This window comes from Schistocerca nitens, chromosome 4 (genome assembly GCF_023898315.1).
Source record: "Schistocerca nitens isolate TAMUIC-IGC-003100 chromosome 4, iqSchNite1.1, whole genome shotgun sequence".
NCBI classification, from domain to species: domain Eukaryota; kingdom Metazoa; phylum Arthropoda; class Insecta; order Orthoptera; family Acrididae; genus Schistocerca; species Schistocerca nitens.
This window is the reverse complement of record NC_064617.1, coordinates 667,198,725-667,270,813: the sequence shown is the minus strand read 5'-3', so window position 1 is coordinate 667,270,813 and position 72,089 is coordinate 667,198,725.

Sequence of the window (72,089 nt, the reverse complement as noted above, 5' to 3'; positions counted from 1 at the left end):
GTATGCTGAGTCTGTCCTTCCGACAGTAATTTCTTTTTCGATGTCTTCACATTTTTTTCTACAGCCATTTCGTCTTAGCTTTCCTGCACTTCCTGTTTATTTCATTCCTCAGCGACTTGTATTTCTGTATTCCTGAGTTTCCCAGAACATTTTTGTGCTTCCTCCTTCCATCGATCAGTTTTTTATCTGTTACCAATGGTTTCTTCGCCGTTACCGTCTTTGTAGCTATGTTTACTTTCCCAACGTTTGTGATGGCCCTTTTAGAGACGTCCATTCCTCTTCAACTGCACTGCCTACTGAGTTATTCCTTAGTGCTGTATCTATAGCTTAGAGAACTTCAACCGCATCTCGTCAGTCCTTAGTACTTCCGCATCCCACTTCTTTGAATATTGATTCTTCCTGACTAATGTCTGAAACTTCGTCCTACACGTCATCACTACTATATTGTCATCAGAGTGTATATATGCTCATGGGTACGCCTTACAATCCAGTATTTGGCTTCGGAATCTCTGTCTCACTATGATATAATCTAACTGAAATATTCCCGTATTACCAGGCCTTTTCCAAGTACACCTCCTCTTCTTGTGATTCCTGAATAGAGGATTAGTTATTACTGTCTGAAACTAGTTACGGAACTTAATTAGTCTTTCTCTCTCTCATTTCCTGTCCCTAGCCCATATTCTCCTCTAACCTTTTCTTCTACTCCTTTCCCTACAACTGCATTCTGGTTCTCCATGACTATTAGATTTTCATCCGCCTTTTTATACTGTATTACCCTTTCAATATCCTCATACACTTTCTCTCTCTCTTCATCTTCAGCCTGCGACGTCAGGATGTATACATGAACTATCGTTGTCAGTGTTGGCTTGTTGTCGATTCCTATAAGAGCAACCCTGTCACTGAAGTGTTCAGAGTAACACACTCTCTGCCCTACCTTCATATTCATAACGAATCCTACTCCCGTTATACCATTTTCTGCTGCTGTTGATGTTGCCCTATACTCATCTGACCAGAAATCCTTGTCTTCTTTCCACTTCACTTCAATTGCCCCTACGACATCTATATTGAACCTTTTCGTTTCCCTTTTCAGATTTTCTAGTTTCCCTACCACGTTCAAGCCCCTGACATTCCACGCCCCGACTCGTTGAACGTTATCCTTTCGTTGAACATTCAATCCTTTTCTCATGGTAACCTCACCATTTGCAGTCCCCTCCCGGAGATCTTAATGGGGAGATTATTCCGGAATCTTTTGGCAATGGAGAGGTCATCATGACACTTCTTCAATTATAGACCAAATGCCCTGTGCATACACGTTACGTACCTTGAATGCTGTGGTTTCCTTTACCTTCTGCATCCTCACTCTGTTTATCATTCGTGATTCTTCGTCCCACCCCTAGGACAAGACAGTAGTGCCCTCTACCTCTGTCCGCCCCTACACCCTCTTTGATATGGCCGTTGGCAGAATGAGGTTGACTTCTTATGCCGGGAGTCTTCGGCCGCCATATGCTGATTATTAATCAAAATTTAAGCAGCGGCGGGATTCTAACCACTGAACGAAGACGTTCTGATTATGAATCAAAGACGCTACCCTTTCGATGTTGTACGTTGCATTTATTCGGTTCGGATGTCCCAGGACACCCGATCAAATTCAGTGTTGAGCCGTTGACTCAGTTTTTTATTACAAAAGGCAGCTAACCCTCTGACCTAAAACGCTGAGCCACAGTGCTGGCGCCCCTAGACCACGGTTTACAAGTTAAAATAGGTAGTATTAATTACGTTTCCTTTCAGAACCCCTCCTCCCTCCCCCCTCCCCCCCCCCAGCGAGTTTCTAGTTTTGGGGATGGGGAGTGTGAACCGTTGTGTGATCGATTGCTCGTGCCACGTCTCCTGGAACACGATCTTTGGCGTGAGGGGAGCACGTTTGTGGCATGTTCGTTGCGAGTGCCTTTGAGGCCATTTTCAGGGGAAGGTAATGTGTGAAGCAGCATGGACAATGGAAGTCAGTGAGACAACGAGTCGGCTGTTTGTTCTACCGCCTGAGTGCCTTCCAAATTGGTCTTGGCTGAGCATCTTCCAGATACAAGGAACTATAAGTGGAAACGGGAGTGGACACGTTAGTCCTTCTGCCGACCAGGACTGGACGCGAGCGGTGTGTCGTTGTCATACACACTCCTACATCTACATCTACATGATTACCTGCAATTCACATATAAGTGCTTGGCAGACGGTTCATCGAACCACAATCATACTATCTCTCTACCATTCCACTCCCGAACAGCGCGCGGAAAAAACGAATACCTAAACCTTTCCGTTCGAGCTCTGATTTCTCATATTTTATTTTGATGATCATTCCTACCTATGTAGTTTGGGCTCAACAAAAGATTTTCGCATTCGGAATAGAAAGTTGGTGACTGAAATTTCGTAAATACACTCCTGGAAATGGAAAAAAGAACACATTGACACCGGTGTGTCAGACCCACCATACTTGCTCCGGACACTGGGAGAGGGCTGTACAAGCAATGATCACACGCACTGCACAGCGGACACACCAGGAACCGCGGTGGTGGCTGTCGAATGGCGCTAGCTGCGCAGCATTTGTGCACCGCCGCCGTCAGTGTCAGCCAGTTTGCCGTGGCATACGGAGCTCCATCGCAGTCTTTAACACTGGTAGCATGCCGCGACAGCGTGGACGTGAACCGTATGTGCAGTTGACGGACTTTGAGCGAGGGCGTATAGTGGGCATGCGGGAGGCCGGGTGGACGTACCGCCGAATTGCTCAACACGTGGGGCGTGAGGTCTCCACAGTACATCGATGTTGTCGCCAGTGGTCGGCGGAAGGTGCACGTGCCCGTCGACCTGGGACCGGACCGCAGCGACGCACAGATGCACGCCAAGACCGTAGGATCCTACGCAGTGCCGTAGGGGACCGCACCGCCACTTCCCAGCAAATTAGGGACACTGTTGCTCCTGGGGTATCGGCGAGGACCATTCGCAACCGTCTCCAAGAAGCTGGGCTACGGTCCCGCACACCGTTAGGCCGTCTTCCGCTCACGCCCCAACATCGTGCAGCCCGCCTCCAGTGGTGTCGCGACAGGCGTGAATGGAGGGACGAATGGAGACGTGTCGTCTTCAGCGATGAGAGTCGCTTCTGCCTTGGTGCCAATGATGGTCGTATGCGTGTTTGGCGCCGTGCAGGTGAGCGCCACAATCAGGACTGCATACGACCGAGGCACACAGGGCCAACACCCGGCATCATGGTGTGGGGAGCGATCTCCTACACTGGCCGTACACCACTGGTGATCGTCGAGGGGACACTGAATAGTGCACGGTACATCCAAACCGTCATCGAACCCATCGTTCTACATTCCTAGACCGGCAAGGGAACTTGCTGTTCCAACACGACAATGCACGTCCGCATGTATCCCGTGCCACCCAACGTGCTCTAGAAGGTGTAAGTCAACTACCCTGGCCAGCAAGATCTCCGGATCTGTCCCCCATTGAGCATGTTTGGGACTGGATGAAGCGTCGTCTCACGCGGTCTGCACGTCCAGCACGAACGCTGGTCCAACTGAGGCGCCAGGTGGAAATGGCATGGCAAGCCGTTCAACAGGACTACATCCAGCATCTCTACGATCGTCTCCATGGGAGAATAGCAGCCTGCATTGCTGCGAAAGGTGGATATACACTGTACTAGTGCCGACATTGTGCATGCTCTGTTGCCTGTGTCTATGTGCCTGTGGTTCTGTCAGTGTGATCATGTGATGTATCTGACCCCAGGAATGTGTCAATAAAGTTTCCCCTTCCTGGGACAATGAATTCACGGTGTTCTTATTTCAATTTCCAGGAGTGTAGATCCCTCCGCGACAAAACCTCTTTGCTTTAATGACTTCCATCCCAACTCGCGTATCATATCTGCACACTGTCTCCCCTATTACGTGATAATACAAAACGAGCAGCCCTTTTTTTGCACCCTTTCGATGTCCTCCTTCAATCCCACCTGGTAAGGATCCCACACCGCACAGCAATATTCTAACAGATGACGAACTCAGTGTAGTGTTAGCTGTCTCTTTAGTGGACTTGTTGCATCTTCTAAGTGTCCTGAAAATGAAACGTAACCTTTGGCTCCCCTTCCCCACAATATTATCTATGTGGTCTTTCCAACTGAAGTTGTTCGTAATTTTAACACCCAGGTACTTAGTTGAATTGACAGCCTTGAGAATTGTACTATTTATCGAGTAATCGAATTCCAATGGATTTCTTTTGGAAGTCATGTGGATCACCTCAAACTTTTCGTTATTTAGCGTCAACTGCCACCTGCCACACCATACAGCAATTCTTTCTAAATCGCTTTGCAACTGATACCGATCTTCGGATGGCCATATTAGATGGTAAATTACAGCATCATCTGCGAGCAACCTAAGAGAACTGCTCAGATTGTCACCCAGGTCATTTATATAGATCAGGAACAGCAGAGGTCCCAGGACGCTTCCCTGGGAAACACCTGATATCACTTCAGTTTTAGTCGATGATTTGCCGTCTATTACTACGAACTTCGACCTTCCTGACAGGAAATCACGAATCCAGTCGCACAACTGAGACGATACCCCATGGGCCCGCAGCTTGATTAGAAGACGCTTGTGAGGAACGGTGTGAAAAGCTTTCCGGAAATCTAGAAATACGGAATCAAAGAGCTAGCTGCGTTGCACAAGATCGATGTTTTCTGAAACCATGCTGATTACGTATTAATAGATCGTTCCCTTCGAGGTGATTCATAATGTTTGAATACAGTATATGCTCCAAAACCCTACTGCAAACCGACGTCAATGATATAGGTCTGTAGTTCGATGGATTACTCCTACTACCCTTCTTAAACACTGGTGCGACCTGCGCAATTTTCCAATCTGTAGCTACAGATCTATCGGTGAGCGAGCGGTTGTATATGATTGCTAAGTAGGGAGCTATTGTATCGGCCTAACCTTCTTGTGGCGGTTCCAGATTTTTCCACTGTTTGTCATCTCGCAGCGTCTTTGTACGCTCGGTGAGGTACTTTTAGTTAGTTGCTTCGCTACCGAGACCACGCGGCGTTGGTAAAGACTGCTCTTGCTCTCTGCTGTGAGCGTGGTAATTGTGACTGCTTTGCTTCCAGGTCGTCTTTGTGCCCTGCTGCTTCTAATCGGACTCGGTTCAGCATTCTTTTGTTGTAGTTCCCTGTTCCTGTATCTGGCTATGTGATATGAAGGGCGTGGCGCTTTTATGAAAACATAATAGCTCTAGTTTGCTAGCTGTCAGTTGGTTGGTTTGTGGGATTGAAGGGACCAGACTACTAGGGCCGTCGGTCCCGCTAACTGTCGGAGTTGTGGTTTGACTGTATGTTTTAAATTATTGTGGTTTTGTACCGCTTGTGGTAATGCAATTTTCTTTTTACATTCAGTGTGTCGTCTTTCGTTATGTTCAACAATTTGTTTTGCTTTTTTTACGTGGTACATTTTGCACAAAATCACGATGTCACTTCATTTGGTTATTTGAAGTCCACAACCATATGTGCCTTACCGGGACAAATCTTGTTGCAAGTATTTTGGTTCACTATACTTCCAAGCCTAGCATGTATTTACGTAGGTGACGTTCATTAACCGACTGTTCGCGTCTTCCTTCCACTTACGTCTTCCGTTCCACGCGACGGTTAAGTATTTATCGTTTCCGCCTCGTGGCGTGTTTTTAAGCTGAAAGTCGGTTGCCGTTGTACTTGTTTACTGTCAGGTGTACGTGGGAAGTGGTGGCCTCTGCCAGTTACCTTATTATCTTTTAGCGACTTTTCACAGTTGTTTTCCCTCGGCTGCCAGCGTGCAGTCTGATGACTTGCTTGTTTCTATGTCCATCAGGCTATTGGTCCGTGTTCCCACTGGCTGCTTGGAAAAGTAGTGTGCTTACCAACGTTCCGCGCCTGCCATAAATAATTTGGGTTCCGTTCTTCCGGACCACATTGCCCGACGTGTGGTGGTTTCACATAAAAGGAGCTTCACTTGATTTTTTGTTTCCTTTTGATGAATTCCTTTTTTGGTAAACCCAAATCATTTGTTGTATTTTAGTCGAATATATTCTATAGTTTGTGGCCTACTTGTTTGAAAGACTGCTTTCTTAGAACACTTGATGAGATTGTTATGTAACTTTAATTGCTAAAATATTCACTTATTTCTAATTCAAACTGGCTGTAAATATTGCAGCAATAGTAACCAGTGGCACATAAAAGTTGTATATTTTGAAAGGAGAACAATATCTCTAGTAAATTTAATTTTTCATGCCTCAAGATCCCAATGAATGTTCTTTTGGAGAATTGAGAGCAAGTATTCGAATTAACACTCTAACCTTTGGTCATTTTATCTCACTGAAATATTTGTTGATGTTGTTGATCGTTTATCACTAACTGTTCTTCAATGATTTGGTCGAGTAACATTGTTTTGTCTTAATATTTTAAGGTCTTGTTGACCTTATTTGTACTGTTACATTGGCTCAGGAGTGTTAATTAAAATCTTGATACGAACAATGTTCAATACTCATTTCTTCAGAACCTTCTACTCCCAGGTAACCTTACGCCAGAAGTGTGTACCATTAGGCAGAGACCGGATCTGCTCAGTTTTTTCACCAGAAGTTGTCAAAGTAAACAGTTAGGTTAGGTTAAGTTCGGTTAAAATACAGGAAACTAATGGTACGATTAGGGTGGAATTGCAGGATAGCGGAATAATAAGAAACGATACGACTTGTGACTTAGCAGGCGAGATATTCCCTCTAGAAAATATGATCACTGGTGCGGCCACACTTGAGTGGGTATAGCCTTTTTTGTTCTTAACCGAGAAGCTGCTAGACGTCCCACCTACACAAAGCTTAACTTCCCTAAATTAGAACCTCAATCCACAAATTCTGTTTTCACTAGAGCAAATAATAGCAATACAAAAATGGGGAAGTACAGCTGAAAAAATGTTCCAGTACATACAGAAATGCGGCGCTAGACAACATCCTACTATCACGATAATATGCGTGGCATTTTACAGCGCTGTAATGGTTCTGACTGCGTTTTTTGTACCTACATTTGCTTAAATTAGCCGTATGGTAATGGGCAGTTACTCAACTTGTATAATGTACCATTAAAGGTGTAAAATATGTGAAGTGAAGTTATTATGTGTACTTGAAACTCAAAAATACAGAACGAATTTTCAGAAGGGAGGGGGAGATATTACACCCAAGCGAATACTAAAAATTCGTCGAACCTCTACTTCGGAAGCTGAACCACCCATGTCAATATCCAGTAGACTGACAGCTGGGGAGAAATGCTGAGCTAGTTACAGCAGACGCAGAACGTACTGCAGCGTGGAGAAATAAATGATTGAGAGCCCAAGTTAACAAGAAAATCATAATGACATCATGCAGGTTGCAAGCGACCTTCATAATAATGAGAAAGATGAGTGCCATAAAGCAGCGCAGGTACAATGCAACAGTAAGTACTCAGGTGCTGAAACAGCAGAAAAGATCCCCTGAAGTGAGAAGCTGAAGAAGTCTGAAGTCACTACGAGAGCTGGCAGCAAGGGAAACCAAAGCATATGATGTCATTGCCATCCCCACCGCCTCAGAGCTCACGGGAAGCGCTTACATAAGTACCCTATCATTCTTAACCAATTCTGATTACTGAGTGTAGATTGCTGACTGCACTATGCTTGGTCTCAGCCGTTGTGTCTGTTTCAGCTACCCAGTGAGAAGAGGCTATGGAGGTCGAACCTTGGCATACCTAGCTATCTTCAGTCGTCTATAGAACCATGAAGCAGGCTGGAACGACATTTCTGCCAATTGCCCTGTAAATTTTTGAGGCAATGCTGATGGAGCACAGAGGCCGCCATCAACTTTCATGTTTCTGGACGTTTCACCTGCGTGACCCACACGCTGTCACCTGCCATTGAGAGCGAGGCCCACTACCGCTGTTTACCCCAATTCTGAGGCCGACTCTAATGCTGCTGGCTTCTGCCTTGTGAATGGGTGCTAGGAGCCGACTTCTGTGAGTCATTGAGTACTTCAGGTTTATCTCCTGAGTGCAGATCTCCAATGACAAGAGCGCTGTGGAGATCGATGCATAGAGGAAGAGGCCAATGGCGTCCACTTGTCAACAAGCGACCCATGACGTAACTACTGTCGTCTGATGGTTTGTTGCACTGGAGGAACCACAAGTCAAGTGCATAGAAGCCTCCTTCTGCTGACAAGGTCGCTGCTATGCTGGCCCGGCTAAGGAGCTGCTTTTATTAAAACAATCCAGTATTGTTGCTTAATAAATTTGTGATTGACATTGATGTTTGCTTAGTGTTCTAAAGCGTCACTAGCCTTTCATCACCATAGCCACCTGTTGGTTAAGGCCGACGAAAATTTGTCATGGGTTCCTCGAATTCGATAGTGGGAAAAGAAAGGATCAATTGCAGGAGAATATGGACTTGAGAGAAGGAATGAAAGACTATGCCACCTGGTATAAATCTGAACGGAGGATCATTTAATCGTCACTGACACTTGATTTGATTATCATGAAAGAGGTTTATATACGTAGAAGAGACCTGAAGCTAGCGAGTATTCAGAGTGATTATGTAGTGGTAAGACAGAGATATCGGCGGCACATTTTAAACTGCAAGACATATCCATGGGCAGATGTGCATTCTGGTGGCAATTTATCGATCAAGAACTATATTTAAAAGTAAAGAAACTGCAAAAAAGACGGGAAATTAAGGAGATGGAATTGAGATAAGTTGAAAGAAGCAGAAGCTATTAAGATTTTCAGCTAAAGCGTTAGGCAACAGTTGACTAGAACAGGGAAAGGAATACAGTAGAAGACGAAATTGGTACCTTTCGAAGATTAAGTAACACAGTATCAAATAGTTTAAAAGATAAGGCCTAGTATGAATCCTTGGGTAGCAGAAAAATTGAATTTATTAGATGAAAGGAGAAAATAAAAAACGCAGCAGATAAAGCAGTTGAAAGGAAATACAAATGTCTAAAAAATGAGACCAACAAGAAATTCAAAATGGCTTAGCAGGTATGGCTCGACAACATATGTACAAATTTAGAAGCATATATTTCACGAGAGAGAAGATACAATGTCCAGCAAGAACTTTACGACCACCTACCGAATAGTTGGTGTAGTCACCTTCGGCACACATAACACCCGTGATGCATCATGGCATTGAAAAAACTAGGCTGGTAGGTCACTGGAATTTGCTGGCACCACAGCTGTGTACACGTCACCTAATCCCCATATGTTCTCGGGAGGGAGACGATGAAATCAAAAGCCATGTTCAATCACATTCCAGATGTGTCTGATTAGCTTCAAATCTAGCGAGTTGGGTGGCACGCACATCAATTAGAACTCGTAACTCCAGCACACTCTTGGCCTTGTGACATAGTGCATTATCTTTTTGAAAAATGCCACTGCCATGGGAAACATATTTGCCATCAAGGGGCGTGCGCGGTCTACAACCAGTGTACTATACTCGTTGGCCGTCATGGAGCCTTGCACGAACTCCACTGGACCCATGGATGCCGGGGTGAATGTGCCCCGTAGTGTAATGGAGCAGCCGCCAGCTTGTCTCCATCCCACAGTACAGATGTCAAAAGTTGCTCACCTGGAAGACAATGTATTCGGGCGCTTCCATCGGCATGATGAAGAAGGTATTGGGATCCATGAGACCTTGCCACGCTCTGCCACTGGGCAAATGTTCAGTGCCGATTATCAGGAGCCAACTTCAGTCGTACTTGCAATGTCGTGGAGTTAACACTGACACGTACATGAGACATCTGCTGAGGAGACCAATTGTTAGCAGTGTCCGGTGCACTGTGTGTTGAGATACACCTGTATTCTGCCTAGTATGAAAGCCTGATGTTGGATCCGCCACAACTCGCAGCCTCTCCTGTTTTGCCAGTCTACGCATCCTACGATGTCTGACATCTATCAAGAGGGATGGCCTCCTCACCCCACGACCTATACCTGGTTTCACCGTGGCTTGGCTGCATGTTGAAGATACTCCTCGAACACCCACCATGTCGTGCAGTTTCCGAAATGTTCGTACTGAACCTTGAGGCCACCACCAATCTGCTCTCGGTCAAACTCAGATAGATCGCACGCCTTCACCATTACACACAGCACACTCACTGATCCTACCTGCATCGCGCGTCTGTGTGACTAGTAGTCATTCGTCGTCAGGTGACGCTACTTTCGCAAGCACGATTTTATATTGGTAGTAGGTTCTGGCTGATAAGTGTACATACCACTTACAGGAAGTATAAAGAGGCCTTTGGAGAAAAGATAAGCAGCTGAATCAATATCAAGAGCTCAGATGGAGAACCAGCCCTAATCAAAGAAGAAAAAACTAAAATTTGGAGCAGGTATATAAAGTATCTTTACATGGGAGGTGAACTTAAAGGTAATATTATACAATCATCAAAAAAAGTTTGGCGTCTCAGAACTCTTGAAGATCTACATCTACGTGGATACTCTGCAAATCTCATTTGAGTGCCTAGCAGAGGTGAACTTGAAGGTAATATTATTCACACATGAAAAAAAGTTTTGCGTCCCAGAACTCTTGAAGATCTACATCTACATGGATACTCTGCAAATCTCATTAGAGTGCCTAGCAGAAGGTTCATCAAACAACCGATAGAAGTTGACAGTGGATATTGTATCATAGATAGACTCCCTTCGACTGTTCAAGGATGTTACTAAATCCACCCAAAGATGTACACAACTATGCATCAGCAACGCCTATTAGACAAGGGGTTCCGACTGCCTAACAGTTCCACTCATTCCACCAGGAAGGAGGTACACGGCTAGTGTTGTCGTTCAACCATTTCTAGACGGTAGGGATGTATTCAGGCGTCTCGGAGTGAGCCAAAGCGATGTTGTTCGTACATGGAGGAGATACAGAGAGACAGGAACTGTCGATGACATGCCACGCTCAGGCCGCCGAATGGCTATTACTGCAGTAGATGACAGCTACAGACGGATTATGGATCGGAGAAACCATGACGAATAATACTTTTCGTGCAGCCACAGGGTGTCGTGTTACGATTTAAACTTTGCGCCATAGGTTGCATGAGGCATAACTTCACTCCCGACGTCAACGGCGAGGTGCATCTTTGCAACCACGACACCACGCAGCGTGGAACAGATGGAGCCAATAACATGCCGAATGGACCGCTCAGGATAGGCATTACGTTCTCTTCACCGATGAGTGTCGCATATGCTTTCAACCAGACAATCGTCGGAGACGTGTTTGGAGGCAACCCGGTCGTGCTGAACACCTTAGACAAACTGTACAGCGAGTGCAGCAAGGTGGAGGTTTCATGCCGTTTAGGGGTGGCATTACGTGGGGCCGACGTACGCCACTGGTGATCATGGATGGCGCCGTAACGGCTGTACGACACGTGAATGCCATCCTCCGACCGCAGTGTAATCATATCGGCAGCATATTGACGAAGCATTCGTCTTCATGGACGACAGGTCGCGCCTCCATCATGCACATCTTGTGAATAACTTTCTTCAGGATAACGACATCGCTCGACTACAGGCCAGCATGTTCTCCAGACAAGAACCCTATCAAACATGAATGGGATAGATTGTAAAGTGCTGTTTAGGGACGACGTGACCCATCAACCGCTCTGAGGGATATGCGCCGAATCGCCGTTGAGGAGTGGGACAATGTGGATCAACAGTGCCTTGATGAACTTGTGGATAGCATGCCACGACGGAATCAGGCATACATCAGTGCAAGAGGACGTTCTACTGGGTATTAGAGGTACTGGCATGTACAGCTGTCTGGACCATCACCTCTGAAGGTCTCGCTGTGTGGTTGTACAACATGCATTGTGTGGTTTTCATGAGCAATGAAAAGGACAGAAATGATGTTTCAGTTGTCCTCTATTCCAATTATCTGTACAGGTTCCGGAACTCTCGGATCCGAGGTGATGCAAAACTTTTTTGATGCGTGTAGAAATTTAAAAGGAAACAGATGAAGATGAGTTGTGAGATATGATACTGCTAGAATTTTTTGACACAGCACTGAAAAACCTAATTCGAGAGAGGGCCCCAGCAGGGGACGACATTCCGCAATAACTATGACAGCATTGGAAGAACCAGCCGTGACAAAACTCTTACCTCACACTAGTTTACTAATGTTAGCTCGAAGGGGCTATCTGTAATGATTACTTAGGAGAAGAAGAACTTCGTAGGTGAGATCGCTACAAAAACTTTACTGTAGACAACAGATTATACAGAAACTTGTAAGTCTCCCAACTCACTTCAGAAAAAGTGTAACAATTCCAGTTTTAAAAAATACAGATGCTGACAGGTGTGAATATTACTGTACGATCAGTTTAATAAGTCATGGTTGCAAAATATTTACATGAATTCTTTACGCAGAATGGAGAGATTGGTAGAAGCCTACCTCTATAAAATCAGTTTGTATTCCAGAGAAATGTAGCAACACAAGAGTCAATGCTGAGCCCACGACCCATCTTACAAGATAGGATTAGAAAAGGTAAACACATCCGTATAGCATTTGCAGACTTGGTGAATGCTTTTACAAAGTTGAATGGAACACTCTCTTTGAAATTATTAAGGTTGCATGGTTAAAATGCAGGTAGCGAAAGGCTACTTACAATCTGTACAGAAACCAGACAGCAGTTGCAAGAGTCGAGTGACTTGAAACCGAAGCAATGGTTAAGAAGGGAGTGAGACAGTGTTGTGCCCAGTTGTCGATGTTATTCAATCTGTACATTCAGCAAGCAGTGGAAGAAAAAAGAAAAATTAGGAGATGGGAATAGAATACAGGGAGAAGAATTCAAATAAAATAATTCTGTCAGACACAGCAAAGGACTTGGAAGAGCAGTTGAATGGAATGGACAGTCTCTTTAAAGGAGTACGTAAGATTAATATCGAATGAAATCAGGCGAGGCACTTACAACAGTAGATGAGTTCGGTCATTTGGACAGCAAAATAATTGACTATGGCCGGAATAGCGAGGGTATAGAATGTAGACCTGCAAAGCGTTTCTGGGAATGTGATATTTCTTAACATCGAATATAGGTTTAAGTGTTTGGAAATCTCCTCTGGAAGTATTTTCATGGAGTGGAGGGATGTATGGAAGTAGAACAAGGACGTTAAACAGTTTAGACAAGAAGACAACAGAAACTCTTGAAATGTGGTGCCAATAGAAGAGTGCTGAAGATTGGCTGGGTAGATCACGTAATTAATGTGTAGGTACTGAATAGTATTGGGGAGAAAAGTTGTAATTCTTCTGTATGCTGAGTCACTCCTTCCGACAGTAAATTCTTTTCCGATTTTTTTTTTTTACGCTACTCATGCAGCCGTTCCGCCTTAGCTTCCCAGCACTTTCTATTTATTTCATTCATAAGTTACTAGTATTTCTGTATTCTGGAATTGCCCTGAAAATTTTTGTGCGTCCTTTGAATCAGATGTCAGCAAAATCAACGGGAGGAAACAGTTAACATTTGCAATACAACATACATCCGATACGTTTAATTTTTGAAAGAACGTTGTATTTACTGTCGAGAGTCGATTTGAGGTGTTCATAAGAAATGTGCGAGTAACAGTATGAACAAAAAACAACTGTGAGCTTGAAGAAAGAAATTAAGGAAGCTCAGGTAAATATGGAACTTGTTCAGCGCTCATCTGGAACTGGATGAGTGCAAATGGTGTGGGGAATTTTCGTTTTTATTGATGGAGGTATGGGCGCATCCAGAAGTGTGATTAATATTGGCCATCGCACTACATAATAATCCGAAACGTACAGCTTTAGATGGAAGATTGCATCTGTCGTAGAACGCTCGCCGCTGGATGCTGACACCACCGTAATCCCTAGCATTAATCTAGTACAGAATTTGTGGAATGTACCTTAGCAAAGTATGACAAATAATCAGATATTCAAAAGAAATTATCTAAAGAACGCTCCACTAGAGGAATGTAGTAAAATTAAAATTCACGCAAGATTACCTCTGGTGAAAGCCATTCCAGTGAAAATGCCAGAGATTATAAAGAACAAAAGAGTGTCTACCAAGTAGTAAACGGAGTACTCTATGTATAGAGTGTTATTTTCAATTATTGTCGAATACTTATTTTGCACCCTAAAACGTCTATCTTTACCTCTGACTAACTTTGTTTATATAAATGGAGATCTGTGTTCCTTAGTTGTATTCTCGTTTTCGCTGATTAATAAATATGTCACTGTTGTACTTCATTATGATAATTTTCCACTGTCTGTACACCATTAAACATAAACTCATGTGTTACACGAATACTATTTGGAGTATATGTAAGTGCGTTGAGTGCCTTCTAGCCCTTGCAGGTACTGACACACGATGCTTGACAAGAGGTGGAGATAAAGGTCAATTACTCTGCAGAATGTTATATTTTGTTTCAATGCATTTATGAAGTGATCAAACAGACTAACATTCGTTAACACTCGCAGATAAAAAGATGTGATGTATCAGCTAAAAACTAACCTGACCACGCTTGTAACTCCACGAAAATATTCTTTCTAAGTAAAAAAGAAAAACTAAGCTAATCACGCAAGCAGTTTGACAGTCTCAGTGTATTCAATTAGACCCACTCTTGATTCTAAGCGTACTGTAGATTATGTAGACTAAAAACTTTCCACGAAGTTTACAACGAGAATGATGGTACCATGGCTCGTTAGATTGGTTATAGACAGTATTTACCCTCATCACATATTAAAAAAGTACATAACTTAGTCAAAACCGGCACATCATGTTCGGGATGATTGGAGTATTCGGTTTTTTTTTTTTAAAAAAAAGGAAGAAGATTTTCTTATTACAGTAAGTCACTTAAACTGCAGAACAATATGTTTTGCTTAGATGCGTGCATGAGACGCCAAAAAACGATAAGGGGGTCGATGTACTGAATATAAATTAAATTATTTATCATTTAGTGTATAATTCTGAATGTAAGCACACTGGCATGCTCTATGAAGCTCAAAACGAAATATCCTCGCAGGTTGAAAATACCGCTACAGCTTCGAAGTTCTTTTATTATCGCTCGTAGTTAGCACACTGTGCCTTGTCCCCCTTCTACCGCGGCGCTTGGAAGTCACAACACCAAGTTACGACACCTAAAGATGGGCTTGTGAGAGCCCGAAACCGATCGTGTGATAATGAAGGAACTTTACAACTGCAGCTGTATTTGCAACCTCTGGTATAATGCTCAGTTGCGGATGTTCCTCCAACAGGATTGTTTGAAATATCCTCAGTTGTAAAAGTGGTTTACAACTTACTAAAATACACACAACTGCATATTTATCGTAATAGCATGACTTCTACGAGAAACCGTATCAAAAATAACTCTGGAGTAATTCATTTCTCAAGTGCATTATGTTTACGGATCTACCCAGTAACATACTTTCAATTCACACGTCCGAACGTCCGAATTGCGTGAAAAAATTACAGTAACATTTACTTGCCAAGGAAGTCATCATCTGGCTAAGAAGTGTGGTAGGGTAAATGACACTGATATGGTACTAGAGTGCTCTAGGCAGGCTAGACTACAGAGTAAGTACAAATGTGTACACTCCTCTTCCCAATGAATAAAGCCGGCAGGTGTGGCCGTGCGGTTCTAGGCGCTTCAGTCTGGAACCGCTACGGTCGCAGGGTCGAATCCTGCCTCGGGCATGGATGTGTGTGATGTCCTTAGGTTAGTTAGGTTTAATTAGTTCTAAGATCTAGGCGACTGATGACCTCAGAAGTTAAGTCGCATAGTGCTCAGAGCCATTTGAACCATTTGAACGAATGAATAAAATTGCACCGTAACCACATATGAATGGCTGACTTTGCATTATTCCCTCCTCCTCGTAGCAACGTCAGGCGAACGTCTCATGATGTATTAATCTCGATCGCCGCTCTGGCTATGATGGGTGCACTGCGAGCTGGTCTCCACGGCCGCCGCCTTAACTCGTAGCCGTGACACTCAATTCTCGCAGGGTTCTAATTGGCAAACGTCTTTTTCTGCAAATTTAGTGCTGTGCACCAGTGTGAAGAGAGAGGACACAGAAAACGAATCACAGCGCGTCTCTTGTAGACTGTAATAAACAGGCTGAAAATATTATTCGCGTAAACTATATAGGATCAGAAAGTGTCCAGGCATTTATAGAGACACGGCTTCGTCTCATCCGTAATGCGACGGAAAGCGCTGCTTTTGGTCGGAAAAAAGTGTCGGGATGTACGTTGCCTAACAATATTAGACATGTAAAACGACGAGGTATGTAGATATTTAGGCCCGGATTTGCTTTTAGGTACATCGTCGCATCCAGAATCAGTCTAGGCCGATATTCGTATAATTAACAACAAGGGCGGTAACGTTAGGAGTTTAATAGCAAATTCACTGTTAAATGCAGAGGAGAGAGTTGATGAATGGATGGAGTTCATTCAAGGCCTCCATTTATGGAGGACATGTCTCATGACGTGCTATAAGAAAAAATAGGAGTCGACATGGAAGAGGCAGGAGATGCAATATAAGAATCATAATCTAAATGAGCTTTTGATGATTCAGATCAAATAAGGCAAAAGAGAAACATAACATTCCTTCGGATTTTCTAAAATCGTTGGGCGATGTGGAAACAAAACGCCTATTTACGTTGGTGTATGGACTGTGTGAGACTGGCGATAGACCATAACACTTTCGGAAGAATATCATCCTCAGAGTTCTGACGACAGTGAGAGCCGACAAGTGCTGGAATTATCTTACAATCACCTTAACAGCTCTTGCTTCCAAACTGCTAAGAAGAATAATATCCAGAAGACCAGAATAGAAAATTGAGGATAGGTTAGATTGAGAGGCACCCACATGCCTTGCTCATACTGTGGCGTCAAGCAGTCAGGCCTGCAAGATGAGTGGTCTGGCAGGTGAGTGGAATTATTCTTATTTCTCAATGACTGATTATGAACTCTAGTACCCACAATTAAGCTACAAATTATTCTTCTGTTTAAATATTTCGCAACGGAAACGGATAACGCACATCTGACTATTAGAAATTTACACAAGCTCTGGCAATACCACATTTTCTTTCTTTCTCAACGGCTTTGGTCAATACGTGGCCATCGCACTGAATATGAATACCGCATACATTATAAATTGTGGATATAATGACTACACACTATTCGAAAAACAAAGCCACCAATATTTTTCTTTTCACTATCTTTTTTATTCCGATTAATTCTATTATGATTCAAAGATAAACTAAACACACCATTACATTTTATACAACAGTTATACATGAGATACTCCACCCAGTGGGCATGGCTTTACATTGGTGATTCTCTATCTTATGGTCTCGTAATTATCTAACGCTACAGTGCACTTTCTGGATAAAATGGTGGATCTTTTGCTTTATCTCACACTTTGACTCTCACACCCATCATCACGAAAAACTCCAGACCGAGCGGTACAAAATGGAACATGCATAATCCACAGCCTCTGAACCCATCTTGCTACTCTCCCATGCAAACCACACATACTTAAATTACATGAAATACATCACAGTGGCAACATACATCACAAACAATAGTCAAAACGGTAGAATTACTTCACTTTCAGCTTTCCCACTTCAATTAGTGTTCATCTCAGTTTCACACGACACTGCCCCACTTCGTAAATTTTCTTTCCTACTACGAACTCTGGGGGATATATGCACGTCTTCCTGTGCAATGCAAGCCAAGTGGCGTTGCTGGATAGACGGCTGACTCACCTTGCTTCTGTCTCACCGTATAAGAGTTTGAATCCAGCGTCACACGGAAACATAACACGCAAAGTAATATTAAGAACATATTCGTCACACACGCGAGTCCTCAACTTATACCATGGACGAGTACTTTTCTTTATCCTTTGCGTCATACACAGATTGAGACTCACACAGAACTCACCACATGGAAGTACTCGTCTGTAATTTCAAGTCCTGCACATGCCATTTCTTAAATATTTCGAACTTATAGTACACACGCCAGTAATTCAGCTTAACTTTAGCACTCGGAAGTATTTCAACTTATTGCTACACGTGGTTTCACTGTGACCGTTGGTCACATCCGAAGATTACTACGATCCCCTTAATATTACCTGCCTGTCATTTAATTCTCCCCCCAAAAGTTCCTGAAATAGGGAAATAATGATTCCAAACTAGTCTTAAGTATTTCACATGCATACCATTTTCTCCACTCTTTTGTCTTTACGGAGCACACCTAAGACAGGTCTTACCAACACAAGATCCAGCGCCAGAGTGCTGAAACATGGCAGTTCTTCAGGTCAGCTCGCACCTCTGTCGAGTTGGGGGAGCACCTTGCTACCGTATTGGTCAGCCACATTTCAGGCGCTCAAAGCACAGGTGAACTTCATCTCTTTGGTTCCACCAAAGATGACCAAAGGAGCGTCTCAAAGATGATCATATATTGCATATTCACTATCTGCGGTTAGCAGACGACCATACATTCATTCATTTCGCAGGTCTCACCAAATTGGATGTAGGGATTTAATTTGTGGGAGTGCACATGTGATCAATTAAATAAATAAATTGTCATTATCTCCTACACTGGTATCCGGCTTCATTGTGTTAAGTAAAATTGAGTTATTATTCCAAAAATATGTTGTACTGACAAGAATAACGAAGAATTTTATACCTATTTTAAATGTCGGGCGGTAAAGTACACTTTCACCACTGGCTACACATGCAGAAAAAAATGACACGTTACTATCCTTGCAATGCAAGGGTAGTTCGGAACACTTTTTTAAGAATGCCTAATTTGAACAAACGTAGCAAGTCATCATAATAACTAGGAGGAGACCTTAGCCCCTGGTGTCCTCAAATAGACGACCAAATGCTGTTACTTTACGAAATTATTGACACAGTTGTTGCATTATTGTACTCTCCACAGTCCGGAGTAATGTACACATAAAAATTTACAACAATCCAAATGACAAATTAAACATTACATCATAGAAATAAAAACAATAATGACGTAAAAATTTGATTATTTACCGGAATCTCAGTTATTTTTTTCGGAGTAATACAAACTTCACTAAATCTATAACAAAAAAATACTAATTGGACTCATGAAATTTTAAGTAGCTTACGGTCCAACACTGAGCAAGTAATCTGACATTCATAAATTGCTGGGTCAGGCTCCATACCATTACTCTAAAATATACATCAAACCTACAGAGAAATGAAACTGAGAAAAAGAACTATGTAATATACCACAAGTTACATACTGGTTACATAATATAGTCCATCTAAGAGCCCATGTCGTACCTCATTAACTATCATCACTTAAGCAATTGCCACCACTACTCGACTCTGAGTTTGACCTTATTCTTGTCCACCAGTACAAATACCTGCTGCTGAGCTAGTCAGTCCATCAACTTTAACCAATACATGCAGAAAATAGTTAGCAATAAGTGTTTGATTCCACCAGTAACTCTCGTATTTTACTCTACTGCTCATTTCTCTGTGGTTACATATTTAGACGACAAGAAATTGCATTTAGACTAGCCTCCATTACACTTTAATGTGAAGTATCACCACTGTGATAATGCAAATAAGTGGCTTCATTCAAGACACCAACAAGATTATTACTGTCCACGACATCAAAATACATCAGTTAATTCCGATATTTATTGTGCAATGCAAACTCTTGTCCCCTGTGACAACCCTACTGACCAATGCAACAAGAGCCGCTACGTTTGTATTATGACATTGGCTAATAATTAAAGCGTCCTTATACTAAATATTCTAATAAACATGCTACATGAACTTGATAACCTGGAACAAACAAAAAGAAAAAACACTAACTATTCTAAACACATATGTTAATGAAATACATTTACACTTGCTGTCCCTTCAGAAATGAAACATATAAAAAAATTTACACAATTGCAAATACAAATACATTAATCCCTATCTTGTGAGTCACACGGAATAATTTCATTCTGTGATTTTCTTGGTGTCAAAAAGTTGCTGAAAGTTTTCCTAGACACACTGTTTCGGTATCAAAGCTCTCCCATTGTTACCCGGACGATAGTCTTTAGGTCACTCAAATCGGCGTTTTGAACATGCACTGAACAGTAAACTGTATCTCACATTAAACACAAATGTCATAGTCAATCTCAGATTACCATCCACACGAATCTGGTCATCCAGAAATGGCCCTACAACTACTATTACCCACAGTCCTGTCCTTTCAGTTCATGGTGTAATTAAGAGTCTTAAGTTCCAACAAACAGAACTTATTCCTGCACCAATTAAAGAAATGTCTCCTACTACAAATGCAAATGTCAACGTCCCACTTCAGTTTCTTGCGTTCAGACAATAATTAGTCACCAAACGACAACTGTCCTCTTTAGGTATACCAAGCGTCCAACATGCATTTTACAAAGCACACTTAACAAGTCACTGCCAAAGGTTTATGGATACCACCGTTCAGTGGTCAAGACAAAACAAAACATTCGTCCTGTCTGCTAAAGACAAAATCTTTTCCGCCACTCACAAACTCACAAAGTGGAAACACCAGCCCTTCACTTTCCAACTTATTGAGACTTACGAGCAGTCATCTTGTTTCACGGCTCCACAGTCCTGTACTAGTTAATAGTTGCTGTTAAAAAATCCCCACTGGACTCTGCCGCGCGTCGTTCATTCTGCCGTCGCGCCACAGCCGCGTGAGCTGTTGAGCAGAAGATCCACCCACTGTTGCCTCTGCAGGATACTGTCTCCAATCGTAAGGGTGGCGCAACTTACGAATGTACAGTGGTAGGTGCGTGTCGCCCCATGCCATTGACCTGTTGTAGCAGGCGTGTGGATTGTACTCGGCCGACAGTGGAGTGGGGAGCGCAGCGGCTCTGTCGCCTCTCCCATGGCAATGTCAGCTTGGCCTCCCGCATTATCATGCAGTATGGGCGCGTTCTGCGTGAGCACCTCAGCGCTATGACACCCAATCAGTCAGACCCTTCCATGCAAGTCGCAACATTACAGACAAAAGGATATTCTTACAGTATTTACATACTCACTGATTACATGTATGATCTATTAGATACATTGGTAATAAAAGAATCTTTGTTCTAGAAAACATAAAATCATACACCCTAGATTTCTACACATACAACATCAATATTTATCCCCTTTCTATATACAGCCCACACTTGTGCTATTGATTGTATCTGTCGTACCTCATACGAAACATGGGAGTTCCAAAAAAAGCAATAAGAAACAATCTATACAGCTGATAATTACAATATCAGATAGTAGACTTCTTTAACATCCTATCACAGTGAACATATTAGAAACTGTTGATTCTAAAACTGCAATATACAATGCACCTTTGTGCATGTGACAGACTGAAATTAATTCCCCTTGAAAGTGTTGAAACAAAAAAATTAAGAAACAATCTATACAGTTCACAATTACCGATTACTTAATATCAAATATTAAACTACTCTCTCATCCTAACACAATAAACATTTTAGAAACTGATGACTCTAAATCTACAACATACAATGCACCTCTGTGCTTGTGATAGACAGAAATTAGTATGCCTTTATATATTTTACTTTTTACTATATATAACAACATTTCTAGGACATGCATGTACCATCCACGTGACGCCATATCCTGACCTACCATCAAGGTTCAACCAAATCAAACAATAAAGCACAATAATATTTGACTTATCGATCGGTAACATTCCCTTTACAGGAGTGTGGGCATTGATCACACTACTCTACGACTGTCACTCAACTGACACCAATTTTCCTTCTCATTCAATCCATTAATACACCAACAGAATAGGTCTAGAAGTCAGCTAACCTTAACACCACCTCACTCACATCAACGTACCATACCTTTGCTGCCTTATACTCAACCACATAACACATGGAGTTGTTTTGGAGATAGCATTCCAGTCTCCGATTTCGTCCATTCACTCCAGCACCTCTCTCCATCGGCTTACCTCTGCATTCACTTAAGCGATTATTCATCCGGTTAAATATCAACTTAGAATTGCGACATTTCATCTACGAACAAAAAATACACAAATTATTCATCATGCAAAATAACTGTACACATTCCTGGTACCGTTTTGATTAGTTATACTGGTACCAGGCTTCAACAACAACAACTAAATATTATTTTGGCCATATTGCAAATGTTATGGTAAGAATTAGATTTACACTTCCATTACATCTTACGTCAGTATTCCACAACGTTCACCATATGGATCTCATACTCCCTTTGTCCTTTCGCGTTGTGCAGTTGTCCTCATCTCTTCATTCGTATTTCGGCTCTCGGTCCATCCGTTACTCCATCATTTCCCAGTCTTCCTTCGCCATTCGCATCAATCTCGATTGCAGCATACACAGGCCTCTCTGTAACATACATCTAAGACATCTCCTCATTACTCAATTCTACTCACCTTTATTTACCGTTGTTCCATCACATCGAATCTGTCTTTATTAATCACACTGCTTCACATCGCTTCTCTCCTTAAATATCACCTTAATCCACTACTATTTATCACGTCGCTTCTCTCTCTATCTACCATCTTAATTTACTCATTAATCATCACGTCGTTTCTGCTTGATCCTTATTCATACGACAAAAAATATGTACATACACCATTCTGTCGACTCCCGTTCATGACTCATTCGACGAGTCTATTCCGTCATACATCCTGACATCCAGCCTGAAAATTCTTATTTTCGATTTGGCCCTGCACAACGTTACATACCACAAATAAATGAACTGACTATCTACCATAACTTGCCTATTTTCGATCTATCCTTAACTTTTCTATCATTTGATGTTAGAAATGTGATGAAGCCCACGCGATTGCTTTCCCTTGATCGTCTCAATCAGTACAGCGTTTTCATGGACAATCCGCTTCACTCTGAATGGTCCACTATACAAAGTAAAGATTTTGCTAGTTAGGAATCTGTGCTTACATGAAAATTAAATGTGTGCAGAGAATATACAAGCTGGGAGAAAGGGACAGCAGAAGTGTTAGAAACTTTGGTGCCAGTGGCCTCCTTCCCTAACAACAGATTCCGAACAACCACACGCAGCAGTTCATTAGAACTGTCACCACGACAATGACATACTACAGATCAGATGGCAGCTAATCTAAGAACTTCGATCACATTCCTGATGTTACCTGTAACAGAGGTGTAAATGTACCCCATGCCATACAGATGACAATGTTGACTTTTTACATTACGTGTTAAGTACCTGCTATAGTCAAATCGCACCAATTAAACTGGACTCATTGGCATTATTACATAACATTTTTAGCAACTGCCTCTTTTTTTCCTTTTTTTTTCTTTTTTTTTTTTTTTTGAGGATACAGTCATTTTAATTTAGTGTTCCAAAACCAAAATTTGCTAATTTTTGTAAACCTTAATGTCTTTTTGCTCTCAGAGACCAGCCTAAAAGATTCAATTACTGGTGTTTTATTCTATTATCAGAAGCATGGTATTTGCATTCCTACATATCAGTAGAGTATGTCTGCTACATAGACAATTTTCAGTGCCAGCGGCATGTGTTTTAAAGCAAGATGTTAAGGGCTCATACGTTGGATTAGTTTCTCCTATCCTTCAATCCATTATGACAATAATGAAGTGCTAGGATTCTATGCTCTCCTGTCATTCTGATAGTTTCTGCCGTTCCTATCCTCGACTCTGTCTGACCTATGAGTCGTGTCTCCGTTCACGATGTTGCTCTCATTAGCCACTTCCTGTAAGAAGTGCTGAAATGACGCAGAAGCGTCTAAGCCTCTGCCTGCTGTCGCTATATCTCTGCGCAATTTCACTGGAAACTTCGTTATACAGATCCTAATGAGCTCCCCAGGTTCGTATGTCACATCCAAATACCTATTTTGACTCAGCATTTCCTGATAACACGCCACTGGATCTCTTATAAAACCTTCGTTACAATTTGGCATCAATAATGTGCTTTGCTTAACCTGGTCCTGTTTACTTTTCGACCAGAATTCATTTAAAAACATATCACAAAATTTCTTGTAGCTACCACAGTCTTTAATAACTTCCTGCATTTTCGCTCTAGCCTCGTCCCTCAAATGGTTACACACAAACTTCATTTTGAGGAGCGGTCCCCACGATGAAGGTAATGAGTCTTGAAATAGAGACAGCCACAGGCATGGATGTTGTTAGTTATCAGGATCCGGAAAACAAGTGTACGTTTGTACCGACACGAAGTGCGTCCTACATTCTTCTTCTGCATTTATGTTTTCCGACCTTGGACTATACCCAGTTTGGTTTGTTGCTCTCATTACCCAGTTCCTGTAACAAGTGCTGAAATGACGCAGAAGCGTGTAAGCCTCTGCCTGCTATCGCTATATCTCTGCGTAATTTCACTGGAAACTTCGTTATACAGATCCTAATGAGCTGCCCAGGTTCGTATGTCACATCCAAATACCTATTTTGACTCGGCATTTCCTGATAACACGCCACTGGATCTCTTATAAAACCTTCGTTACAATTTGGCATCAATAATGTGCTTTGCTTAACCTGCTTTATCCGTCACAGCCGTTCTTCTACCTCTCTTTCTACGTATTTTCTTTTTTTTGAATTTATCTCATTCTCCCTCTGCAATCTACCTGGTGGTGTGTCACCTTGCTACTGCACGCTAATTGCAACGGTGTTAGTTCTTCCCTATGTTTCTTATTTATTTCTAACTGCGCCTCTTCATTCTGTAATAGTGATTGTATCTCCTCCTGGCTGGCATAAACGTCTCACTGCGTACTGTCAGAGTCTGACTCGCCTCTTATACTGATCTGTTCTACATCTGCACTAATTGTATTCATTCTGACCACTACCTCCGCGACTTCATCCCTGTGTTCATTTAGCGCCACTTCCTGCCTGGTGACTTGAGCTTCCACGCTGTCTAATGCCCCTTGTGTATCTGCATCCACTACCTCTTTGATTCTCTCATCCGGCAACATGTCCCAAGGTTATGTAATATCACTCTCTAATGGAATTAATCGTACCTCGAAATTATTGGCATTTTCTTTCACGGCGTCACATACTTGCTTCAATGCACCCAGATTCTTCTCCCCCTCATCTAACCGATTATTAACTGTGGGCAGACGCTCATCGATAACTGAGTGTAGCTTCCTCATTGCCTCTTTATTTCCCTTATCAATTGCCTCCAATCTTTCATTACTATCTTTATCCATCGCTTCCAATCTTTCCATGTTATCTTTATCCATCGCTTCCAATCTTTCCTTATTCGCTTCCAACCTTTCCTTATTATCTTTATCCATCGGTTCCAATCTTTCCTTATTATCTTTATCAATCCTCTGTAAAAACTGCAGTAGCACATTGTCATTTGCTACTTTTGGTGCGTCACCTCGTTCGCCTGAGAAACCGTAGCTTTGCTAAGGGTAGCTACACATTCACCTACCTGATATAGTCCCGGCTCGCCCGCGTCGTCTGGAAAAGCCCCTGATTGTGGACAAAGCCCGCCGCCTAAAGGATCACCTAGCCGCAGTCCGCTGACCAATTCAGCTCCTTCCGATTGTTTGCCGGTCTCGCTCATTAACCCAAGGTCGACACCTACTTCCTGCTCCACTATGCCGCCTGCTACGTTCACCCCAGAATCACATTTCTCCATGGTGACTACTCTTTTCGACTGCGACATAGTTACTACGGATATTACGCTAAAAAAAATTATACAACTATCTTCCAGCCTTGGACGGCGTAGCAACCAATTACATAAAAAAAGACCCTTGCCAATGCAGAAAGAAATTCGAAACAAAAAAAATTTTACCTCTTAGCGCTATCACAATATACGTAAAAATTTTGACAAATTCCATGAAAAGAAAAAATCTCAACAGCAAACGCTAACAGCACAATCCGGGCAGAGTCGAAATTATGAGAGGCACCCAGATGCCTTGCTCATACTGTGGCGTCAAGCAGTCAGGCCTGCAAGATGAGTGGTCTGCCAAGTGAGTGGATTTATTCTTATTTCTCAATGACTGATTATGAACTCTAGTACCCACAATTAAGCTACAAGTTATTCTCCTGTTTCAATATTACGCAACGGAAACAGATAACGCACATCTGACTATTCGAAATTTACACACGCTCTGGAAATACCACATTTTCTTTCTTTCTCCACGGCTTTGGACAATAGGTGGCCATCGCACTGAATACGAATAGCGCATACATTATAAATTCTGGATATCGTGACTACACACTATTCGGAAAAACAAAGCCACCAATCTTTTTCTTTTCACTATCTTTTTTATTACGATTAATTCTATTATGGTTCAAAAATAAACTAAACACATTACATTTTATACAACAGTTACACATGAAAAACTCCACCCAGTGGGCATGGCTTTACATTGGTGATTCTCTATCTTATGGTCTCGTCATTATCTAACGCTACAGCGCACTTTCTGGATAGGATGGTGTATCTTTTGCTTTATCACACACCTCGACTCTCACAACCATCATCACGAAAATTTACTCCAGTCCGAGCACTAGAAAATGGAACATGCATAATCCACTGCCTCTGAACCTGTCTTGCTACTCTCCCATGCAAACCACAGATACTTAAATTACATGAAATACATCACAATGGCAACATAAATCACAGAGAATAGTCACAACGTTAGAATTACTTCACTTTCAGCTTTCCCACTTCAATTAGTGTTCATCCCTGTTTCACACGACACTGCCTCACTTCATAAACTTTCTTTCCTACTACGAACTCTGGAGGATATATGCACATCTTCCTGTGCAATGCAAGCCAAGTGGTGTTGCTGGATAGACTGCTCACTCACCTTGCTTCTCTCTCAGAGTATTAGAGTTTGAATCTAGCGTCACACAGAAACATAACACGCAAAGTAATATTAAGAACATATTCGTCACACACGCGAGTCCTCAACTGATACCATGGACAAGTACTTTTCTTTATCCTTTGTGTCATACACAGATTGAGACTCACACAGAACTCACCACGTGGAAGTACTCGTCTCTGATTTCAAGTCCTGCGCATGCTATTTCTCAAATATTCCCAACTTATAACACACACACCAGTAATTCAGCTTAACTTTAGCACTCGGAAGTATTTCAAATTATTGCTACACGTGGTTTCATCGTGACCGTTGGTCACATCCGAAGATTACTACGATCCCCTTAATATTACCTGCCTGTCATTTAATTCTCCCCCCAAAAGTTCCTGAAATAGGGAAATAATGATTCCAAACTAGTCTTAAGTATTTCACATGCATACCATTTTCTCCACTCTTTTGTCTTTACGGAGCACACCTAAGACAGGTCTTACCAACATAAGATCCAGCGCCGGAGTGCTGAAACATGGCGGTTCTTCAGGTCAGCTCGCACCTCCGTCGAGTTGGGGGAGCACCTTGCTACCGTATTGGTCAGCCCCATTTCAGGCGCTCAAAGCACAGGTAAACTTCATCTCTTTGGTTCCACCAAAGATGACCAAAGGAGCGTCTCAAAGATGATCATATATTGCATATTCACTATCTGCGGTTAGCAGACGACCATACATTCATTCATTTCGCAGGTCTCACCAAATTGGATGTAGGGATTTAATTTGTGGGAGTGCACATGTGATCAATTAAATAAATAAATTGTCATTATTTCCTACACTGGTATCCGGCTTCATTGTGTTAAGTGAAATTGAGTTATTATTCCAAAAATATGTTGTACTGACAAGAATAACGAAGAATGTTGTACCTATTTTCAATGTCGGGCAGTACTGTACCCTTTCTAGATGACGATCAGTTTCGCTTTAGGGAAGGTAAGGTCACCAGTGGCGGAGTTATGACGTTGCGACAAATAATGGAAGCAAGACTGAAGAACACTCTAGACATGTCCATGGGATATGTCGACCTCGGAAAAGCGTTTGACGTATAAAATACTGCAAGAAATTCCACATTCTGTGAAAAAATGGGCAACCTACACGGGAAGGTGATAATATGTGAGATGTCTTACGGCGCATTTTCTGCCGCCTTTCAGCAGATACTTGCAATTTGGTTTTTGCAAATGTAGCTGGTGTCAGCGCAAACAAATTCTGCTCATTAAGTCTTTTATACTAAGCCCAGAGTGGACTAAGCCCAAACGTGCTGGTTTGTTTGTTCTTCCAAACAAAATGATTTTTGAATTGGAGTTATATGTGCCCATTCGGTAGACCGCTACCAGAATAGTCTAGTGTGTTATTCGTCTCACCGATATGTTTTAACAGGAACAGCAAAACACGAAGAATAATCTGTGGTCCAGAAATGATTGAACAGAGCGTTTCTGCATGGCAGTGGCTGTCGGCACGGGCAAGGGAGATGCTTTCACTGCTGGAGTACTCGTTCATCCTCGTAGTTTACTGTCCCTGTTAATGCAAACTGGTAAAAAGAATATCGCACTAGACTAATTTGGGACAGCTCTGTCGAATGGGCACACAAAATTCCACTTTAGAAATATTTTTTTTTCTTTTTGTAACGGGAAACGATACACAATTTCCATCGTCGATGGGTGTCGCATGAAACACGTAATGAGCAGTTTTTGTTTCGAATGACTCCAGCTATACATTTCAGGAGCTAAATCGCATATACAGACCGAAACACCAGACAAAATGTGTTTGATAACTATTAGGAGGAACAGTAAGACTGAAAGATCGTTCGGATGGCTCTAAACACTATGGGACTTAACATCTGAGGTCATCAGTAGCTTAGACTTAAAACTACTTAAACCTAACTAACGTAAGGACATCACACACATCCATGCCCGAGCCATGAATCGAACCTGCGACCGTAGTAGCAGCGCGCTTCCAGACTGAAGCGCCTAGGACCACTCGGCCACAGCGGCCGGCGGAGACTGAAAGATCAAGAACGAAGTGCTCAGAATAAAATTGGTATAAGACAGGGATGTAGTCTGTCGCTCCTACTGTTCTTCCTATAGATCGAAGAAGCAGTGACTGGCGCAGAAGAAAGGTTCTAGGGCGCGATTATAATTCAAGGTGAAGGAATATCAATGATAAGACTTTAGGATGACATTGCGGTCATCAATGATAAAGAAGAAGAATTACAGGATCTGTTCAATGGATTGAACAGTCAGTGTGTTCAGAATAAGGGTTGAGAGTCAATCGAAGAAGACGAAAATAATGAGACATACCAGAAATGAGAACAGCAAGAATCTTTACAACAGAATTGGGGGTGACGAAGTTAAGGAATTCTGCTACCATGATGGATGTAGCAAGACGTCATCGTAAGCAGACTGTCACTGGAAAAACGGCATTCCTAGTCGGGAGAATTCTACTAGTCTCAAACGTGGGAATTCATCTCACAAGAAATGTCAGAGAATGCAGGTCTGGAGAAAAGTGTTGTATGGTAGTGAAATATGGACTGTGGGCAAACCGGAACAGAAGAGCATCGAAGCATTTGAAATGTGGTGTTCCAGACAAACGTTGAAAACTAGGTAGACTGATACGGTAAGGAATGAAAGGGTTCTGCAGAGAATCGGAGGGGAAAGGAATATTGGTGAAACACTAACAAGGATAAGGGACAGGATGATAGGACATCTGTTGCGACATCGGGGAATAAATTCCATAGTACTGGTGGGAGTTATAGATGGTAAAAAGCTGTAGATGAAATAGAGATTGGAATAGGGTTAGGATGTAGGTAGCGGTTGCTACTCCGGGATGAAAAGCTTGGCACAGTAGAGGCATTAGTGGTGGGCCTCATCAAATCACTTCCCAGTCTGCTTTTGAACTGCAGCAAGAAGCTCTTGATTTTTTTTGTTATTTCTAAGTAGGTGACGTGTTTCCATCTTGCATAGAACGGTAGGGCGATAGCTTTCCTGATCGGTTTTCAAGCGGTTAATTCCGATGAAACGTGAATAATACAGTCTTCAATGTGCTGAGGTCTACCAATGCTTTCTGCGATTTCTTGAAAAGGTTCCTCCTTTTCGAAACAACCAGCTGCTTGCCCTCTTCTTTTGCAGTTTCGCGACATTTTTGACCAACATTTCTTAAATATCGCACAAAGGTTTAGGGGACAAAGAGGTAACTGTCGACTACAGTGAGTGAAACACAACTACACAAGGAAAGGAGGAAAGGGAGAGTCTCATTATCTCAGTATACCTGGGAACTTTGTTTGATATCAAAATCCATGATTTTAAATAACATGGATTTGTTCAAAAATTACGCAACATATAAAACAAAAGAGCATTCTGTTTGTGAATGTAGGTAGTAACCAATGTGAGGAAATGATTACTGCTCGTTTCTTAGCTGTACTTGCACTACTGTGCTTGTTACAGTGTATTCTATGCGCTAAGGAAGGGCGAATAATCTTTGGAATCATGTACGTCTCGTCTCGTCTAGGCTATCACTGCGACGTTGATAGACATGCACGTAAATACAGGGTACTCATTTAAACTCAAGACATCGATATAACTCGAAAATTACACTTCGTATCAAAAAAATAGTAATTCCATTTTATTTGTCTCGATCCTGCGATATCCCTCTTGAACCCCGCCTCCCTCAGTACGTGTGTGGCGGGGGGAGCGGGGGCAAGTTCGAAATTTTCAATGGGAAACCCCCTTTTTTATTCAGATTAAGCTTCTACAGCAAAATCTAAATACTTTTTGTCTGATACAGTTTGTTCTTTTTCTCACGGATGGCGCTGCAATCGGTGGCATAGAAATGGGCACACAGTCCTAATTTGCGAGATGTTACTCAATGGCCCTTGAACATCTAATGGGACGTGGGGCCCCATCTTCATGCTGCTGCGACGGTAAAACAGACCAGTATTTCTTAACTTCTAACTGGAAACCTCATTCGCCACGTTGTATTCCTCATACATATCGAACTCGGGACTACTCAGCGTGCCACTGTTGTCGTGTATCGAACTACGACGTATCATAACAGGCAGTTCACTGCGACCACATCTCACGTATCGTAGAGACGTAAAAATGATAGCGGCTCTAAACACTATCACACTTACGCATTGTTTTTTGCCTGCACACCTACCTATCATTTGGAGAATAGACCTGCAAGTTGTGGTGAATGTTGCAACCACATAAGGAAGAATTGGAATGATCCTGATTTACGAAGAACGTACGAGCAATGTTGACGCTGCTGTTGTCTTGTATGCCAAGCGTTTTCCAGAGAAAGCTAGCTCTCCTTCGTTACTTTACAAGCTGTGAACGCCTCTATGTGTGATGGCAGCGTACAGACAAGCAAAAGGAAACGAAGCAAACGTGATACAGAAGAGGCTTATGAAGTAGCGGTACTAGCGGCAGAGCACCACAACCCACGGATAAGCGCCCGGCAACTACAACGCGATTCCGGTATGTTCGTTGGTAGTATTGTCCCAATACTGTGTCGACGTATGTATCATCCATACCACTGTCACAGCATCAAGAGCTTCATAGCGCCGATATCCACAACCAGGTAGTGTTTTGTGAATGGGCACGTCAACAAATGAAGTTCTTTGTAGAGGAACTATTTTTCGATGAGTCTACATTCACAAATAATGGTAGCGTTAACCGACATAACATGTACTACAGGGGTGTAGAGAATCCCAATTGGTTACGGAAAGTTGACCATCAGCGTCCTTAGTCGGTTAACGTATGGTGTGACATGACGGGGAACAAATCCACTGGTCCAAATTTTATCGGCGGCACGTTGAATAACGCAAATATCTAACGTTTTTGGATCTGGATCTACCCGCACTGTTGCGTGAAGTTGCCCTGGACCTTCGATAATATATCTGCTTTCAGCAGGACGGTTCAAGCATGGGAAGTATTAGAACGCGTTTACACTATTGGCACAGGTGGCCCCATTAATTGGGTCTCTGTGTAGGTGGATTTGAAGTCGCCCAATTCCTTTCTGTGGAGATATTTCAGAGATAAGGAGTACTAACAAGTGCCAACAGGCCATGAAGACATGGTCGACCGCATCAGAAACTCCTGTGCTGACATTCCTGCAGATATGCTTCTGGTCTATGTTCAGTCATGCCAAAAGCGGATCACTAAATGTACTGAAGTTGGCCGTACTATGTTTCAACACTTACGCTAACTGGAAAAATAGAGTAGTGTTCGTCTTGAGCCACGACCACAATGGCGGGCCGAGTAGTCCCAAGTACTATTTGTCGGAAAAATACAACGTTGCGAATGGGGTTTCCAATTAAAGATGTGAAATACTGGCGTGCCCTACACTCCCAGGATGGAATTGGGATCCAACATGCCATTGTATATTCAAGGGCCATTGGGTAGCATGTCCTAAATTACGAATATGTACCCACTTATATTCCTCCGCTTACAGCGCCACGTGAGGCGAAACGAAGAAAATGCTTGAAACAAAACGTATGTATATTTTGTAGTACTATTATAATCTGTAATAAAAAACGGGGGTTCAAACTGAAGATTTCCCCACGCAAGGGGATTGGGTGGTAGTAGTAGGGGATTAGTAGTATCATCGGATGTTCCCTCCGAGAAAATCATATGGGAATTTTCGAGATGTTTCAATGCTTTCATGTACATCTACCTCTACATCTACATCCATACTCCGCAAGCCACCTGACGGTGTGTGGCGGTGGGTACCTTGAGTACCTCTATCGGTTCGCCTTCTATTCCAGTCTGGTATTGTACGTGGAAAGAAAGATTGTCGGTATGCCTCTGTGTGAGCTCTAATCTCTCTGATTTTATCCTCATGGTCTCTTCGCGAGATATACGTAGGAGGGAGCAATATACAGCTTGACTCCTCGGTGAAGGTATGTTCTCGAAACTTCAACAAAAGTCGGTACCGAGCTACTGAGCGTCTCTCCTGCAGACTCTTCCACTGGAGTTTATCTATCATCTCCGTAACGCTTTCGCGATTACTAAATGATCCTGTAACGAAGCGCGCAGCTCTCCGTTGGATCTTCTCTATCTCTTCTATCAATCCCATCTGGTACGGATCCCACACTGGTGAGCAATATTCAAGCAGTGGGCGAACAAGTGTACTGTAACCTACTTCCTTTGTTTTCGGATTGCATTTCCTTAGGATTCTTCCAATGAATCTCAGTCTGGCATCTGCTTTACCGACGATCAACTTTATATGATCTTTCCATTTAAATCACTCTTAATGCCTACTCCCAAATAATTTATGGAATTAACTGCTTCCAGTTGCTGACATGCTGTATTGTAGCTAAATGATAAAGAGTCTTTCTTTCTATGTATTACACTTGTCTACATTGAGATTCAATTGCAATTGCGTGCAGCATGCGTCAACTCGTTGCACGGACTCCTGCATTTCAGTACAGTTTTCCATTGTTACAACCTCTCGATATACTACAGCATCATCCGCAAAAAGCCACAGTGAACTTCCGATATTATCAACAAGGTCATTTATGTATATTGTAACTAGCAACGGTCCTACGATACTCCCCTGAGGCACACCTGAAATCACTCTTACTTCAGAAGACTTCACTCCATTGAGAATGACATGCTGCGTTCTGTTATCTAGGAACTCTTCAGTCAAAACACACAATTGGTCTGATAATCCATATGCTCTTACTTTGTTCACTAAACGACTGTGGGGAACCGTATCGAACGCCTTGCGGAAGTCAAGAAACACGGTATCTACCTGGGAAACCGTGTCTATGGCCCTCTGAGTCTCGTGGACGAATAGCGCGAGCTGGTTTTCACACGATCGTCTTTTTCGAAACACATGCTGATTCCTACAGAGTACATTTCTAGTCTCCAGAAAAGTCATTATACTAGAACATAATACGTGTTCCAAAAGTCTACAACTGATCGATGTTAGAGATATGGGTCTATAGTTTTGCTCATCTGTTCGACGTCCTTTCTTGAAAACAGGGATGACCTGTGCCCTTTTCCAATCCTTTGGAACGCTACGCTCCTCTAGAGATCTACGGTACACCGCTGCAAGAAGGGGGGCAAGTTCCTTCGCGTACTCTGTGTAAAATCGAACTGGTACCCCATCAGTTCCTTACCTGTGTTGAGCGATTTTAATTGTTTTTCTATCCCTCTGTCATCTATTTCGATATCTACCATTTTGTCATCTCTGCGACAAGCTAGAGAAGGAACTACAGCGCAGTCTTCCTCTGTGAAACAGCTTTGGAAAAAGACATTTAGTATTTCGGCCTTTAGTGTGTCATCCTCTGTTTCAGTATACCTGGTTTGTTTGAATATACAGCATCTTTGAGCGTATTTACACGTGCCATATGCGTTTTAATACAATAGTTTCTTAATGTCTCTCTCTGAGTACCATAAGAAGTGTCTATGAAACGGAACGTGTCGCGCTGGTGGTACGTCCGGCCCGCGAAAGCGACATCGTCTCGGTGGCTCTGCGAAATTCGCTCATCGTCCAGCTTGCACTTGCAGAAAAACCACAGAACGTGTGAATGCCAAGGTTAGAGTAACTGTCGCCATCTTGACGTTGACGCTAATGTCTCTCCGCGCTGGTAGGGTGTCAATTTCGTCGTAGCGTAGCGCCGCCCCTCCATTTGACTGTATAATTTTTTTGAAATAGTAATGTGTTACCTAACTGGTAACAGTTTCATCTGACGGGAGGGCACAGAACTCGAATGATTCCTATTGGATGTATTGTGGTTGCGAAGGAGTTCGATTCACATTGGTCGACATCCACCTCTCCTCCCCTAAATCCTCCTCTCCCTCCCACTTCACCTGGGTGAGCTTTCCACGTACTGACATGACCTTCAATATGTCACAAAAGGTTAAATTGATGTTTATTCAGTTCATTCTCAGCCCCTCTACTTCTGCTGGCTAGCAAGCGGTTGAAAACCAACACATGTAGCGCAAAACAGACGGCAACTAACGCTAGTCATGTAGTGATGTCTACCATGGACAACCACGAACTCAGAGCTAGAGAAATCTCTTACCAGCTTTGTAGGAAGGCAGAAATTTGTGTGCCTTCTCTGGTAGAAAACGTTTTCCGCAGTCAACTAGACTCGCGGGCAGCAAAGCAGATGGTGCTGCGCTTTCTGCCAGCAGGTTGATTGTTATACGCTGGCACCAGTTCGCTGACTGCGTCGCCACCGCCACCGTCGCCGCCACCGCCGCCGCCTTGGCTTGAATTTAAAATTAACTGCCCCATTACCGTCTGTTGGTTTATGCCGTCTTGTGTACCCCTGACGGTAGGATTGTTGTTGGGATGGAAGTGGTAAAATGCTGAAACATGTAAAACAAGATTTTATTTCATTTCAACGTGAGCCGATTTTTATTCGCCTTATGTGGTAACAACATCGAAACAACAAAAGGCATCAACATTGCAAGTTAAAGAATCCAATAGGCTGAGTTAACAAAACTTGATAGTTTAACACAGAGACAAAACTCATCACAAAGAAAAGGTCTAATATTCAGATATAGCTTCCATTCTTTTCATCTACATAAAAGCGATAAAAGCATAATTTAAACTCACATTAGGAATGACGAAGTCAATTCTCAGAGTCCCAATTTATAAGAAAACAGAGATATTAAATATCTTTCCCCAATGAAAGAAAGGTACAGTAAACTAATTCGTAACGTTCAATATTTATCCTAAAAGCTACCCAAAATTCAATTAAGGCAAAGAATGAATACCAAAATTTCACAGCACGTTATTTACACAGTTTTACAATATACGTGGCCTATTCAGTTTCGAGTGCATCTGGTCTGGTTAGCTGTGAACACAATCTTCCGCTTGTCAAAGCGTGGACTAGGGCACACCTGTCTTCCCGTTACCATCAGAGAATAGTAACCAAATAAATTTAGAACCTCTGAAGGGCGTACATGACGATCAACCTGCAGCTATTACACATCACTCCTCTAAAGTTTAGTTTGACAGCCCAGTACACCCCCTAACTGAAGCACACGAAACCAAAATACTGTCCGTAATAACCTTAAAGAATTATGAATTACTGACCATCTTTAGCAGTTTACAATTGCTAATAATTACCCTTTCAGTAACTTTAATATCATCAAGAGGATAATTCCACAAGAATTGATTAAAGAACATCACTGAGTTGAAGAAAATAACTAGTACTGCGAAGAAGGGCACAAGGGCAAGCAGTTGACATTAAAAACAAATGTACTTCAATCCGTTATAACACACAACACCATCACAATCCAGATCTCCTTAAGGCGTCAAACAGAAATGAATCCACTCCGATAGTTGTAATCGCCCAAGCATCACTGCCTTAAACATGTAACACACATAATAGGCAGTTACCGCAAGCTTAAATTATTACGAATGTCACGCGAAATATTTGCTTTTCTAAAAGGCAAGACAGATCTTAGTGGACGAGCACTTCACCACAAATACGACGTACTAGCCAGTGTTCTATACAACTATACTTAAGTAGCCAATTCTCTCTATCGATGCTGACGTGATGTTTATGAATGACTCGAGGCTTTGTCTAAGTCAGCTTAGCGGTAGAAGAGTGGCTGTGACTTGAGACAGTTAAGGCAAGTAAGCAACGAGTGTGCGTCTCCATCCATGCACAGTCAGCGCCTATATCTTGTTTACTTGGCTATGGACGGAAGGCGCCGTGATCTGTTCAAATGGTTCAAATGGCTCTGAGCACTATGGGACTCAACGTCTTAGGTCATAAGTCCCCTAGAACTGAGAACTACTTAAACCTAACTAACCTAAGGACATCACACACACCCATGCCCGAGGCAGGATTCGAACCTGCGACCGTAGCAGTCCCGCGGTTCCGGACTGCAGCGCCAGAACCGCTAGACCACCGCGGCCGGCTGATCTGTCTTAGCCTACTCGATGTCTTCATTGTGTATGTTGGTCAAGAGCGTACTGAGCATTGAATTTTGTGAACGAATAACAGGTGTAGAAATTGTCTATCTTAATGGTGTTGGAGCATCATTGTTTTCGGGTACTGTATAATGATCACTGTGTTTGAGGTAATGACTTCTTGCTGTCAGGTACTGTATTTTTTCGTGAAGCAGTTGCAAGATTTGGTGTCCCAGTGTGATTCTGATATACTTGGATTACAGACGCATTCTTTTACTTGTCGTGTTCTAAATATAACCGCCTCCATCGTGTATTAGTAATGTGACGAAAGTTGATGTACGTTACGTTAACTACTACCTGCGCAAGTGCCACTAGGCTCATCTTCATTTCTATAGCATTCATTTTTCATCTGTTTATTCAGTAGTAGTTAATGAAATATTGCTGTGCTTTTTTCTATTACCGCTTTTTCTCGGGTGTACTATGAGTTACTGTTTGAAAGACTTGGGAACCGATAAGAATAATATCTGCATGTAACGTATTGCACCAGGAAATTGAACGAGCATTGCAAAAGGAAAGGAATCGTTTCTGATAATTTTGGTTAGGAATATTAATGTTGATCTGGCTGCCAGATGAAATTGTCACAATTTCCATAATGTTACGGTTTTTCTCATTGCTGTTTGTTGTTCTGATTGCAACCTCTGTAATATACTGACACGTTAATGTTTATTTGGTGTTACCATTGCTTACGTTTACGGTGTCGCCTTCTTTTAAAGTTGCAACCTAAGTAGAATTATCTGCTGTACAATTACGTTACTGAACGTTTACGACTGTGAACGTTCTAGTGCCGGCCGAAGTGGCCGCGTGGTTCTGGCGCTGCAGTCTGGAACAGCGAGACCGCTACGGTCGCAGGTTCGAATCCTGCCTCGGGCATGGATGTGTGTGTTGTCCTTAGGTTAGTTAGGTTTAACTAGTTCTAAGTTCTAGGGGACTAATGACCTCAGCAGTTGAGTCCCATAGTGCTCAGAGCCATTTGAACTATTTGAACGTTCTACTGTTTGTACTGTACCTTCAATTCATGGAACTTACTTGATACTATTGCATATAACTGTCCATTGCGTGCAATTGTTTTTTTAATTCGATCAACTTCTTTGCTGTTGGATCAAGAATTGTTTTAAAAGCCGTTTAAAAATACTGAGCTACTGATGGTTTGAATAATTATCACGTTTAAGCACAATAATTTGTTTTTATGAGATGCTTGATGACGCAAAAAACTCTTATATATACTGTATCTATCACTCAGTCAATCGTTTCCACTCTTTCCTAATCTATGGGTCGCATTGCTTCTGCACACCAATAACTGCTTACACGAAATGACAAACAATAGTGGCCGGCCGCTGTGACCGAGCGGTTCTAGGCTCTTCAGTCCGGAACCGCGCTGCTGCTACGGTCGCAGGCCCGAAACCTGCCTCGGGCATGGATGTGTGTGATGTCCTTAGGTTAGTTAGAATTAAGTAGTTCTGAGTCTAGGGGACTGAAGACCTCAGATGTTAAGTCCCATAGTGCTTAGAAACATTTGAACCATTTGCATAAACAGCAGTGCACGATTCGCCATACAAGATGTGTCCTCGCAACTGAACCTAAGGATGAAATTGTGCACCGTTCTATATATTTCTAACTTAAGAAAGACATCCGAGACCCAAGGCAACACACGGATCAACTAAAAGCAGCCGTAGCGGCAAGAATTTCAGCCCCAATATTTAATGGTTACAACTGAGATCCTAAGGCCGCTGACACTCCCTTGCTAACCTTAGTAAGAGAAAAGAGCTTCACAACACCAGCTAAATTAATAATTCGACCTGATTAACAAGCAGTAGTGCCCTTAAATACACAAAGGCCTACGCTGTTATTCAAATGACTTCAGGTCAATCTTATCAAAACACGTCAGTTACACGTCCTATCTATTAAAGTCGTAACGTAATTGAGCGGCACACAGTCAGACCCAAAACACAATGGGGTGGTTCTACATAAACAAATGCATTTTGAATCTCCAGTATTCTCACCGTTTTCTCAATAATGAACGTCGTGCATATTGCTCAACGGTTGTCGCGGCTTTTACGGCCTCACGTATGAACGCCAACTGCTCACTGGTCCTGGCTGCACAGACACCTTAACAGTAGCACCGCCGCGTTTCTCGCCAAACACGGCTGCTCCGTGTCAACACGGTCCTGCAGCACACTCCTTACACGAGCCACGCCAACTACTATTTCTTCCTTCAGACCCAGCACGGCATACCTGTAAATACACTTCTCACCATTGTCCTCCCCGGCGTAAGCCCCAGACTCCGCCCAGTCAAATCAAAAAGTACAGTGTGAAATACCGATATCGAACTGTTGCCAACTTGCAGTTACGCTCGCACGGCACACTATCTTATGAAGCTAGATCACAGTGGGGTATTCAACCTGAAACAATCCGAACATCTGTAACGGCACTGTGCTATTCTGCGGCAGAGTTTGCCTGTCCTATTTGGTGTAATTAAACTCACACCAAACAGGTGGCTGTAGCTCTCAACGAAACCTGCTGAATCATAACTGGTTGCTTGAAGGCAACTCCAATCGATGGCCTTACCATCTCGCAGGACTAGTACCACCACCTTTTCGAAGAGAGATAGCAGCGAACAAGGAAAGAAAGGCAGTGGAACAGGAAATTACCCATCCTCTGTATGGGCATGAACCACCTCCGCAACGACTGAAGTCAAGAAAGAGTTTCCTTAGGACATCAAAGGAATTTATAACCACTGCTAAAAAAACCTAGGTTACAATTATGGAGGGCTACGACCTACCTTCCTCGTGTTTGGAAAAGAGTTGTTGAAGCTTTACCTCCAGACCATGGCGGGGAATGGACAACTTGGAAGTCCCTGAATAGAATGAGATCCGGAGATGGAAGATCAGAAGTTAACTTGGCAAGATGGGGATACACTTATCCAAATGATATTCGGCGTGGAGAAGAACAGACAGTGGGGCACACGCTTCGGTGTCGATTGTGCCCGGCCTCCTGTACAGATGTTGATCTTCCACAAGCAACAGAAAATGCACTGGAAATGGCCGAGTTGTGGTCAAAAGTAATTTTACAATAACTGTGTAAAATGTATGTTCATGTACCCCAATGTTTCTGACACGAGAATAACATTAAAATAATGGTTTGCGTTAATGAAAACTTCCCCGCCCACACTATTCAAGACTCCTCTAATTTGACAAGTTGTTGCTGTTTCAGTTGGCTGGGAAAAGTTACATGTAATGTATAAATACTTAGATTAAATTCCCTGACTTTTTTAATTAACTGATTCAGAAACCGGTCTGATTTACAGGCCCGTAACTGGGATTTCTGAAATTGTGTAATGAAAACAAAACTGATTGGAAACCTGGCTATAATTTTATTTTTATCTCTCTCTCTCTCTCTCTTTGTATTGAAAGTGTGCTGGAGAGCTGCACATATTTTACCACGTGCTGTAACATCTCCGGAAGCACCCAGGGTTACTTATTGTTGTTTGCATTGGTTTCGTGTTGATTCCGGCGAGAACAAAATAACTTTTGAACAGTTCGCAGTAATTGACTCACTGCCTTACAGTCCTATTCATATTGCATTCTAGTCTCTTAGTACCATTTTCTGCTGGTGTAAGTATCACTCTGTTTTCATCTGGTCAGAAATTCGTATCTTCTTTCCGTTTCACTGCATCATTAATGCAGTGGTTTTCATTGCCTTCTGATTTCTTATGCTGTGGATCATTACTTCTCCTTCCGCCGTTTCCGACTCCAGGAGCAAGAGAATGTGCTGAAACTCCTTCCACGTCTCCACAGTATATGACAAAGTAACTAGCATAACGAGAATGAATCATTACTCCGGAAGCTTTCCGCAGCCACTGCAAATGATATTTATTCAAAAGTAATTGAGGAACCCGGCATTGCCCAGGTATTCATTTATATCTATTCCTAGACTTAGTACGTGTGGGATTTATATTTGACTTGTAAAGCTTCTTGCAAGGGAAACGTCCCATCGAACCCCCTCATATTTAGTGGTAAGGTAGCCCAGTGGGTAGTCCGTCAAACCTGAAGACATATCAAGCACGGAAACAGGAAGAAGGTGCACTGAACTGTGAAAGAAGGCAAAATAGAAACAATGAACGATACGAGAACAATAAGTGTACAACAGAGAACCTTGAAATAACATCAGCGTCTTGGTTAAGTGGTCACGTTGTTGGACTACAACATGGGTGAGCCATGTTCATAGCTCCCTCGTGCCCTTCATTTTTTTTTTCACAACATTATTAACTTTCGGTCCGGTCATTGAATTGTTTGTTCGCTTTCTGCAGCATTCATTTGTTGAAGCTTATGTGACAAACTATTGTTTTCATCATTTCCTTGGGAGTGATCACATTCACATTCATAGGAACACTTAAAGCGGGCAAGGAGGCATATCTCACTGACTTCCAGGCTTACCAATCTGGTGCATCGGTAAGAGATTCCTATCATATGACACATGTTCTGTCACTAATGCCCTGTATATGACACCAGACGTGTTTACCGGTCAAGGATTCGGTTGAATAGTCGCCTTGTCATCAAACGTTTGCGGTTCCCATTTTAAAGCCACTTCCTTTCGGCTGTTAATGGAGTAGTTGTGCAGAGTCACTGCGGCAAACCCAAATTATACCACGATCCAAACTCAAACTTGAATAAACCGAACACCGGAAAAAAAAGGCACGAGAGAGTTTTGACCACGGCTCGCCGTATTGGCAGTCCAACACTCTAACTACTTAACCACGACACCAGATGTTGGCTTGGCTGCACTATGTTTCACTTCTTGTTCTTGGACCGTTCACAGTTTTTATTTTGCTTTTTTTTCACAGTCCAGTACACCTTCTTCCTGTTATCAAGCTTTATCGGTGTTCAGTTTTTGACGGGATGTCCACTGGGCCCTCTTACCCCTAAATCTGTGTGTGTGGTGGGGGGGGGGGGGGCGGTATGTGATGGGCAGTATCTCTTGCTAGTATAGTATAATGCCATAAGCAGTATCATTGGGGATTTCGAAAAGCTTGTGCTTCGTGCTTAACATGAGACGGGGCCACGTAGAGCAGGCCCTGCAGAAAGCAACTCACACTAAGGTCCACGGCTGCAACACGCAGCATCCGGTCTCGTGCCTTTTTTATGGTCATGTCGTCACATAAGCTCATCAGGAATTGTACGTGTGTGAAACTAATTGGTGCACTGATTTTGGATACAAGAACTCGCTCGTATGTACCACTTCCCGTTAAAATTTATGCTTTTATAAAATTACGTCAGAAAGAAATAACTTCGGCTTAGTGAGTGATCGGTTCTGAGAAGCGAGATAATGCATGCCACTCTCGATCAGAGTTGCGTTGCGCCTCGCTCTCGGAAGGAGATTCACATGGCGACTTAGAGCCTTGAGCCGTAGCAAGCCTCATATGGTGATCTCCATTTGATTCTTGAAAACACGGAGTCCTCAGCCTCTTAGCCAGTCTGGTGATTCACAGAGACTCGATCGTTTTCGAGACATTTTTATTCGTAAGTAAAACGAAATCAAAATGGCACGATGAGGCACACAAATCATAAAGCAATAAATTCGTCTTTCTCTAGCAAAGATCATAAATCAAAGCTAACGAAATAAGAAAAACAAGGTCGTTATGTTTTTAATTTATAAAGCGAAATCACTGAAGCCGTGTATCTAGGGCCAAGAAAATTCTGTGTTAGTTTTTTTTCCCAAAACGTAAGATTGCAGCGCTTCATTCTGTCACCGACATAAACTTCCGAAAATGTATCTGTCACTGTGTTAAAAAAATTAACTTCGATAGTTAGGAAAGGAACTGGGCCATATATCGATCCTTTGGTGTACTACACTGTGATGTCTCAACACACGAACAACTAAACTGAGCAGACGGTTTTAGAAAGAACTTTAAATGATGGTAGGGTTGTTTTCGTGTTCCGATTCTGATAAAATAAAAACTATATGATGCCACAAGCTACGCTCAAATTTCCTGTGAAAACGTCACGAAACTTCGTCTGCTAGTTTTCGAGAATAGCGTGTATGAACAGAGAAACGGAGAGGCCCGACAGTTTTCCAGTTTCTTTACTAGTACCTACTGTATAGAAGATTTATGCAGTGGCTGGTATCGAAACTAGATTCTACGCCGGTTGGTTTATTAATTTAACAAGACGCTACCATCAGACAACAAGTATTTTTCCCGTCCCCTGTCAGGGAGATAGTCTGTTGGTAATTTCCTCCTCCTCCTCCTCCTCCTCGGGAGAAACGACACACCATGAGTTAAAATACGATACCATGCAGAAGGAATATACACCACTCGTAGACAGATGCGTCATACTATTAACCTTCGTTAGGTTACCTGACGACTAATGCGACAGGAACGGCATTCGGCCACACATCTGTCTATATAAATAAAACTGTAAAAATTCGCTCCTTCAAAATTGTAATCTCAGAACGTTCTTCATAGATTACTTTGAAATTTCAACACTGCTGCATTCGAATATATGTTTGTTTTTATATACCTCCTGCAGCGCTAGATATAAAATATAAATATAAATGTAATAATTACATGGGAAATCTATGTAAGAAGTGAATGTTCTTTTGTTCACAATCTTAATCTGCAAAATTTCTTCACTGATTGCTTCGGAATATTGTCCGAATTTTGTATTCGAGTGCACACAAGCTCCTGCATGTGAATTTTTTACTATACATAAGAAGTATATAAATCTGTATGATGTACGTAATGAGGAAAAGTTATTACCAAAAATCTCGAAAAGTTCTTGACAGATTTGTTTGCAGTTTTTATACCGCACTCTAATGAATGTTCAGATGAACATAGGTATACCGGCGGTAAAAATCATAACACCAAGAAGAAGATGTGTGGTATAAACGAAAGTCGGTAGACGTGTTTTTACATCTGAAAGGTGATGTCAATTCAAATTTCGTGCCAGTCGTATAAGAGGAGCGCTATTAGCGTAATTATGAAGACGCTAATCAGGTTTGCTTTAAATACACGCTCTAATGGTCGTGAGGGTTAGCTACCTTTCAGACTGGACGTGGTTAGTTGATGTCAGTCAGGAATGTCTTAAAGGCGACAAAGACGCCATTATCAGCATCTTACTGAATTTGAACGAGGTCGTTTAATGGGACGAGGTGAAGCTGGACGTTCCTTCTGAGATACTGTAGAAATACATGGCAGGAATGTAACCATTGTACATGACCTGGCAGCGGTGGTTAGTGGAATGTACGCTTGCAAGAACACCGGGCTCCGGACGGCCAAGCGACACAACCCAGCGAGATAACTATGGGGTTCGGCGTTGACTCTGGGGCATCGTGCAGCATCTACAGCAGAAATCTGAGAAGTAGTTGGCACCACAGTGACGTACCGAACTCTTACAAAACTCTTACTTCAAGGACAGTTCCGAGCCAGGCGCCTTGTAGCGTTCATTCCACTTACCCCAAAAGCCCTCCATTTGCTACTTCAGTGGTGTCAGGCGACAGCTCATTGGAGGGCAGGGTTGAGGTTCATCGTATTTTCTAATTAAAGCTGGTTCTGCCTCGGTGCCACTGAAGGTCGTGTGGTGGTTCTCAGGAGGCCAGTTGAGGGCCTGCTACCAACCTCTCCGCGTGCTAGACACACTGGGCCAGCAGCTGGATTTACAGTCTGGAGTGCGGTTTCGTGTGACAGTAGAAGCACTCTGGTAGTATCCCTGCGCACCTTGACTGCGAATTTGTACGTCAGTCTGGTGAATCGACCTCACGTGCTCCCATTCATGAATAGCATTCCTGGGTATGTTTTCCAGCAACATAACGCTCGCCCACATACCACTGTTGTAACCCAATATGCTCTACAGAGTGTCGACATGTTGCCTTGGCCTGGTCGGTCACTAGAACTGTGTCAGTTCTAGCACATATGGGAAATTATCGGACGCCAACTGTAGCGTCATCTACAAACAGCACTAACCGTCCGTCTCGTAACTGAGCAAGTGCAACAAGAATGGAACTCCATCCAACAAACTGACATCCGATACCTGTACAACAAAATTACTTATTTTCATCATTCTCTTACACAGATTAGTAAAGTGCCTGTATTTCACATTTTCAGTGGCTTATCTGACTCTTACATTAATATGTGATCCTACTACGTTAATCACTTAACAATGTTATCTAGACAAATGTATGTTCGTAATTTCACTACTCTACATTCATTATTTTTTAGTATTGCAACTATCTGCCGTTACTCCATAAAGGGAATACATCGCTACCAAATATCTAAAAATTACTCCATCAGATATGAAGGGTACCGAGGAAATAAAATAGTTGTGACGGACCAAAGATACCACAGCAAATCCAGGCCCGATGGCATACAGATTGGGCGGCTTCCTGGTCAGTGCTTGTCCACCCAGAGGGTGCGGCTGCAAATGAATGCTTCACGAACTAACAATCCCTGGTTATAATCTCCCAGTGGAAACACTGGACCAACAAGATTACAAGCAACCATGACTCGTGCGAGAAATAACAAGAATATAACCCAGGTGGTAATCAATCCACCCGTCAACAGACGGCAACCAGGAACCCGGATTCTGGGGAACCTGGACTTACACGATCACAGAGAAAGTCGGAGTTCTCTGGTAAACTTCCACAGAAAACTGTACATTTCTTGAGTACTTCAACATAAACACACTGATCCAGCCAGGAAAACTGCAAAACCTAACATTAGTGGTCAATAAACAGAAGATAATGATACTTGCCCTGCAGGAAATCCGCATGGCAGACGAAGACACAATGGATTATGGAGACTACCGTATCTTAAAGAGCAAGACAGACAAACGAGTTGCCAACGGTGCTCCGCTTCTTGGCATGGCCTTCATGGTACGCAAGAAGATAATCAGTTCAATTAGAGGTGTCAGTCCAATAAACAATAGGTTAATGACAATGCGACTACAGTGTGCAAGCAAGAAATACACCATGATCAATGTACATGCCCCCACAAACGACGATACCAAGAAACACCCCATATCAACAGAGAAATTCTGGGAAACACTAGAGACAATCATGGCCAAGATCCGCAGAGACGCTATAAAAGTTTTGTTAGGTGATTTCAACGCACAAATCGGCTGAGAAAAACGTCATCAAAGAACGGTGGGAATGTTTCCGGTGCACAAATATAAAAACAGAAATGACGTGAGACTCATCGAACTATGCCAGCAGAATTACCTAATGATTTTGTCAACAGCCCTCAGGAATTTTCCACGAAACCAGAAAACATGGAGGTCAGCTATACAAAAGCTGGGAGATCTCCAAATAGACCATGTAGCGATTTTCTACCCAGTCCATAAGGAGATCCATGGCGTTCGAGTACGCAGAGGTTCCAACATTGATTCAGACCACTATCTAACTCGAATCAAGATAAAATTTACACTGAAGAAAATCCGTCAGAAAGAAACGCACATAGAGAAGTTTGACACAAAAATAATCATGGAATCCAATGTAGAACAGGAAGGGAAAACAAATCAATAGAAAGATGATACAAGAAGCTAAACAATTAATACAACAGAAAAAGAACACTAAACATCCTTGGTGGGACTCAGAGTGTGAAGAGACACTAGAAATACGCAAACAAACTTTTCAGGACTACAATAGTAAAAAATACCCAGAAAGCCTAAGTTGTTTCCAAGAATCAAGATAACAGGCTGCTAAACATAATACTTAAACGAAGCGAAAGTACATAAAGGAGCAACTGGATGTTACAGAGTACACTTCTGCAACCAAAACACGAGATAATTCTACAGGACCTTCCGAAGAAAGATCTGCGGGTACATATCTCAAAAATTTTGCTTCAGGAAAACAGATGGAAAACTAGCACTAATAACGAACAGAATTGTCAAGAAGCGGCCCATTATTACTCCAATCTCCTTAACTGTCCTGAACCTGTAACAAGATTTCCAGCACAGAACTGTACCTCCTCCCAACAGAATCACTCCCACTAACATCTGAAGATATCAGCAAACACATACTTAAACTAAAAAACAACTGGTAGTCTAGTGAAGACGGCATTATCGCACAATTACTAAAGAACCTTGGACCAAAGTCACTACAGGACCTTACGCAAACAATCTCTACCATCTAGCAAACAAAATAACTTCCTGACAAAACGTACACTTATCCATCCACTGCTCAAGAAAGGACATAGGACGAATTTGAACAACTACAAAGGAATCTCCTGCTACAAGTCACCTACAAATTTTTCTCTGCATGCTTAACCCAGAGAACACAAGAACAGTTAGAACATAAAATTGGTAAATAGCAGCCAGGCTTTCGCCCAGTCGTGCATGCACAGAACAAATCCTCAGTCTGAAATCAATTCTAAAATACAAGGCCCTCAGGAATGCACCAGTCATTTGCACCGTCATAGATGTCAAGAAAGCGTATGATTCTGTTGACCGATCATCTTCTTTCAACGTCTTAGATGAACAAGAACTCGACCCAAAAATACTACAGGCAGTAGCTGACATAACATCAAAGGTCAAATTCATGGGTGGAATCTCTAATTCCTTCATGATCAAAACTGGAGTATGCCAAGGCGACGGATTATCCTTACTATTATTCAACCTAGTCTGGACAAGGTAATAAGGGAATGAGAAAAAGAATTGAGAACTCAAGGACACTGGAGTCCCACGCGACTAGGAAGATGCCGGAACAAAATATATGTTGTGTGAAATATTATGGAACTTAACTGCTAAAGTCATCAGTTCCTAAGCTTACACACTACTTAAGCTAAAGTAACCTAAGGACACACACCCATGCCCGAGGGAGGACTCGAACCTCCGCCGGGACCAGCTGCAGGGTCCATGACTGCAGCGCCTTAGACCGCTCGGGAAACAAAACAGAAATATCAAACCCATCTTTCGCAAACGATCTGGCCATACTATCAGACAGCGATGCAACGGCAACCAAACAAATAGAGTACTAAAAGCATGGGCGGAAAAAGTTGGGCTGGAAATCTCTTTCGAGAAATCTGAATGTCTTTGCTCACAATTAAACATAACTAAATTAGACACAAAATTCGGCAAAATAGGGTTGCACACTTCATGTATCTAGGTGAAATCCTTGAACCTACAGGAAGAGAAAACTTCGCAAAGAAGACTCGACAACAAACATTGAAGAGGGCGTTCGGCAAGACACAGCACGTATATAACAAAAAATGCATGTCCATCCGCACAAAAGTCAGACACTACAACATTATAATCAAGTGTGAAATACCGTATGCAAGTGAGACGCTTACACTCCATACGAAAAGTGACATGGAAAGCATACTGAAGGAATAAAGGAAAATCGTGAGGAAGATTCTCGGCCCAAGGCTGACGGAAGAGGAATACAGATTACACTCTCGTAAAACTACATAGAAGATGTCAAACATAGCAGTAGATGTCAGAAAAAGGAGATTAAAGTCCTATGGGCACATCATCAGGCTATCACCAAAACGACTCACCAAGAGAATTCTAACACGCAAACAAGGGGTCAGAGCAACAGTACCATGGATCACTGAAGTCAAACTGGACCTAGAAGTTGCAAAAATTCATACAATAGGAACTGAAGACAGAAATGTATACAGGGACAAGATGCACAAATGGAATGTGATGTCATAGAATGAAGATCAAAAGAAACCAGGGACAAAGTGGACTGAAAATAGAAAGAGACCCCATGGAGAAAACAATGAGAGAACTGTGTAAGATCAGAAACAACGCTCATATGAGGCAGAATTCTTTGTGTGATCCTACATGGTCTGATGCAAATAATAATAATAATAATAATAATAATAATAATAATGTAACTTAATGGCTTAAGATTAGAATATTAGAATACTACTACAGAATCTGAATTTACACTAACAATAAATAAGAATGGATGTTAGAGAGAGTGTGGTGGAGGAGTTCGACATAGGGGCGGGAGGGAACGGAAATGGAGAGCACCGAGAAAGGCCAAAGGAGGATGTAAACAGAGAGTAAGGAGTTTGATATAGAAATGAATCAGGAAGTAATGGTAGACAGAGAGATGGCGTGAAGAGGGGCAGGAGATGGAGGGGAAAAGGTGGGGGAAGAGAAGATGGGAAGAAAATGCGGCAGGAGGATACGGACAGAGAGGGCAGTTGGAGAGAAAGGGGTGAGGAGGCGACAGACAGAGCGAGGGGGTGGGATTTGATGGACAGAATGATGAGGAAGTAGGAGGAGATAGACGAAGAGAGGGGGCGATGACCAGAGACAGGAGGAGTAGAGGATTAAGAAGTATATCCGATGCCTGTAGATATTAGAAACGTGTGCTTTCGGTTCCTTTCGTTTCCATTTAACACATGGACGGTAACAGCTAGCATAAATTAAAAATACATCTGACAAATAATGAAAACCGGTTAACTCGGTACCGCAAAATCAACGCTAGGAAAAGGGAATTAATTTGTGCTCCCAGTCTTCGCCACCCATTTACGTGACTCGTAAGTTTTACTAAGTAATTATTGCTTCCAATGTCTTCAGCAGTAGAAAATGTCTACGAGGGAACTGCTCTCTCTAAGCAACATCTGCATATCTCGCAGTTTGCTAAACCGGCAGATGAGGTACGGTGTACGACGCCGCTGGCAGCCGAATGCGACCAGGAAATGAGCAGAGCAGCAGCAGCAGGTCGATGACAAGAGCTCGGCAATAAGCTGATGGCAGCGGGAAAGAGCGGAGCGAGACGCGGCAATCTTGCAGAGTGAGGGCGCAGCGCTGTGCAGGCAGGAGCCGGCCACGTGTGTGCCTGCTGCTGCTGCTGCTGCCGTTGCTTCTGCTCCTGCCGCCGGCAACGCCCGCTCTCTTCATTTGCAGCCGGAGCTGCCAAGAACGCAGCGGCCATTGTCGGCGCGTGGCTCATAATCAGCGGAATGCTTGCCCCCTTGCCGCTCGCAGCTCCCAGACCCTCCCCGCCACCCTCTCCCGTGTGATCCCTCCCGCTCCTCATTGTCGTTTTGTTCTCTCACGTGAGTGATTCCAGATCCGCCGCCTGGGGGTGGGGCGCACCCGTTGACAGGCGAGGCTCGTCCTGTTACAACACGCCAAAGTTCTCGGCTTGCCTTCTCAGAAAGGAAGTAATTACAGTGCGCAGTACTTCATGTGTTTCACGCCTTTGTTTCGAAATCTTTGGCGAAGCACACCATACTGCGATCCAAACGCTTCATGTGGATCAGAAGAAAGGGAACTGCCATTACTGATACAGTATGCATTATATCGACAGCGGCGACGGCATTACCGCTATGAAGGTTTTGCAGATCTACCGCAATCATTTCCTTCTGTAAGTGGCCTCGCGGGACAGTTTCGGTGTTACTCGGTTCTTCTTGCGACACTGTCTTCCTAGAATGTATTTAGCAAGCCATCGAAACGTTGGTCCTGGCTCACAGTCTTAATACTTGTAGTCGTGTTCCAAATGTCGGGCAGTGAATTTCTCGTATCTCCATTTAGAGATTACAGCACTGAATATCACCACGAATCTGCTTTAAGCTTCGCAAAGTAGCCTCGCTGAAACCATTCCAAGATATTAATCCTACCTGCTGAAGACAGAAACGTTCCTAGAAACAATGAAGTTGACTTTTTTCACAGAAGTTACCCTGTTTTTTTTTTCTGTTCCGAAGACTGTCAACCAGGGGCTTAACGTTGATACAGTTAAGTATCCAATGACTACTTTCCTAATAGCTGTTTTCTTTTAGTACAACAAAATTTCCAGATTCAGTTGATTAATTGGCTACATTCTATTTGATACTTTTAGGTGTAGCGAACGACGTATGTCATTGTTTTAGATCAATATTTACAGCTTACTGCTTGAATGAAGTTCTTTTTTTCACTCTGCAGCCGAGTGTACGCTGGTATGAAATTTACAGGGAGATTAAACGTATGTACCGGATATAGACTCAAACTTGGGACCTTCACCATTCGCAGGTAACTGCTGGAATGTCGCAGATGAGTTACCAGTGGAAGTTAAGCTGTGCGGACGGGTCGTGAGTCGTCCAGGGGTAGGGGAGTTACCGGTAACAGGACGAACTGTTCTTATAATTAAAAAAATGAATTATTGAATGATCAATTTGAAGAGGTGTATGTGAGATCTGCCCGAACCCATTGACCAGAACAATGACGGAGAAATGGGAAATGGAGCAATACAGCATTTTCCCACGAAAAGCAAAGGCCCCGACTTGGAGTTTCGCTCCACAGTTTTAATCTGCCAGGAAGTTTCAGTTTGTTGTTTGTTGAATGATGGTGATTAAACATCAATAACGTCAATGAATTTTCTGTGATAGCGTGCAGAAGCACCGTGTTGCACAAGCTGAGCTGAAACATCACGAAATCCCGCGCACAGTATTTAGAGATTTCGCAACTGTGTTTCTGGGGTTTTGTCATGCGCCGCAGTCTTAGATTTTGTCACATTCAAAAGATTACGGTGATAGTCCAAGAGTAATATTAAGGGAATTAAGCTGGCATGTGCATTATACACTCCTGGAAATGGAAAAAAGAACACATTGACACCGGTGTGTCAGACCCACCATACTTGCTCCGGACACTGCGAGAGGGCTGTACAAGCAATGATCACACGCACGGCACAGCGGACACACCAGGAACCGCGGTGTTGGCCGTCGAATGGCGCTAGCTGCGCAGCATTTGTGCACCGCCGCCGTCAGTGTCAGCCAGTTGGCCGTGGCATACGGAGCTCCATCGCAGTCTTTAACACTGGTAGCATGCCGCGACAGCGTGGACGTGAACCGTATGTGCAGTTGACGGACTTTGAGCGAGGGCGTATAGTGGGCATGCGGGAGGCCGGGTGGACGTACCGCCGAATTGCTCAACACGTGGGGCGTGAGGTCTCCACAGTACATCTATGTTGTCGCCAGTGGTCGGCGGAGGGTGCACGTGCCCGTCGACCCGGGACCGGACCGCAGCGACGCACGGATGCACGCCAAGACCGTAGGATCCTACGCACTGCCGTAGGGGACCGCACCGCCACTTCCCAGCAAATTAGGGACACTGTTGCTCCTGGGGTATCGGCGAGGACCATTCGCAACCGTCTCCATGAAGCTGGGCTACGGTCCCGCACACCGTTAGGCCGTCTTCCGCTCACGCCCCAACATCGTGCAGCCCGCCTCCAGTGGTGTCGCGACAGGCGTGAATGGAGGGACGAATGGAGACGTGTCGTCTTCAGCGATGAGAGTCGCTTCTGCCTTGGTGCCAATGATGGTCGTATGCGTGTTTGGCGCCGTGCAGGTGAGCGCCACAATCAGGACTGCATACGACCGAGGCACACAGGGCCAACACCCGGCATCATGGTGTGGGGAGCGATCTCCTACACTGGCCGTACACCACTGGTGATCGAACCCATCGTTCTACCATTCCTAGACCGGCAAGGGAACTTGCTGTTCCAACAGGACAATGCACGTCCGCATGTATCCCGTGCCACCCAACGTGCTCTAGAAGGTGTAAGTCAACTACCCTGGCCAGCAAGATCTCCGGATCTGTCCCCCATTGAGCATGTTTTGGACTGGATGAAGCGTCGTCTCACGCGGTCTGCACGTCCAGCACGAACGCTGGTCCAACTGAGGCGCCAGGTGGAAATGGCATGGCAAGCCGTTCCACAGGACTACATCCAGTATCTCTACGATCGTCTCCATGGGAGAATAGCAGCCTGCATTGCTGCGAAAGGTGGATATACACTGTACTAGTGCCGACATTGTGCATGCTCTGTTGCGAATGTCTATGTGCCCGTGGTTCTGTCAGTGTGATCATGTGATGTATCTGACCCCAGGAATGTGTCAATAAAGTTTCCCCTTCCTGGGACAATGAATTCACGGTGTTCTTATTTCAATTTCCAGGAGTGTATGTCAGCATGTTCTAAATATAACTGGTCATTCATGTTGTTTCTTTCAAGATTCAGTGATTTCAAGCTACGACGTGTTGCTGCGCTCTATAGACCTTCGGACTCGTTGCACATTGGTTTGCTGTTTACGAACCTGCGCATGGTCCAGTTTTGTAATGGAAGACAGAACAGAGCATTCCTCTTTTGCAAAACTTTATCTTGAACGTTTCAACCAATTTCCAAACGAAAGCGTTGTCACTTGAGATAGAGAATCTCAGCGTGAACTACAAAGAGCTTTTTACTTAAACATGGGAGTTACAGGTCGACAACATAGTTGTCTCGGAGATCATTGAGCAGAGAAAGACGGTCCCGAATGAGCTGTGTAATTCATTAAATTTTTTCAGAACACATTTGCAGTGTCATTTAATGAGTGCACTGTAGTACTCTACAGACTTGATCAGGACCATTTTCAGATATCGCAAAGCTACAGAGTCATTACGGTAAAGTTAAACACGATATTATCTTCCACATGGCTAGGAGCTTAAATTTCGTTTTCATCAAAAGAAATTATGTGAATTCTCAGTTAAGAAAATTAACTTCAGCATTACGTTTTCATTTAGCCAGATAATTTAACATCTTTCGCTTGGATACTAGACCAACTGATTCAGTTCAGTTGTTGAAAGACGAATTAAATACAGATATCTGTTTTTCTCCACATATGTTTTGCTTGGTTTCCATGAAACTTTTCAGGTAATGGATTGGATATTTACTTTAATGAGCCGATTTTATTACTCATCGTTCTTTTGTCTCACATTGTGTTCTGTCACTGACGTGACACTACCCCTGAAACTCTTCTTTTTTCGCCTATGACCATAAGCCTCTAGGGACCGTCCTCAACGCATATGAAGTGACTAAATCTAAAAAAACGCACACACAGTGTCGTCACAGCTGTCGTTTTAGTAGCCAGAATGACTCAATCAGAAGCAAGCAAGAGTTCTGTGTTCCACATAAATTAGGTCATTTACAGAGACAGATTTGACACACGTCATATGTTCATAACAGTCTCACCATTTTCTCCAATCGAAGGTGACAGAGTCCATAGAAATCTGTTTCGATGACGTACATTATAATTGGTTATGCCTACCGACTTGAGACTGTGGCAGTTAAGTTAACTCTTTGCTGGACTAAATGAATCAGTTCGTGGAATTTCCACCTACTTATTTCCTGTGGATGATTCGTTGGTGTTATCCCTTGAAGCACATCTTGCAGCGCATTAAATTCGTTAGAAGATGCAAGCAGGCGACCTCTGAGTATAAGTGGAAATGTGGGTAGCTTATTTACTTCAAATAATTGCCGGGATGACATTAGCATTATTGTATTAGGTAACACTAAAAAAAGTTACAATTTAATGGTGTGCAATGATTCATTTAAAAAAAATTAATGCAATTTCAGAGCATGGTGGAACTGACTTTTGTAGACATACAATCCTTCCTATCGTTCACTGTCGAGATTGGTGTGCGTGGCAAATCTCATGTACACTTCATAAAACTTTGTAGCTATTCAAACATCGTCGGTAGCTTTAGGCCTGGCCAGACAGGAAGACCGATTCCCACTACAGCGCGGCCACGAGGCGAGCGGCAACGGCAGCGGTAAGCGTTTTTCGCGGTGATGCGGCGGCTCGGGGAAATGGCGTACCCATCTGGAAGCGGCGGACGCAGCGGTAGCCAATAACGGACCCCCGCTGAGGTACGGGGCAGAATCCACATAATTGCGCAATGCATTTGATTAACTATAGCATGAATCTACGTGAAAGAAAGGCGAAGTTGGGTGAAGACAGACGTTTTCACTTTCTTTACGATGTACTCTTTCACATTTTTCATTATTTGTGCTTTCTTATTTCACTACAAACAGATTTGATGAATACCGTTAATGCTTGTTCACATGTAGTTTAGAAAATAGATCGCCCCAGAACCGAAACTAATTGTTTCTCTCATATCAGCTGTTAGTATTGGAAATTACAGTACCCAAACGCAGTTTACTATAATGATAGTACATTACCTGTTTTGTGGTAGTCATTTACTTATAACTGAAAATTTTCGATAGTTGGTCCTCAGTATTTGCTGTGTTAAGATCATGTATTTTAACCACTCTGTGAGTGTAAGCTATCGAAACTACCAGTGAAGTGGTATCACATAACTCTCTTAACTGCCATTAATATTATCATTACTAACATAGACATAACTATAACACCCGCACTACAATGATACAAGTTTACATGGCTAACTACACCACAGTTGATGAAGTGATTTAAGCAGTGTACGATAAAAGAGATTATTCAGAGAGTTAAGCGAAACAAAAATTTAAAATGTGATGAGTGAATGGAATTCGGTAGCAGGTATAGAAAGAGAAAATAGTAAGAAGACGTAGGGTTTTACAAAGGGATGAAAGGGGACGCCATCTGATAGAATTTTGCACAGACCAAAATTTAATCGTCGCCAACACTTTGCTTAATAATCATGAAAGAAGGATGTATATTTGGAACAGTGTTTTCTAAACCAGATTTTAAATTGTAAGACGTTTCTCGGTGCAGACGCAGATTGACGATAATTTATTGGTTATTAACTGCAGTTTACAACTAAAGAGACAGTAAACGGTAGCTAATTAATGAGATGGAGCCTGAACATGACCCAGAGTTTTTCGATAATCTTAAAGAGACCATTAGGCACCGACTGACTTAAACAGAGGAAGGAATCCACTACAATATGAATCGATATTTTCGAGAGAAGAAGTGGTTAAGGCAGTAGAGGATGTAAATGGGAAAAAAGTACAGCAGAAATCCAAGGAAAAACACGTTATATTAAATGTAATTGACAACAGGGGAAAATATAAAAATGCAGCAAATAAAGTAGGCCATGGCGAACAGAGGTGTCTTAAAAATAACGCTGACAGACAGTCCAAAATCGTAAGTTTGATTTTGCACTTGGAAAATAATGATGCCGAAAATAATAAAAATAAGAGGTCAGAAAACTTTGCTCAAAAGAGAAATAAATGTCAAGAGCTCGTTGGGCAAATCAGAACTAACCAAAGAAGAGAAGGATAGAAGGTGGAAGTAATATGCAGAGAGAAGGGGAGTAATACAAACTAATATGAGCACAAAGTTACAGTCCTGTGAAATGTCTGAACACACAAGCTATACTGATCCTAACACTCTGCTCAGCAGAAGGACTAAAGAAATGCAAACCTGTTTTTAAAGCATTAGCATATTTAGAGAAAGGTTTTGAAAGACACTCTTTGAAGCTCTGAAGGCATCAGTGGTAAAACACAGAGACACAAGATTATGTCGAACTTGCTCAAAAACTACACTGCAGTGGTTAAACGTCAGCGACTTTAAAGGGAAGCTGTAATTGAGACGGCAAAGGTAGAGAGAATATTAAATGCAGACTGCCAATAACAAGGAAAGCGTTTCTGAAAAAGAATATTTGTTGATGTCGAATAGTTATTTAAATGGTTTGGTAGTTGTTTATGAAGGTATTTATGTGAGTGTAGCGTTGTATGTAAGTGAAACGTGGACGATGAACAGTTCTAACAAGAAGGCAATGGCCGTTTTCAAAGCGTGGTGATAAAAATAATATTGAAGATTAGGTAAGTAATCATGTAACTAAACAAGAGTTACTGAATTAAACTAAGGAGGAAAACGAAATTATGGCACAACTTCTCTAAAAGAGGGGATTAGTTGACAGGACACATCATGAGTAATCAAGGAATCATCAGTTTGGTTGTGGAAGCTAAAGTGTAGAGAGAGACCAAGACTTGTCAACGGTAAGCAGATTGGAATGGATGTAGGATGCAGTAGTTACGCAGAGATGAAGAGGCCTACACAGAACAGACTACTGTGGAACACTGTATCAACACAGTCTTCAGGCTGACGACCACAGCAAACTAACAGTGAGACGAACTGCATTTCTTGTTATGCAAATGAGCAGGAAACAGCATCACTTTGATTGGGTAGATCGGTTGCGTATTTATTGCCAAAATATTTGTTTAATATAGCCTCTAGCTCATATCACTTGTGATGTATTTATGTATGGGTCTCTATTACCCTCTGCAAACAGCCTCATCATAGGGAACAGTTGCAACTTGTATGCAATTTTCTCAAGGCGACAGTAAGCAAATGATAAAGTTGAATTACTGTTTTGGTCACTCTGCCATCTGTGGTATTATCCATAAGACATGTAATCATTCATGAACCAGCAAGCAGTGATTCGTTACGTATTATCCATGACTTTCCAAAGCGCTGCCACTTCTCAAACTCTCAAACTCCGTAGAAGTCATCCATCGGTGGCAAATGTATCGTAATGCAGTTCTGCGTATACTGCCATAAATTTGTTGTGCAGTTGAGCCTTTTCCGCTGACTTCAGATATCGTGTGACCATTTTCATGTGTATTAAAAGATGTACTAAAGTCGTATGAAAGTATTTTTAATTTCCGTTTGTGTCGGGAAAGCAGGTTAATCAAAAAATAAATACGGCATTTGGCAACCAGATATCGAATTGGCAATTGGATCATAACACCTAAAGTGATAACTGTGAAACCAAGTATTATATCTGCTCCGACATAGCTATGTGCAAAACTGGGATCAGTGAGACTTTATGGATGCTGAAGGCGATGCACAGAATCTTGTATTTGGTACTTTATGACATGGTGTTTGACACAAAGATTCGATCAGGGATGTAAAATCTTTCGGTAAAAGAAATCGGCTCATTAGAGGCTATATATCCTGCCTGTAAAGACGGCAAAACGAAATAATTGATAAGAAGTTTTTTTACGTGTCCAACACCGGCAGCAAGCACAGAAATATCAGTTTTTTCAATAAAAATGGCCTTTTTCTTTCTGTGAGGTATTTTATTTGTTCCAGACGCGTCTCACCTTTTAATTTCAGGCATTTTCACAGGAATTTTGTCGACATTTGTGGATAATGAAAAATTTCACGACTTTTTTACGTGAATAAGTGATAACTTACAATTATTGAATGTTTGGCTACAAATATTTTCTTCGCAGTTTTCATGTTCTTGGCACTAGTTGGTGTGGATCACAGTTACTCTTATGTCACTAGCTGCAGATATTTTACCAAAAAAATGATTAAAAGTCGTAACTACTATCTGTTCAATTTATTTCTCTTCTTATCTGGTTTGTTTATGTACATGTTGCTAACCTAACGAAGTATGTGCTGAAAACTAATATCTGTTCATATCTGTCCTCTTTATATCTGTTTATTTATGTGTGCGTATGTGTGTGTGTGTGTGTGTGTGTGTAATTAGTCAGGTTGAGCTACAGAAAGTTGAATGTAAATGTAGTAACAGTGAGAGGGCAGATGAAAGTTTTCGTGTTCAGCTGATTCCAGTTTTGGTTTAAATGTTTTGTGGAACATTCATCTAAGAGTGAGAACAATGGGGTTGGGTGGTAATATTCTGACAGTAATTATCCTTTGAAGTGTCATTCTACTATGTTATTTATTAATGTAAGCAGTGAGTTTATTTGTACATGAAACCCTCCACAAAATATTTAAACCAAAACTCAAAGGAGCTGAACACCAAAGCTTAGACCCACTCTCTGACAGCCACTGCCATCACATACAACTTTCTATTACTCTCACTGACTATCCAGAAGTAAGGATAACGGAAATGAATAGACATTAGTTTTCAGCTTATAATTCGTTAGGTTAGCAACATATACATTAACAAACCAAACTGGTAGAGATTCGAAGTGAACAGACTGTAGGTATGATTTTAAATCAGTTTTCGGTAAATTATCTACAGCCAGTGACAGAAAGGTAATAGTGCCCCACACCAGTTAGCACAAACAAAATGAGAAGAACGTGAAAATGTGATTATGTTCACTAAGTTACGTTTTAGTGCCACTTCCAGCATGTGACCAGATCTTTGGAAACGCAGGTATCAACCAAAAACTCGATTACATTTAAAGAATAATTGAAGTAAAAAAAGAAAGACATGAATCTACAAATATCGTATATCAGAACAAAATTGAATAACTCTAGATTCCTCTTAAGATGCATGAAAGTAAAGAGTGAAACGCATTTTCAACAAATAAAATACATTGCACCAAGAAAAAGGCGTTTGTTATTTACAAAACGAAATTATCAATAGCTGTAGGTACTTAGCAAATTACATCTTATGACATACCAGCAAATTAGTTTCGGTGTAACTTCTGTATGTCTGTATAGAACACTGTAAATATTAATCTGTTCCATGTCACTGTAATTCACATTCCACATGCTATTAAACGCCGTTTAAAAAGTTCATCAATCCATTGTGGAAAACTGTAGTTACTTTCAAATCGCAATAGATAATTTAGGTTTGCACACTTATCACGCAACAAAATATTCGACTGTTAACACGCTATAATTTGAAAAAAACCACGTGTCGTTTCTTGAACCGTTTACGAAATCTGGGGCTGATACAACCACATGACTTACGATGAGCAGGGCGAAGCATGGGTCGCATTTCGAGCGACTGCGCGCGGCCACCGCGCGACCCGTCTGCCAATACATTATTCAATACGTCGACAACGGTGATAGCTATCGTTCTGCTCTCAACTTTAATAACTATTTCGAGATGTTGACTAAATCTCATACGCAACAATGTATTACCTAATATTAACTATACGCAAAGTCTACGCAATGTGTTTTTACCTCTGCACACTCCACATAGTTCCGTGTAGCGGTTTCCATGAAAGTGATACAGGAAGTAACTACAACGAATAACTACAAGAAATTCAGTCCATTATCGAGCAAAGATATCAGGCTATAAGATGCAGAAAAATCAGATTTTTTCACCAGAATGTTTCCTTGAAATCGTATGATAAATATTTTATACCTGCGGCCGCGCTTGCGCCAGCCCGTCGGCGAAAGGTCGTATAGCTGTGGGTTCTGTAATTGGCGGCGCGGACCTGCAGCGCGGCACGCGGCAGCCATCGGGTCGGACGTGGACAAACCGCGACGCAGAGCCGCTGACGGCTTTTCCATGGCAACCAAGGCCCTGCCGCGCGGTTTTGACGTGCGACAGCTCAAGTGAAAAACGGCCTGAAAGCAGTCTGAGGCGTGGTTCACGCCGCAGTGGTTGGCAGCTTGTTTCTGCGACGAGGGACATCACACAGGAAGCGATTCCCAAACATCCGCTAGACTGATAGCGGTACACGACAAAAGTAAGTTGTCCGAATTTCTTGCCGTAAAAAATACTGTATGCAAACGGAGTAAAACTACGTCAACTTCTGTAGTTAGTTTTTCGGTAGGGATTCTCTTCTTTTTTTAAAAAAATTCAAATCCACTTCTTTAGGTTTTGTGCGTTTTCGTAACAAGAAAATATCTCTCCTTCTATTCTGAAGAAATTAACAGGCACAAAAAGTTGTTATTTCCATATCTTATAGTTTCACAGTATCGCTTGATGAAGAAGTGTCTATTTTACCGAAGCTGGTCAGAGTTACTGTCATACCTATATTAGAAGTACTACACAGCATAAATTTTGAAGGGTTTGCAGTGAAAATATCATCACTGGATACTTTAAATTTCGTTCGTTTTATGTGATATAAACGTAACAAATACATCGAAATTGTTTTTGAAGCTGGAACGAAAGCAATATCTCAATACAGTACGAGGAAAATGGAAGTAGAAGCACTTCATTTGCCCGCGCTGTCACCGAGAGCGCTGTCTGAGCGTGCCACGGCCAAGTGCCATAACCGGCAGCTCAGTTGTGAATATTTCGTGGAAATACGCTCGCATTTTTCAGATCAGTGATCGCGAATTGTTATTCTATACACATAAAAAAAAAGTTTTGCATTATCTCGGTTCCGAAGTTCCGGAACCTGTACAGATAATTGGAATAGAGGTCAACACAAACGTTATTTCCGTCCTTTGTATTGCTCATGTAAACCACTCAGTATATGTTGTACAACTATACAGTGAGACATTCAGAGGTGATTGTCCAGACTGCTGTACACGCCAGTACCTCTAATACACAGTAGCACGTCCTCCTTCACTAATGAATGCGTGAATTCGTCGTGGCATCCTGTCCACAAGTTCATCAAGACACTGTTGGTCCAGATTGTCCCACTCCGCAATGGCCATTCGGCGTAGATACCTCAGAGCGGTTGGTGGGTCACACCAGCGGGGTACGTCGGCCCCACATAATGCCACCCCGAAACAGCAGGGAACCTCCATCTTGCTGCACATAGTGTCTAAGGCGTTCAGCCCAACCGGGTGGCCTCCAAAGACGTTTCCGAGGATTGTGTGGTTGAAGGCATATGCAACACGCATCGGCGAAGAGAACGTGATGCCATTCCTGAGCGGTCCATTCAGCATGTTGTTGGGCTCTGTGTGCCGCGCTGCCTGGTGACGTGGTTGCAGAAATGAACATTGGCATCGATGTCGGGAGTGAAATTGAGAAATAAAGGCGTAACACGACGTCCTGTGGCTGTATGAAAAGCATTATGCAACATGGTGTTGTTGCTGTCAGGATTCCTCCGAGCCATCCACTGCAGCAGTAGTCCTTGGATGGCCTGAGTGAGGCATGTCATCGACAGTTCGTTTCTCTCTGTATCTCATCCATGTCCGAACGACATCGCTTTGGTTCACTTCGAGACGCCTCGACACATCCCTTGTTGAGAGCCCTTCCTGACACAAAGTAACAATGCTGACGCGATCGAACCGAACCTGTCAGACCCCCTCTGTCTAATGGACGCCTCTCATGCATGGTTCTTTACATCTTTGAGCCGGCTTAGTGACATCTCTGAAGAGTCAAAGGGACTGTGACTGTGATGAAATATCCACAGTCAATATCTGTCTTCAGGAGTTCTGGGAACCGGGGTGATGCAAAACATTTTTGATGTGTGTACTTACTAATTGAAGAAAATGATGAAAAAGAAGACACAGCAATCCAACAGGCGCATAATGAAGAAGTATCTCTAATGCAGGACTTGACAAAAATTTCGTTTACGAAACTTAACCATAATCATATATTAAAGGAAGATAAGGTTCTGTGAGTTATCCAGCTTAAATATTTCCCATTTTAACTATTTTCTACATCTACTGAGAAAATCTTTCTAGAAGAAATCATCAAAAAGGTATTTGTATCCAAACACACCTGACACGAAATTAGCCGAAAGGCTTAAGAAAGAAAAGTCGAAATACTTTGAAAAACTACAGTAGTTTATTATCATTTATTCTGTTGTAAATGTTGTTTTCTCATATAACTGCCAAATAAAGACAAGAAGAACAGTTGCGTTTTCACTTCAGGTATGCCATTCAACCGTTCTCTAGACAGTAAATCAAATTTGCTTTAAAATATGGCACGTTTTACACAAGTCCCAACAAATTATCCGAACTGTGTCAGCACTTACCGAGCTGAGCCTGTCGTAACCACAGAGACTTTAACTCCAGTATCTCACAATGCAGAGCTAGCTGTGTTGTATCTTCAGTGATGGGTAGTTTCGTAGACTACTACAGTATTACATTTGAATAAATGAATACCTTTAAAGGAAAGAGAACCACGCGACGCCTCTGCGAAACTGTATCCAGGACGTAATTTCTTTTTTACATCTGTACTCTGCAAACCGCTGTGAAGTGCATGGCAGTGAGTACGTCATGTTGTACCAGTGGTAAGGGGTTTTCCTCGTTCCATTCATCTACGGAGACTATGTGAAACAATGACTATTTAAATGCCTGTGTACATTCTGTAATTAGTCTAACCTTGTCCACACGATACACAGGAGAGCGATACGTATGAGGGTGTAATATATTCCTAGAGTCATCTTTTAAAGTCGGTTCTAGAAACTTCGCAAGTAGCCTTTCTCGGGCTAGTTTAGGTGTATCTTCAAGCATCTGCCAGTTCAGTTCTTTCAACGTCTTAGTCACACTCTCCCATAGGTCAAACATGTGACCATTTAAACATGTGAACATTTAAAGCAAGTTACCAATGTATGTACCAGACTGAACTTTTAGCAGTACCTCAATGAATATTTACACAGTTTCTTTCAGACAGTACTTCACAACAGATAATTACATGGTCTGCAAAATGTTGAGAATAGTATTAATATTGCTCTTGGGGTCATGGGCAGCAAGGGTCTCAACACACTTCCTGCGGTACACCCGAATTTACGTCAACATCTCAGGAAGACTCTCCGTCCAAGTTAACTTGCTGCATCGTCGCTAATAAAAATTCTTGAATCGAGCCACAGATTTCACCTAATACCCCGTACGATCGTACTTTTGATGATAAGGGTAAATGTGGTAGTGAGTCAAGTGGTTTTCGGACATCGTGAAATACTACGTCTACCTGACTGCCTTTGTTTATGGTTTTCAGTATGACATGTGAGAAAGTCTGAGTTAGTTTTCACATGATCGATGTTTCCGAAATCTGTTTGGCATGGAGGATGTCATACTCTTCGAGACACCTCTTTATGTTTGAGCTCAGAATGTGTCCCAGGATACAACAAATTTACGTGAAGGATATTGGAGGGTAGTTTTGTGGATTACTTCTGCTACCCTTCTTGTAGATGGATGTCACTTATGCTTCCTTCCAATTACTGGGCACGTTTTCTTTTACTTTTTTTTCTTTTTTAGAGGTATCTACGACAGGGGGATAACTCAGCCGCTGAATAAAATTTGATGGGGATTCCATCCAACCCTGGGCCTTTGCACACTTTAGACTAGTAGGTATACGTTTTACTGACTACAATTGTTAAACATGCAATTTCTCATAGGATACAAGGTATTGCTGTAAATTGTATTATAAAATAAGTATATTGAATAACATCTTCAGTTGTTAGTGTTAGAAAGAAGCAGAAAAAAAAATTCCTTTTGACTTCAGAAACACTGCGTGAGGCTAAACAATAAATTTCACTTTGAATGCGACACGTAACTGTCTTTTATGAAGTTCAATTTCCTTCGTGTTGCTTTCCGTTTTGATCACATCATTATTTACATACTTGCTACAATATCTGTCAGAAGCTTTAAGATGTAATATACACTAACTGATTTCCAATAATTAACACTGTACTGTATTTCATTTTATGTAACATATTTGCCTGTGTGAAAATTAAAACTTTTGCAAAAATATTTAACGTTTGAACCAGTTTAGCACCTATACCCCTCCATGCCTCGGTCTTCTTCAAAATTCTCTTATAATCTGCATCGGTTGTATCGTACAAGAAGCTGTACGTCCTCAATAGTTCGATCAGTTTTTCTGTTTGTATGACTTCCACTGAGTGCACTGCATGCTGACCGATACGATAGATGTGCCTCCCGTCGCTGCTAGCTCAGCCGTCGGTGTGGGAACACGGCAAGAAAATGCGGCTGCTGGCGCTCACAGCCGCCGACCGGCGGCAAATCTGGAATTTGAGACAGATTGGCATTCCTTTAAGAATTTCGTATGGACTCAGCTAAAACAAACGGTTTTCCCTGCTGTGACACTATTTTGAAATGACCAGGAACCTACACATCATCCAGAACGGAAGCTTAAAGAGGCATTAAATTAAACGGAAGTATATTATAAAAATTGTCTTACGCTGTATTCAACTGGAACAACATTACACATTAAACTCGTCTGTTATAATTTAGTAGGCAGTTCGCACATCTATTTCCACAATCTTGTTGGAATAAAATCTTTGAATGTAGTGGAGTGAAAGTTGATAATCGGCTGCCAGCCAACCGCTACGGCGACTGCATCGCCCTCTATGTGACCGACTCGATGCAGGGAAACGCATTTCAACGACGTGGACTTCCCACGGCGGCTTAAGGTCGCAGACCGCTCGGGCAGCCGCGTGCCGTGTGGCAAGTCCTTTAACAGTATTCATTTGTATATCGATTTAATTGGTTTATTATGTATCCTGCCCTCTCGTCTGATATAGGGTACCTAGGAAGATGTTTTCTCGGATCGCTAGACGACAATTCAAGCAAATCGTATTAATTGAGTTTATTACGGTAAGTTAAACTGACAATACTTAACTTTGTGTGTTTAGAAAGGTGTTTAACAAGCATTTGATGACATGCAAATAATCAATGCCTTTGGTATACACAATTTCAATGCAAGAAAAACAACACAGTTCGTAAGTCACTGCTGTAGCGATTGTATGACAGCGCGTCTTCCACTCCGGCCTCGGATATGCGGCGCGGTGCTTATATACTCTTCCTGTAGATGCCGCTCATGTCTTCGTGTCATCCTAGTCGGCGTACTATTGGCTGAAGTCGTCTCACAAGCCTCTCTGCTTTCCTGTTCTTTATCATCGTGCCGGCGCTTCTCGTTACACGGAAACAGTTTACTGCATACGGTGTTGTCGTATTAAGGTCCTGATGACATGTAGGCTACTCCTACTACAAACATCAAAAAAAGTTTGCGTCACCTCGGTTCCGAGAGTTCCGTAGCCTGTACAGAAAATTGGAATAGAGATCAACATAAACATCATTTCTGCCCTTTTAATTGCTCCTGAAAACAACACATTGCATCTTGTACAACCATACAGCAAGACCTTCAGAGGTGATGGTCCAGATTGCTGTACACACCGGTACCTCTAATAGCCAGTAGCTCGTCCTCTTGCATTGATGGATGCCTGTATTTGTCATGGCAAACTATCCACATGTTCATCAAGACACTGGTGGTCCGGATTGTCTCACTCCTCAACGGCGATTAGGCGTAGTTCCCTCACAGCAGTTGACGGGTCACGTCGTCCATAAACAGCTCCTTTCAATCTATCCCAGGCATTTTTGATAGGGTTCATGTCTGGAGATCATGCTGGTCACTCTAGTCGAGCATGTCGTTATCCTGAAGGAAGTCATTCACAAGATGTGCACATTGGGGCGTGAATTGTCGTCCATGAAGACAAATGCCTCGCCAATATCCTGCCGATATGGCTGCGCTAACGGCCTGAGGATGCAGTCGCGTATCGTACAGCCATTACGGTGCCTTCCAAAAGCACCAGCGGCGTACGTCGGACCCACATAACGCCACCTCAAAACGGCAGGGAACCTCTACCTTACAGTACTCACTGGACAGTGTGTCTAAGGCGTTCAGCCTAACCGGGTTGCCTTCAAACAGGTGTCTGATAATTGTCTGGTCGAAGGAATATGCTACACTCATTGGTGAAGAGTATGTGATGCCAAACCTGAGTGGTCCATTCTTTACGTGGTTGCGGCCATCCATACCGCGCTGCATGGTGTCGTGTTTGCAAAGATGGACCTCGCCTTGACGTCGGGAGTGAAATTGCTTATCATGCAGCCTATTGTGGACAGTTTGAGTCGTAACACGACGACCTGTGGGTGCACGAAAAACATTATTCAACATGATGGCGTTGCTGTCAGGGTTCCTCCGAGTCATAACCCGTAGGTAGCGGTCATCTACTGCCGTATTAGCTTTTGGTTGGCCTGAGCGAGGCATGTCATCGGCAGTTCCTGTCTCTCTGTATCTCCACCATGTCCGAACAACATCGCTTTGGATCACTCCGAGACGCCCGGACACTTCCCTTTTTGAGAGTCCTTCCTGTCAAAAAGTAACAATGCGGACGCGATCAAATCGCGGTATTGACCGTCTAGGCATGATTGCACTACATACAGCACGAGCCGTGTAGCTCCTTTGCTAGTGGAATGACGGGAACTGGTCGGCTGTCATACCCCCTCCGTCTAATAGACGCTGCTCATGCATGGTTGTTTATATCTTTGGGCGGGGTTGGTGACATCGCTGACCAGTCAAAGATACTGTGTCTGTGATACAATATCCACAGTTAGCCTCTATCTTCAGGAGTTCTGGGAACCGGGGTTACACAGACGTTTGTTTTATGTGTGTAATACCTACAAAAGAAGTGGAGTTCGAGAACTAGTAAATTAGAAATAAAATAATGAGATTCGCACCTGAATGGCCATGGTTCCCCTGCGTATCGTTCCCGGATCAGTATTCGTCCTCCAGGGCCGCTGCCTCTTCTAACTTCAGCGCCAAAAGGTTCATGCGCTACCGATGCCTGCGTGGGAACCAGCTTCTCACTCGTTGCTATTGCATTCTACAGTGCTGTTTTATCGTGACGAATTACTTCTTTTAGTTGCAGCGCCTCACTGAAATGTGAAATTAGAAAAAATATAGTTCTGTCCACACTAAGAAGAACCTCGTTAAGTCGTTCTCCACATAAATAACTAAGGAAGGAACATACGAAAACACTGACAAGGACAATGGATAGGAATAGGACGTGCGGAGACATCAGGGAATAACTTCCATGTATTAGAGGCAATTGTAAAGGATAAAAACTCCAGGGGAAGACAGAAATTGGAATATATCTAACAAATATCTGAGGACATTTGATGCAATAACTACTCTGAGATGAAGAGATTAGCGCAGGGGGTAATTCTTGGCAGACCACACTGAACCAGCGATAAGAATGAGGACTCAGAAATGGAAAGAAAGTGGAAGGATTCAGCATTGGACATTTCGAGTAGCTGAAGGCTATGCTAAACTGTCGTCTCGGCAAATGAGAGCGTATGTAGACAGTGAACCATCGTTAGCAAAGTCGGCTGTACAACTGGGGCGAGTGCTAGGGAGTCTCTCTAGATTAGACCTGCAGTGTGGCGGCGCTCGGTCTGCAATCACTGATAGTGGCGACACGCGGGTCCGACGTATACTAACGGACCGCGGCCGATTTAAAGGCTACCACCTAGCAAGTGTGGTGTCTGGCGGTCACACCACAGTTACTACGTGTTTCAGAAAGCATTATGCTTTCTCATCATACCATTTGAAATGTGATTTCGGGGCTCCCGAATGTTCCTGTTTTTGTGTCTGTTGATGTGAGACTCAATGAACATGAACATCTCTTTATATTAGAACTCACCACGTTTGAAAATTCTTAGCTGCGTATGTCATTAGTAGAGCTGTTCTGTGAATCAACACAGCTAATGCAGAAAATAACAGTGATGTTAGAGCATGTGATTGTTGCATAAGTTCTGTTAACGTTTGGCAAACGGAAAAGTTGCTTTTAGTTACTGACTTGCCGTTTTCTGCATTAGTCATATGCTTCACAATTTCCCACTGTAAGCATATATAATAACTAACTGTAAATATGCTATTGTTGATCAGTAATTAACGTATGAATACTCCTAAATGATGACTGAAATTTACTTTTTTCAGTAGCGTTGAACTTCAATTATTTTAACTTAAATGACAACGCCTCACGTCCCTACACTTTTCCTACAAACAAAAGTATCAAATTTTTCCTGCACTACATTGAAAGATTTGATTCCAGCATGTTAGTGGAAATAGTCAAATGTGTGAATATTCTTCCTTCTAACCACCTAGAAAATTATAACAGACACGTTTATTGTTTAGTATTGTTCCAAGTTAATGCAGGTTAAGATAATTTTTATAGTATACAGCAGTTTAATTTAATGTCTCTTGAAGCTTACATTTTGGATTATGTGCAGGTTTTTGGCGATTTCAAAAAGAGTGTCACAGAAGGGAAAACGGTTTGTTTCGGCTGAGACCATAAGACATTTGTAAAGCTATGCTATAAGACCCGAACTGGTATACCCTGAAGGATGTGTTAAAAACTAAATTATAAGAATGAGAATTGATTCACATGTCAGTGAAAATACAGAAGCAACTTTTATTTTGGTTTTTATTCTACTCAGTTGTAGCTAAACGACGATAAGAATTTAGTACAAGTAAACCATTTTTCATTCTAGTGTCGCAAGCAACGAAGGAACATTACATAATGATATTATACGTGATCTCTTGTTTTGACTGTATATCATACATAGCTGTAAACAAACAGAGATATGTGATAGTTTTTAAAGTTAATACCGGTATCTGTCAGTGTTTAGCAGGTAATTATGCGATTTAAAACACAGCGATGCTAATTTACGTCAGGAAGCTAACTTCGTACTGCAGTTCTACAATTATAAAGACATTTTTTATAGTACACTTTGACAGTCGTACACAACAATACCTGGTAACTTCAGTGACACATATAAAAATTATAAATTCGTCCCTTCATATAGTTCCACTTTAACAAAAATCAACAACATTTAAATACGGACAACACAGTTTATTTTCAAGGATATGCGACTACTCTAGGACATAGAGAATTCCTCACTGTATAGCAATGTAGAACCAACGGAGTCTCAATAATAATTTCGTATGTAATTGTTATGGAGTAGCAATTATTCGTAATATCACAGGGAGAACATTAATAAAACCGATAAACTACAGGGACGGAATCATGACCGCAAATGAATGAAAAAACGTCTTATTAAAATGTGTACGGAAATGCATCGTAGCCACTGTGGATAGTGCTAAAGAATGAAAGTTCCTCTGACAACGAGCCATGAATTCCTTGCATGTGGAGAACAAACGGAGAGGATTTTGTGTAGGGCCAAGAAGATGGAAACGATCGAGAGGCAGCACGGCTATACTAAATTTAATATCCCCACAGACACCAACAAGATCACAAAATATTTGAAACCCTTTGTGGGAATTTATGTGATCATGTGTCCTTTCAGACAGTCGAACGTGCAGGGAGATGGCGGACAGTGCGTACACCAGATTTGGAGGACCGGATTCTACAATGTCAGGAGGGCCGGGTTATACAAGATCCTGTAGAACCCAGTGTCGATTCGCCTGGCCCACTTTTATTTGCCCCACTCTACAGAACAACTTTGCATTTGAGTTATCCAATCGATTTTCTGTCCCCATCCCAGTAAAGGCGATATAATGGGACAGACTTCCAAATATGAAGCAGGAGCACATAACTATCTAAGCTAGGAGGTAAGGTCCAACTTATTTGTTCAAAGTCCGAAACCAAGCCAGTTTCTTGGAACGAGAGTTAAGGTTCTTTTAAAGAAGCGGAGAATATTAATAATTAATCTTGCTTGTGTGGTAGTCATTATTAACAGCTGTAGCGTGCAACATTATACAGAGTAAGGGTTACTATAACTGCCAATCTGCCGGACGGATTCTTGACTGGAAAAGAAGGAATAAAGGTCCTATGAGCATGTGTCCAGAAATGGATCGTTGCCATGGTATATGTGGCAGCATTAACGGAGGAGGAAAAGACCTACAGTTACTTCCAACAGAACTGAGCAACTGCTCTTACAGCCGGTCAAACCTTGGAGCACATTTACCAGTCTTCACGCCTGACAGAGTTGTTAGCAGAGATCAGTCTCGTCGCGACCCTAGTTTGCCACCCATGTCAGCTGTTATGATATTGTGCCAGGTAGCCAGCTAATGTAAGGTGTAACGCGACAACCCGCATAGTCTTCAGGACCTGCAGCAGAACGTTTCGGATGAGACTGCAGCAATTCCAGCAGTCTAGCGTCGATCTGACTTCAGAAACTTGCTGACTACGGCCTAAAAATGCCAAGAGGTGAATAGTGATCACGTTAAACATCTACTATAGTAATGTTAGTACTGTATGTCCTTTACTGGATCTCTCTGTTCTCTGGGCCATTCTTATATGACCCACCCAGTATTACTCTGTTACCTAAGAGGCAGGGGCAATATTTACCTGTTATTACAAACCATTTCTCGGAAATTTGATTTTTCCAAATGATAAAAGGGACGTACATGTATGTCTCATGAATATTCTCTAAGGAATTAGTGATACTTGAAAGTTCAAAAATGGTTCAAAAGGCTCTGAGCACTATGGGACTCAACTGCTGAGGTCATTAGTCCCCTAGAACTTAGAACTAGTTAAACCTAACTAACCTAAGGACATCACAAACATCCATGCCCGAGGCAGGATTCGAACCTGCGACCGTAGCGGTCTTGCGGTTCCAGACTGCAGCGCCTTTAACCGCACGGCCACTTCGGCCGGCTACTTGAAAGTCCTTCGTCCTTGTACACCCTAGTGAAGGTACTGTATGAAGTCTATCGATGTGTATGTCAATTTCGTGGCGACCTAGAGCTAAAGATTCCGAATGTCTCATGTTCGCATTGGTCACTAAATCCTCATTAAAATGATGGTTTGCGCATATAAGCATTCATTAAATATTGCAACTAAGAAGAACACTTTAAGTCAAAGGCATAGGATATACCGTACTGCAGAAATCGAATAATAGTTCATATAACAACTCCCACCGCTGACTGAGGAGTTGTTTTGGTTTTCTATGTTGTATGGGACACGTACGGCTGTTGATTTGGCATTAGCGAAGGTCAGTTTCAAATAGAATGCGATTTGTAGTTATTAACATATTCTACATTTAATTAGCACAATATAATGCAAGCGTTCTGATTGTGTGAGATTCATATTACGTATCACAATTAATTTTTGTATAGTATTTAGTACGCCTCACAAACAGATCAAAAGAACCTACAATGACAACGCCGATTTCGGTTGCGACCATGATATCTTAAATCACTTTAAGATATGTAAATGATTTAATAACACCTCTCTTTACTTTTTCCCTTTATATTAAAACGTACTAAAGGCACCTGGATAGAAACTTCCTGGCAGATTAGAACTGTATGCCGGAACGAGACTCGAACTCGGGACCTTTGCTTTCGCGGGCAAGTGGTAGAGCACTTACCCGCGAAAGGCAAAGATCCCGAGTTCGAGTCTCGGTCCGGCATACTGTTTTTTTGTGTTAGCAGAAGAGCCAACACCGTGTTACGAATGGAGGCCGAAATGCACGCGTTTTAGCTCACGCAGGCTGGCGTGAGGAGGGAAGAACTATACTGACGTGAGGTTTGGAACATGACAAAATGACAAGGAAAGATAATTAAGAAAGCGGACGTAATTACTTTGATACTTAACTTTAATCCATTAATGATGAACGTCGCTCATGACGGTACATGATTCACAATATTCTCTGTTCAGAATGCATTCTTGAAGATAGTAATTATAGTAACTGAATATGTCGCCTTGCTAGGTCGTAGCAAATGACGTAGCTGAAGGCTATGCTAAACTGTCGTCTCTGCAAATGAGAGCGTATGTATACAGCGAACCATCGCTAGCAAAGTCGGCTGTACAACTGGGGTGAGTGCTAGGGAGTCTCTCTAGACTAGACCTGCCGTGTGGCGGCGCTCGGTCTGCAATCACTGACAGTGGCGACACGCGGGTCCGACGTATACTAACGGACCGCGGCCCATTTCAAGGCAAGTGTTGTGTCTGGCGATGACACCATAGTTTTAATCTGCCAGGAAGTTTCATATCAGCGCACACTCCGCTGCCGAGTGAAAATGTCATTCTGGAAACTTCAGGAAAGAAGTTTATCCATACAAACGACATAACCACTAAGTCGTAACGTTTCTTTCTTGCTCGTTGTAAATATCTTACAGAGATGGCAGGCTCATTGTAATTGTGTGTCGT